Source organism: Microchirus variegatus (genome assembly GCF_963457635.1).
Source record: "Microchirus variegatus genome assembly, chromosome: 1".
Lineage (NCBI taxonomy): Eukaryota > Metazoa > Chordata > Actinopteri > Pleuronectiformes > Soleidae > Microchirus > Microchirus variegatus.
In genome coordinates, this window is record NC_139802.1 from 12,214,384 (window position 1) to 12,286,472 (window position 72,089).

The 72,089-nt window shown below is 40.5% G+C and overlaps 3 protein-coding genes across 3 annotated transcripts; 2 read left to right on the forward strand and 1 right to left on the reverse strand.

Annotated features, from left to right (window-relative positions):
* Positions 1–9,601: 9,601 nt before the first annotated feature.
* LOC310928127 (basic helix-loop-helix transcription factor scleraxis-like) lies at positions 9,602–22,163 on the reverse strand. Its single transcript, XM_083890614.1, has 3 exons — positions 21,189–22,163; positions 20,580–20,796; positions 9,602–10,310 (listed from the first exon to the last, which is right to left on the reverse strand). The coding sequence occupies exons 1-3, from the start codon at positions 21,584–21,586 to the stop codon at positions 10,272–10,274; spliced, it is 654 nt and encodes a 217-aa protein (XP_083746740.1). The 5' UTR covers positions 21,587–22,163; the 3' UTR covers positions 9,602–10,271.
* A 22,329-nt stretch (positions 22,164–44,492) lies between these two features.
* LOC310935049 (sialic acid-binding Ig-like lectin 10) lies at positions 44,493–62,770 on the forward strand (the record flags this gene model as incomplete). The annotated part of the gene is made up of 21 exons (XM_083898877.1): positions 44,493–44,541; positions 45,088–45,186; positions 45,775–45,886; positions 45,973–46,118; positions 46,215–46,335; positions 46,409–46,545; positions 47,760–47,882; positions 48,113–48,259; positions 48,789–48,894; positions 48,982–49,145; positions 50,039–50,188; positions 50,343–50,474; positions 52,531–52,612; positions 53,816–53,864; positions 54,069–54,155; positions 54,273–54,406; positions 57,981–58,026; positions 58,136–58,286; positions 61,460–61,639; positions 61,749–61,979; positions 62,475–62,770. 21 exons carry the CDS (start codon positions 44,493–44,495, stop codon positions 62,768–62,770), a joined length of 2,742 nt encoding a protein of 913 aa, XP_083755003.1.
* Positions 62,771–63,748: 978 nt separating this feature from the next.
* On the forward strand, positions 63,749–67,265 carry LOC310935068 (uncharacterized protein; the record flags this gene model as incomplete). The annotated part of the gene is made up of 6 exons (XM_083898901.1): positions 63,749–63,893; positions 65,225–65,306; positions 66,108–66,138; positions 66,272–66,379; positions 66,496–66,578; positions 67,154–67,265. The coding sequence occupies 6 exons, from the start codon at positions 63,749–63,751 to the stop codon at positions 67,218–67,220; spliced, it is 516 nt and encodes a 171-aa protein (XP_083755027.1). The 3' UTR covers positions 67,221–67,265.
* Between the last annotated feature and the right edge of the window lie 4,824 nt (positions 67,266–72,089).

Sequence of the window (72,089 nt, forward strand, 5' to 3'; positions counted from 1 at the left end):
ACTTGTGGTTCGGAGAGGTAGTGTGGAGTTACCCGATGACTGAGAAAGTGCAGCTAACATGGTGAGGGATACAGCCAAGAAGGTGTTTGGTGTTTCCTCTGGACTGAGAAAAAAGACGAGGAAACTTGGTGGTGGAACGAGAAAGTACAGGAAAGTATCCAACAGAAAAGGATGGCAAAGAAAACGTGCACCAGTCAGGTATATGAAGGAGTACTGAGAGTCTAGGCGTGTGGCAAAGAGAGAGAGCTGAGAAACGAGAGGGCTTATAGAGTTAGAATTAGAAATTTAATAGTGAATAGTAATAGTGAGGTGTATGAAATACTGGACACCGAGGAAGAAGAGAAGAACTTGTATCGATTGGCAAGACAGAGAAACAGAACTGGAAAGCATGTGCAGCAGGTTAGAGTTATTAAGAACAGAGATGGAAACGTACAAACGAGGACTTGGTCTAACATTATTGGTAAGATCATTTAACCCTTTAAGGTAAGAAAAAAGCAAAGGAAAAATTATTTCTTTGCATTTTGTATCATTTTATTTTATTTACTTATGATAACAATAACGACAATCAATCAATATATATATATATATATATATATATATATATATATATATATATATATACTACTCAACCATTTGGTCGACCAAATGGTTGAGTAGTACCTTAAAGGGTTAAAACAGAGAAATAAATCAGTGGCTCACAAAAAGAGGCATCATATCTTTGAAATTTGAATATATCCCCCGGTATAAAGAAATGGATTAACTTTTATAGTCCAGTTTAAAGCCCACCTTAAAAACCGCCAAGTCCCACTCTGTACTGCTCTCAACTGTTTCATCATTAATTGTTTTTATTAAAGCTTTTTAAATGATAGGACACATTTGTCTTTGTGGTTTTGGTCTCTTGGACGTTTTAGTTTTTCTCATTAGGGTATATTTTCCAGACAGACATTAATACAGAGTCCAGACTATCATCCTAAGGAACCAGTGAGAATTCTATGTTTTATAAAAAAAAAAGAAATAGACATGGTGGAGGAGCATTATGTAATGGGGAAACAGTCAACTCAGAAGTGAAGAATCATATTATTATGATCTGGCCCTGATCACACATTGGGCTTCAGTGTATGAAAATATGTCTCCTCAAGAGGAGCTGCAGAGACACAACTGTCCTTTAAAACTCAGGATGTGTTCTGGAGACATTACGCACGATTCACAACATTTCACATGATGGGAAATTCTGGTGGGTTTTTTCCTCCATTATTACCTCCATCACAGAGGGCATATTTTATTTTCTCTTTCTTTTTGCTGCATTTTTCTTTTTTTCTCTGTCTGACTTTAAGCAGCTTAACTCAAAGCAAATTACGTATTTTTATTTAAGTTTTGGGGATGTAATTCATTGCAAGTTAAGGGAGTGTCTTGATTCACGCTTATGCTCTAATTTGTAGGTAATCTGTGTTTTTGATTTGATGTGGGATCAGTTGACAATAGATGTGCAGGAGATGAAAACAGTTTTTAAGTAAACAAACGTTTACCTCTGCAGCCTCACTGGTGAACACATTTTTCTTTAAAATAAAGGTAACAAGTTGGCAACAGAGTCGCACTATCATAATTAAACAGTGCACATAGTGTAAAATTATTTCACAGTCTGTTTATTTCATAGTCATAGTATATTTCTATATTTTTTCAAGCAATATACTGCATTTTTCTAGCATTTATATTAAATGTTTTCACAATCTAAGTAAAACAGTAAAAGTGAAATTCAACATTGTGATTATTCATAGCTAAATCCTCATTGTAGACGGGCATACTACTGTACATTGACACAGTTTAGCACTTCTTATACATTTACTGCAATACTGAGTCATGTAGTTAAGTAGTTAAGCAGTAGTTGAGTGGTTAAAACGCACTAGATTTCTGTACTTGCTTGTCACTTGATAGAACACACAGTTTGTGGGAATGAAAGTCCATCCTTAACCGGAAATAAAATGTTCTTCATTTTGAGTTCTAAAGTATATAAGCGTAAGCTTAGAATTAAAGGATCTGTGCATCACTCATTTTAAAAAATATTGTAGTCTAATGTAAAACAAAATAATGCTGTATACAGCCTGTGAGTCTTTGATTTAAACTGACCACCCCACAATGCGTTGACTGTGTAACTGCAGTTTAAAACCATACTGGATACAAACAATGTATTATGTTGAAAATTGGCAATCAACAGAAATTAATTTCAGCGTTTACTGTCGGGGGAAATCACTCACCGGAACACACACACATTCAATCAAACAATCACGGAGGCTTCCACAGCGGTATCCTCTTCAGCAGGAAATGTCTTTTTAACAACCAATTAAAAGGCGAGCCAGGGCTACGCGCTTTCACGAGGAATGTTTACACAGCAGAGCTGAAGGAGACACGGAAGAAGGGAGAATATTCATCGTGGGGGAGAGAGAGGGGAGAGATAGAGAGGAGAAGGGAAGGAGGAAGAAAGCAGGGGAGCTGAGTGAGGTAGAGTCCAGGATTTGGCACTTTCACAGGTGTGCACTACAGGGGGTTTGAGGAGGAAGGAGTTGGTGTGTGTGTGTGTGTGTGTGTGTGTGGGTGTGTGGAGCAGCCAAACTGGCCACCTGTCTTTCCCTAGTTGTAGTTTTAGTGTTTCCTTTCATCCGGCCCTCGGCAGCACAGCTCCCACTTGGAGCAGTTAGCCTCCTGCCGTGTGTGGCTGTGTGTCCGTAACTGACTGTGTGTGTGTGTGTGTGTGTGTGTGTGTGTGTGTGTGTGTGTGTGTGTGTGTGTGTGTGTGTGTGTGTGTGTGTGTGTGTGTGTGTGTGTGTGTGTGTGTGTGTGTGTGTGTGTGTGAGTGAGTGTGTGCGCGCAACTGTGTGTGTTTGCATAGCTCAGGTCCCAATTGGATTAGAAAGACTAATGTTCCTAAAGGTGCATTTCACTCTTTCCTCCACGTTTTATATCTTTGTTCTTTATGTTTTATTGAGACAGTTCAAGTGAAGGCAGGAAGTTGGCCAACAGGCCGATGGAGCAGGAGAGGACACCAGAGGAAACTTCTGCTCCAATGTCAACAGGAGGTCATGCTTCAGGAAAAGCACTGCTACCTATCCATCCTTAATTAATAGACCCTATTCAGCTGGGTACCATCTGAGCGCAAAAACATGGATGGGTTGGAAAAAAAACAGGAAGTACTCCTGTCTCCCCCTCTGGTGCTCATGTTATGACAGTTGAGAAACGTTAAAAAAAAAAAAAAAAAAAAAGGAACTAATTTATGTTTTTGAGATAAGGTCCAAGGTAAGCCACATATTTTAAAAGCATGCTCAGTCGTAAAGACTGCACTGGCTGATTTGATTTTTGCAAGCTTTACATTTAGTTTCCTACATGCGCTTTTTATAAGGGGTAGGACTACGGTTAATTTTGCATCCACCTTTAAAACCAACGCATTTCACTATGGATAATAATTCAATTTATTCCCAGATTGACCAAATAGCCTTTTCACGCATTTTGTATTAACAGCGACTAAGGTGAGTTGTGTGAAACTTTTGCACAGCTCAACATTTCTGCATCTCATCTGAACAACTAGAATTTTATTTTGCTCTTTCACATTATCATTAAAAAAAACGTACCCTACCTACCGAGCATCGACCAGTAAAAGTCGGTAACCATATGGTTTGCATATAGTGAGGGGGAACTCAAAATTTGTGGTCACCCCTGTGATAAAAACAGCTGCTGCAGTATGCTGCTGCTGCTAAGTATTTCCTAGCAAAGGATGACAGGCCAAAACAACTTAATTTACGCAACTACAGCTAGGTTAACTGCCGCAAATAAACTGAGGGAGACACAGCAAGGTAATTTAGGGACATTTTTTAGGGGAACAGATTTTACTTAATGCCCAAGAGGATCTATGTAATTCATTTGAATATGTCCCACACCCAGCCACGTGGTTGGTGTAGTGGTTAGCACTTTTGCAGCAAGAAGACCCGGGTTCACGACTTGGTTGGAACAAGGGTCTTTCTTCATGGAGTTTGCATGTTCTTCCCATGTGTGCTTGGGTTTTCGCTAGGTTCTCCGGGTTCCTCTCACAGTCCAAAGACTTGCAGATTTGGACACTCTTAATTGACCATAGGTTTGAGTGTGAGAGTGGATGGTTGTTTGTCTCTATGTGGCCCTGTGATGGACTGGGGATAAAGCGGTAGAAAATGGATGGATGGATGGATGGATGTCCCACACCAATGACATTAACTCTGCTATAGTTCCTGTCTATCTACCAAGAGTCAGGTCCTGTATGTAAAGGCCACATTATACTTCTCCGACTGCATAATGCGTTATCCGACTGCGTAACCATGGAGACCACACGAGCCTTCATACTTCTGCGTCGTGGACGGATACGTGCTGCAATTTCCCGCCCGATCAGTAGGGGTCACTGCGCAAGGTTGTTGCGCTTTTGGCTACAGTGAGCAATGGCATCCGAGAGAGAAAGAGAGAGAAAGACTGTTGTTGTTGAAACAGTGGCCGTTTCTCACGTTTCTGTGTCACGGAACGCAGTTTTAAGATCATTTGAGGCGAGAAATTGGCCATTTAGAGTCTAAACATGTGGTTTGTGTGTTAAGATATGATGTATTTATAGTTTGGCAGCGACGTTGTCGGCGGTGATCAGCTCCGCCTCTGTGGACGCTCCGTGCGCACTGTGAGACGGCACAGAGCAGCTTCGCTCGGCCTGTCCTGAGGACCAATCGCAGCTCTTGCCGTCTCCGTTGTCCCTTGACGGAGTGACGGACACTTAAAAAATATTTTGTGCAGTCGGAGACGACGCAGAGACTCTACAACAGGCTCTCTGTCGACGCAGAGGACTCTGCGTAACCTACGCAGAGCACTTTACGCATAAAGTATAAATTGGGCTTAAGAAGAAAATCAATGTTTCTTGTTACTGCCGAGTTCATCAGAGAAAACAGTAGCCCTATTTTATTAAACTAGTCTAGAAATCAGTGAAGATCTGGGCAGAGAAATCATCATCTGACTAGGTTCTTGTGGGATCCATGAAATGTAAAATATCATTGGAAAAACGGTTGGACTTTGATGACTGTGGCAACTGAAAACCACCGTCATTTGAATCTCATGTTCCCTTATTATTGAAGGAGGAATGTAATCTGTCAAACTAACACGACTGCCGAAAACGTAGCCATGCTTAACAGGTCTCCTTCAATTTCTTTCCAAACCAGGTATTGAGTAAAAAGAAATGTAGCAGCTAAGGCTGTGAGTATTTTTTGTGGCTTGTTCACGGTAGTGGAGTTTATTCCTTAATTTTAAAGGTATTTCCGGCACTTGTGATGTTCAGCCTCATCCAGTCCAGGCCTGAAGCCTGAAGGCAGCCCCACAGAGCCCGAGCAAACACGCCGTAGGAGAGAACACATTTCCTCACCCGTCACGCTCGCCCAACACGTCTTTGGATTTTGACAGCAGAGGTCCTGGAAAAGCAAACCAAAATATGCCACAGCTCCCTGAGCAAAGGTTCTCCTGGCTGCATTGGCATATCAAATGGCACCGTGTTATTCTCTTGGATGTTGGGCAGAAATCTGCAGTCTGCAATAATGTCACAAACTCTCTCTGGTGTATGTAGTAGAATCCCTGCTGATCCAAGACAGCGGTGTCTGGCCTTAAATGTTCTGACGCAATAGTCTGATGTAGTCCTCTGGTTACAAAACAAACTCCCATTTTGAAAACCATTTCGAAAACCTCCAACGACATTAAAGTTATTGTAACCAGAAGTTAACGGACGCTACCTTCAACCTGGCTCCTGCTAGACAAAACTAGCTGTCAATCACACTGGTGTCCACTGTGATTTCCCTCTTAATGGGAACATTATATAACAAATTGATCTATTGAAAAGACCTGAGAGAGAATGACACCATTAATCCCTCAAGAAAATGTTTATAAATCAAGTGAGAAATTGGATAATTTTCCATTTATTTTAGTAGTTGCCCTCTGGTGGCCAACTGCGACTTCTGTCCTAATTCCTGGGCTTCACTTTTCAAAGTGGAAGACTATATGTCCATTATTTGTAACTATATGTGACATTTGATAATGGTAAATGATAAAAGTCATAAATCTTTCCATTAATTTGACTGTATGCACAGTATTTTTCATACCTTTGTTTCATAAACGAGTGAGAATGCCTTTATGTTATAGAAAAATGTCCTTCATAAGTGACCACGTTCAGTGATTCATTCATCTTCTGCCGCTTTATCCTCCACATGACCAGCTGACATAGAGTGAAATGTCAGGTACACTCTGGACACGAGGCAAACAACCGTTCACTCTCACATTCAGAATCTCCAGTCAATTTCCATCCATCCATTTTCTACCACTATCACTCCGAGAGTGCCAATCCCAGCTGACATTGGGCGAAAGGTGGCGTACAAACTGGACAGATCACAAATCATAGAGACAAACAACCATCCACTCTCACACTCAAACCTACGGTCAATTTAGAGTATCCAATTTGCCTAATCCACAAATCTGCATGTTTTTGGACTGTGGGAGGAAACTGGAGAACCTGGAGGAAACCCACGCCAACACAAGGAGAACATCAGTCATATTACAAGTTCATTTTATTACTCTAAATCGTCTTCAGGTTACATCCTCGCCACCATCCTCGCCACCCTCAGACTGTGCAGATGCCAGGAACGCAAGCTGCTTTTTTATGACTCCCACCATCAGTAATTACATGCCAGATTTCCATGGGGGCATCTTCATCAGAGACTATTACGTACATTGACAGTAAGAACCAGTCCAACCTCCGGTTCACCTCCGTCCAAAACCGCCCACTTAAAAACGCCACAGCAGTCTGCCCTCTCAGCTGATCTGTTTTCATCGATGTAAAATGCAGAGATCATTAGACAGCTAAGCTATATCACAGATTCTCCTCTATAGTGCACGTTTGTGTGTGTGTGTGTGTGTGTGTATCAAAGTGTGTGACTGCACATGCAAATGTAAGTTCATCGGCGTACGAGTGTGTAAATGGTCATCTGTGCCTGTGTAGGCGTAAGGGGAACCTGATCTGGACTGTGTAGGAGGAACCCCACCACCACCACCACCACTCTGAGCTGCTCAGACAGACGGCCTGCTAGAGAGATCAGACTCTCAGACTAACTGGACCAGAAGTCATTAGGACATACGAGACACACAGTGCTTTTTCAAAGCTATTGCTTCCGTTTTAAAAAATAAAAATACAAAAAATCAGTAAAATTATCTGTGTATCACAGGCTCATGACACAACTAAGAGCTTTTATACAACAGAGGTTCTCAAACCTTTGTCCCAGGAGCCAGTGAGCAACAGGGACCACTTACATTAAACGTGTGCTCCGAGATTTAGTCTTTTGTTGTCTGGCACATAAGTTTAAAGGGCATTTTTCAAGCATATTATGCCAGAACTATAATCTGTCTTTTTGTATAAGTGATTCTCCAGGAAGGATTTTACAACTATCTTTGGTTTATTAACAGAGACTTCCTGAAGCACGCAATGAAAAACGTTTTTCAGTCTTCCTTGTTGAATTTGCACCCTTTTCTCTTTCATCGCCTTTGCAAATGACATCATTAAAGCATGCATTAAAGCATGCATCCTTTTGATGACATCACTGTTAGGACGCATTAACTCTATAAGCCTGGTGCCAAGCGTTCACTGCTGCTTATGGTTTGGGTGTTAGTGAGATTACACACACAATAAATCTTTTTTTCAGTGCCCCTTCCTCCAAACACCGTGTTTTGGCTGTGCGAACAAGTCACACTTGTGTTTTTTTTTTGTTGGTCGTCTTTCTTCACCTGACACTTGTCACACTGTAGGAAAAAGCTCCATAACTTCACACCTCAGTAGTAGAAAGTGCTTCTTAGCATTGTTAAAAAAAATAATTTGGAAACACCAAACCAGTGCAGCGCTGGGGTCTGTCTGCATTAAAAGAACGGCTCATTTACATCTCGCTTAATGATGGAAAATAGCTTTAGAAATGCTGCAGTGTGGTTTTATAACGCTGGCCCTGGACACTGTCGACTGGCTGTAGAATACAGTAACGGATCGGAGCTCTCCAAAGACATTTTTAGTAATAAAACCTATGATAACTACAAGGAGAATCCAGTGCTAGCATCTCTCTCACACCAGCCACAACATTTCCAGGTAACCACAACTTTTGGTTTTCCTTAGGATTGCTTTTCTAAGATTTGTTGCAGAACTCAGGGGGTGTAAAACCACAAATTCAGCTGTATTTTAACCAGTAATTAGGTGTATGGCAGAAAGAGCAAGTATGAAAAACAAATACATGTGTTATAAAAATAAATTTGACAGTACCTTTAAAAAAAAAATTTAAAAAAATGGAAGGGCAGCATTCCACATTGTTAATGCTCTGATCATTTTCCATGAAGGCAGTGAACAGATTTGGACGAAAACACTGTGGAGAGAAGCTGAAAAAGAGGGACGGACGGAAAGAGTGGAGAGAGAGAAAACGTGTGAGGGGGAAAAGATTGATAGATTGTAGGGTTTGCATAATTTATCACAAACTAATTGTAATTAAAATACGACAAAGTGCGATATCCAAAATAAACGACTATCCCGTTATTGGTATGAACAGCAGATATATACTTTCTTTAAAATAACATTTAAGAAAATGATGAGACGTCTGTCGAAAGTAACCTCAATTTGATTGTTTTGAGCAAATCCTGCAAGATAGATAGATAGATAGATAGATAGATAGATAGATAGATAGATAGATAGATAGATAGATAGATAGATAGATAGATAGATAGATAGATAGATAGATAGATAGATAGATAGATAGATAGATAGATAGATAGATAGATAGATAGATAGATAGATAGATAGATAGATAGATAGATAGACGGACAGAAAGAACTAGGGCGAGGGCAAGTGGTGCGAAGCGAAACACGCTGGAAAGCCATCACAAATCAGACTCTGGCCTGTGGCACTCCAGGGAAAAGAAAGGAAGAGCAGAGGAGGAGAGGAAGAGAGACAGAGCATGTGGAAAGGTAAAGAAGAGGACAGTGAGGGGACAAGAGCAGATGTCCAAGAAGCCATACCTGCAGATTCAATTCTGCTCCCCCTCCTCCCCAATGCCTTTTTTTTTTTTCTGTCTGCCCCTCAAATCCCACTCGTCCGCCTCATCTCGTAGCCCACACTGTCTGTGATCTGCCTGCCCCAGAAGAGAAGAGAAGAGGGGGATGTGTTAGAGAGAAGAGAGTAAAAGAAAATGTTTTTTCAGATGATGTGAGCAGCAGGTGTAGTTGCCGTGGAACTTGTATTTATGCGCCCTGTGCTGCTTCTTTGGTGAAAGAATTTATTTGAAACTTTCAAATTGACCCCTCCCCTTGTTGCCTGAAAGAGCAGAAGCAAGATAAAAACAAGCCTTTTTTTTTTTTTTTTTTTTTTGAATATCTGCACGACACAGGACGGTTTCCTCTGTGGAAACTTTTCATAATGTCAGTTGGGTTGGATTATGAGGTTCCAGAGCAGATTCTGCTGAAAATACCACCAACATATAAATGAAGTCTACTTCCAGATATGCAAAAAGAATTTATTGGTCATCTTGAGTTCATTAACCTTTAGAAATGATTATTAGAAATAACCGATACCACAATGTTCCAGCATGTTATTTTTCTAATGCCATAAACTGTGTCAATGCTTTGTACCTTAAACTCGTCCTCATAAGGATGCCATATGCTTGTTAAATAACATAGTTTCATTAGATACTGTTATGTCACATAAATATACATTTATATTTCAGTATACACATTAATAACACACAGCTTTTGAATACAAATTTGTCTTTTTTCATTGGTTTCGTGTGTTTATTTTTCCCCCTCCCTTCGATCATGTGCCATAAGTTCTTCAGACTCTGAACAGCCGTTGAGTCAATACAGTAAAAAAAGTCTCTTATAAGTGTTTGTTGAAAGGTTCTTCATGTTCATAACAAAGCAAAAGCCCTTTAAAAGTATACTTAAACTTTTCACACGTGTCTCAATCATTATTTGAAAACACCAACGTTAAAAAAGTTTGAATAAGGCAATATATATAAAAAAAAAAAATTAAACAAAAGGAAATGCTTCATAGAGTTCCTTTAAAAGTCCTGGAAGTGCTAAGAAAGTCCTTCAAAGGTCCATGAATGCATCACAAGTCTGTAAATCTTCAAGTCGCAGTGATGGTGATGAGCATTTTATCCACGTGGTGCGTGTCCTCACTGTGTCCTCACTGTGTCCTCACTGTGTCCTCACTGTTAGCTTCTGATGGCCGTCTTCCTGTCTCTGTCTTTGTTCTGCAGGAGAAAAAAAGCAAAAACACAAAATCATTTAACAACTCAACAATGAAATCACTTCAGAGATATTTTATGTATATTTTTATTTGCTTTCTTGAATGAGGAACTATTTTAGATGTTTGTTCATTTAAGTGTTTGGCAATAATAATAATTATAAACAATTGTTTATGAGTAAAATTCATGGACATTTAACATTGTTACCTTTGGACCAGATAGCTGTTTTTGCTCTTTTTCCAACCTTATGCAAATGTATTGAGCTTAAGTTTAATTTCCCTTTGTATTAAGGAGATGATACTTTTTTTCTTTTCCACATTGTGTTAAATGACAATGTGTTTGTTCAGTATACCATAGAGTGAAATACTGAGCAACATTCTAGTTAATTACAAATAAAAAACTAGAACAAGTTCTAAAACCTGTAATCCAACAGAGCAGGTGAATGAGAATGTTTGATATCACACTTTTATTATGGTGCTCTTCAGTAAAATGTTGAGTTTATTCGTGGAAATAGATTATTTTCCACTGAAATGACTGATGCAGTAAATCAATGTGGTGGTTTTTTTTCTTTTATGTAGTAAATGAAGTTTGAGTGTGTACAGCGGCACACATAATGCTCGCTCACTGTGGTCGCAGATATGTCTTTTAATATAACCAGTGACATCATGTGACAGCCCCTCATGATGATATGTTTCTCATTTATCTGTGGTATCAGAGCAGAGAAGCCTTGATTTCCTGGCTTATGAGGAAACTTTCTCTATCTGGCCAGGAAAATAACGTCACATTTTCCCTTCTCACCTAAAAACCCGTGCTCTGCTCACTTCTCAGGACATCTAACACCGGCCTTTTGAGCCACAGTAAAAAAGTATTTTATACTATGGGTTGATGGGCAACACACATCCCAGCTTTAAAATATACTTGCTTATTAATATTACAGTAAGTTAGACTAAATGAAAGTCAAAACCCTCACTCTCAAACCCTGTCCTCCTCTGACTTTCCCCTCTCTGCCCCCTCTCATATCCCTCTGAACACCTGTTCCACATTTCCTCTCAGACTGAGCACAAGATGTAGGTGTGATGGAAAGAATCTATTTGACTGACATCAGTGAAGGTGGGTAGATGTTTGGAAGGGTATCAGGCTGCAGCGAGAGCGTGAGATCGCAGGATTTGGACAGAAGTCGGTCCACCCACAGACTTGGGCGAGTGTGAGGAGACGCAGGAGCTGTTATCATCAATGCTTACGCCAGCTGGACCGAGAGCACAGGATCATTATTAGACCCCTATTATCTAGACATGTGCCATTACTATTACACTGCATTTTTGCTTATCTTATATTTTTCTGGATGCTAAATGTAAACGACGTGGTCCTACGATGAAGTTTTTCTGGCACGGTCACTGTAGCAGAAACATTTCTGGAACATATGAAATATCAATCAATGTGAGATTATATATTTTTCTGGAGTAATTGGAGCTTTATTTACTTTCGCTTAGCACCAGATATTGATAATTATTAACAGGAAATGTATGAGATGAAATTATTAAAAGGTGTGGTACGGATTTCATAGCAGCCACACCACTTGTTAAATTATGTTTTGTGTACATTTTATTGGTGTTGTGCAAAAACTAATCAGTGAATCATTAGCGCTGTTTCCCAAATTTTGCCCAAAGTGTTGCCCAAACGTTATGTGAGTAACCACATCACCAAGTAATTGGCTGCAAAATGCTTTTACTTAATGCATCTAAAAATAGTCCCCCGACTTTGTAATGCATATACTTTTCCACTTTCGTGGTATTTCTGCACATATAAGCAGGATTTGCCTTCTTCTTTTTTCTTTTTTTTTATAAGTAATTACGTTTCAGCACTTGACTAAACTAGATCATGGTCTGTGTTAAATACCGGGGAGAGAAAAAAAAGCCCAAACTCTAATGATCCTAAAATACACCATAAGTGGACAATAAATGATCACTAACCAAGAGCATTAAAGCATCGTTCACAGACAGGGGAAAACAGCTCGAGTCTGCCAGAGCAGAGTCAGGAGGCTTAATGACCTGTGTAGTGTTTGGCCACCTGACACACCGTCTCTAATTTGTTTTTGAACTGTCTCCGTAAAATTGCAAGTAAATGATTGCAAACAGAGCCGAGAGAAGTTGTGGCCTAGTGAAAGCATCGCTGCTTGCTACAGACACAAGTGTGCATCTGTGCTCTCTGGAATACGATGAGGAAAAGTGCAGGCGTTTATCAGTGGGAGTGAAAGTGCATGATGCAGGTTAGGGACAATCGTAGGTACATAAAACAAAAAAAAAAAATACAACATCCCACTCAGGAAGTTTGCATGAGGATTGGATAATTTACCAAATTGCATCGAATTACAATGAAATCGGCCCACGCCTCAGCGAGAGTCTAGAAAGCACAGCTGTAGTCGGTCCAGTCAAAGCAGGAGGAGGGGACGAGGCTTAAAGGCTGGTCTGGTAGTCAAAACAATCTCCTGAAGACTAATATGGCATGGCCCTGGTGACATATCTGCTCTCTGTCTCTCACCCCAAACACACACACACACACATGCAGACATACCACTGACCTCCCAGGAGGGTGATTTGTCTGACACTAATATGATTACCTGATCATGTTTACTTTAGATATAATACAATGATATTACCACACAGGAACATATTTGAGGGTGAAAACCTTACTTTAATGTGAAGGTAGTAAAGTCTCTTCACGGCATCTTATTGAATTCAAACTTTAATATTGTTTTACGGAAACTCTATCTGCGTTTCAATCTGTCTGTTTCTCCCTTCTCTTTTATTTTTTTCTCTTCCCCATTTCTTTCCTGTTAAGCCCCTCTGTCAAATACAAACATCTAATTTAGTTGCTGGCTGCGTGGGGAGAGGAATGACTGGTTTGGAAAAACAAAAAAAAAAAAGATTCCACTTGGGTACTGGCCCGAAAAATCATATAAGGCTATTGGTATTCAACCATGAAATGAAAACTGGTAATATCCCTTTAGTTTATCGAGTGAAAATATGCGAATAAGAGTCGGTGCCTCGAGTGGCTCGTAGAGGCCGTAATTATCCTCATAAAGGCTCGACGATTAGAAGATCACAGACATGTGCGTACAGCACGAGCAGCGCAATAAATAACGCGGCAGACATTTAAATAAGCTGACAAACAAAGTGAACGAGCCGCACTTTGTCATTATGTGGCTTGGACGCACGAGACGTGCACTTCATGTTCACTGCGGTTTGCTAATAAGAATTCATTTCGCCTTATTTAGAAATGACTGCACCTGATCGTCCAATCAGACGTCGCTCACGCCGGGGCGACTAATTGTGTGCGTCTGGTTTCTGATGAATTACGGCTGCACAAACTGGCACTTTATCATCCGCGCCGCGATGCTCGTCCTGCAGCGGGCCAACACGTTGTCATTAGCCTCGCTGTGATGTTGTTTTCAGTGAACTGCACCGCGTCTGCCTCAGAACATGTCTTTGAAAGGTTTGCTCTTTGCCCAGCTCAGCTTTCTGTAGTCTTGCTCTAATTTGCTCTGTGAGCGGCGAAGCTCCCCGAAGGCCGAATGACAACAGAATCATAGCTTTGCTAATAGATTTTGTTAGTTATCTGACCCGACTTCTTCTGTTGGTGTTAAATTAAGTCTTAACTGCTTCCATCTGTGCTGGAAACACACAGACAGGCCCATGCATGAAGGCACGCAGTCATACACAAAAGCCAGGCTCATATACGCAGACACATGCCAAACGTGGGTGAGAATATATTTGAGAAACACACGGATGCACTTCATTAGCATAGTCTGAGTGCGAGGCAAACCGGGAGAAGCTCACGCGCTGAGGAGGCACAAAGCATTAACTCTCAAGTCAACAACAGCATTATCACCAAATGAGAGTCATTTAGGTTCATCTGTGACCTTGAAACATCTGCACACAAGTGACGTCATGTTATTTTCCAGCGAAAACAGACTAATATCCGAACGACAGCGGAACCCGCAGTCGTTAGTGAGCTCCGAAACGTCCTCGCCGTGTATTTAATAAGCGAGTTGCAAGGTTCATTTGATCTCGATAAAGAGGCAAAGTGTAGTTTGCGGCACAGTCTGAAAACCAAGCTGGAGGATAAATAGCAAAATTGATGATCCTGCTGAGTTGTTGGCTATTTCTCTCTTTTTTTTCGGTTTCTCCCCTTGTCTGTGTCTGTTTCCACAACTTCCTGCACACTATTAGTACAGAAAGTGTTGAAAGCACAGCCTGATCCAGGACTCCTGAACTGAGTAATCATATATGCAGTGGGGTTTTTTTTTTTTTTGGTGGGGGTGAGGAGGGTGGGGGGTGCGTCTCGAAAGCAGCAATGAACTGCCGTCTGGCTGCAAAACCCCCCAAAAAAATGGCTTTTGATAAAAGTCCGTGTGTCACGAGTTTAGTGCACTGTGTGTCAGTATTTCTGTGGTTGTACACGAGTTTGCGCCTGCATGTGTGTGTGCGTGTGTGTCATTTGCGTGGGTGTGAGTGAGTGTGTGCGAGTGTGTGTGTGCAGGGAGGGCGTTTCACAGAGAGCGGTTTCCAGGCTTCTTTAACATCACCATCAAAGTCCAACGTCAATGTGTTTCTAATAGCAGCTGAATTAAACACTGACTGTACCGGCCTCAGCAGAGGATAAATCATTTACAGAACAATTAGCTCATTTGTTGCTCCGCTCTGCACGGCCAATGACTTCCAGACACAGAGAGCTTATGTGTGTGTGTGTCTGTGTGAGTGTACGAGTATATACTGTGTGTATAAGACGAGTACATTTCCCCCACAGATAGAAAATGTCTTTCTTTCTACACACGGATACACTTTTCAGCCAACCAAGTGCAACACACACACACACACCAAAATAGAAGAGATGAGTGTGTTTCAGATTAGACATTTTACAGGAGCTCAGATTAAATAAAAACCGTTTGAGACGTTTAGGACAGTGTTTGTAATTTTCATTTGTAGAAAACCATTCAATTTGTAGAAAAATTCCAAATAAATCAGATCAGATTAAGCTGGAATTAAACCCAGGTTGGGCCTTAAGATGCTTGTTAAAACTAAATTTCATCATCTCGAAAGGGCCGTGCTCTTTTATTTTTTTACAGAAACCACATGATAAGTATCATGGTAGATATATTTCGGCTCAAATTTTTATTTTTTATTTTGTTTCCAAACATATAAAACCCCCCCCCCCTTTTTTTTTGTAATCAAATCAAGTCAAATTTGCTCTTTTAGGTTTAAATTTTTGGAAAATGTTTGCACTTGTCACATCCAGCTTCAAAGGAAGTAGTTCAGCGTGACTGCTGTTCCTGGCGGATGAATCCCTGTTACTGTTTACGTTTGCCATTGAGTCGAATTGACCCTCTGCCTGATTCAGGCCAAAAGAAATAAGACAGAGTTGTGAAGGAAAGCTGTAAAAATGCTCCGAGCACCGCCGCCTCTGGGCAGATTAGTGCACGTGAAAGCTCTCCGCTCTCATATTGTCTCAGAGAATTAGTGAATAAGCTATAAATGTGCTGCCTTCATACACAAACACAACAAACGAGTATAGAGCTAAAGTCACTGTAGTTGACAGTTGCACTGATCAGCAGAAGCCGAGAGGCCTAACGCACACACACAGGATATCTGCATCAATCAAGCAGACAGCGCTGGGATTAAGCAGCTCCCAGCTCACCTCAATCCTCTATTCTTAAGCTCTGTACATCTCATTTACAGATGGAGCCATCACGACTGTCCCCTCTTCCTCTTCTTCTTCTTCTTTTTTTTTTTTTAACTGCATATATCAAAGGCACCTGTACACAAGTTTAGTCCGTGCCAAACTACTGGTACTGACCCGTACCTGAACCGCTTTCAGGAAAAAGTCCAAAAATCATGATTAAATGTGGACGTTTGATGAATAGTTTGGCCTCGGATCAGAGGACAGTAAAGCATGTTGTTACAGTTCAGTATATCACTACAGGGTCAGAGAAGAGGGACAGAGACAGCGGAATACACAGAAACACAACAACAACGCACTGTAGCAACCAGAGTTTTAGTTTTCCACTTGAAGGACAAACACCTATTGCAGTATTGCCTGAAGATACAAGCAAGTACTGGGACTCCAGGTTCCTTAATCCAAAGTGAAATAACGCTATTGCTACAGTGAGCATTGCCCACAGAGGTTAAGTCTAGATGCATCTGAGAATCTACACGTACTTAAATAACACATTTACCTTGTATGTTTGTATGTATTTGTCTTAACACTTTTATTTTTGCACCTCCGTTACATCACATCCATTTTAAACGAACAAAAGCTGAAATATGAATGCACTTATTTTCTGCCTTCCACTTGCGATTGCAATATCATTCCCCATATAGAGCTATATATGTTTTTTTTGTTTTTTGTTTTTTGTTTTTTGTTTTTTTGTTTTTTTATATATGTTTTTATATGTTTATATTGTTCAATTTTGAATTGAATATATACTTTTATTTAATTTATTTTGAGTCTGGTGGTTCAAATTAAATCCTTACTTCAGTCGTGCATGTGACGAAAATGTCTCGATAAAGTGTCTTCATTAATAAGAGAAGCTTTGTTCATGTTCATAACATTATCCCGAAAAAGCCTAAAAATATAATAAACCTAATACCCATTCTTCAAAATGTCCCTTTCATCAACTCATATACCACATATGATGAAATGACATTAGCATCACAGTATAATGGGCGCCAGAGTAGCTCTCTGCGTTAGTCGTTACAAACTATATATGGCTGTTTAGAAACGGTTACACTATGCACACACTTATAATAAGAGGAAATGAGCGTATACATTTCTCACTCTCACTCTCCTGCACAGTGGAAATAGATGTAACTGAAGCGGCGGCTCTAAGCAGACCTGACAGCTGTGATGAACCTCAATGACCATAAAAACATACAAAGAGAGAAAGAGCCCAGGACAGCAAGTCTCATTTTACCATCACAACCGTCGTTTCCTCTCTGTAATCACCAGCACCGACTCTGCCCTTTAGCCCACTTAGAGCCTCTGCACGACCACTTTTCCAAGCAAAGTGAATGGTTCTCAGGTTCTGCCAATCACAGTTAACCGTTTAAATGCCACATGACCTTAAGCTAACCGAGTGCAGGTAACCGATTTCTTTTTTCAGGCTGATCGTATCGGTTTCATTTGGCCTCTGTGCATTTAGCTGTGACATTACACTGTGTCAGTTATTTCAGCAGCACTAAAATAATGTCTCACTCCAACACTTTTCTCATTATTGTTGAGGAGCAAAATAAAAAATATAGAAGGTAAAAAAAAAAATATCACTATCAGTAAATCCTTAATTTATCTAAGATATATACTGGTTTTATCTGTGCCTTCACCTTCACTGTATCAAATAGCACATGAGCAAACCTGCTTCTGTACTTTCACTAACTATACTGTAAATACTCAAATGTTTGTTAATGAAATGGTCCCTAATAAACACCTCTTCTCATCTGTGTCATTTATGACTGCCGAGCAATTGTAGGAATTTAAAAATAATGCTAGTATTTTCCAGCATAATTTTTTTTATTGATCTTTTGAAATTAATCAAGAGTTTCTTAATGATGAGTAACAATTTAAAGGTTATTTTCATGATTTATTAACCATAAACAAAAAAAACGATTTACTGACAACACACTGCAAACACACCTGTCACCACCGTGATGCTGTTAAAGCAGAAACACTGTCGCTGCATCTTGTTTTTTTATACAGTCAAAAGTCTACAGAAAACACGACACAGTTAAACTAACAAAGCTGGTCAGCAAGAGTGAGCTTTTCTTATTATCTGTCTTATTTTAATGCACCTTATATTTACTTTTTATACATATTTACCCATTTAGTTTTTGTGATATTTTAATTTAAAGTATGGGTATGAATGTGTGTGTGTGGGTGTGGGTGTGATGCGTACTGCAGCTGAGATGAGTGTGCATTTTTGCAATATTTATTCATTTATTTATATTCTTATTCTTATTATACAACGTACCGTTGTATTACTTACAAGGACAATTTAAAAAGCTATTTATCCAATCCAATGGGTTGATATCAGAAAAACTATTTCACCCGCGTGTCGTGCCGTATGAGTGTGTATTCAGGGCTCACTTTCACTGGAGGACACACAACACCTTGCTGAGAATAAAGGAGGCAGATAAATAATCTGTTTTGTTCCAACATGCTGTGCACTGCAGCATAAACTTTATTTTTAGGAGAGCTTAAATTCACCTCAACTGGAACCAGGGGAAGGTGTCTGTATCCTTATAAAGGCGTTTAACTCCTTGAACAAACAACGTATCAACCTCTAAATCTCTCTCTTCCTTCCCTCAGGTTCGTCTCAGTGCAGTTCAAGATGCATTTGCGTCATATGGAGTAGTGTGACATTTCACGGAGCTAATAAAACAGCATAAAGGTGACTGACACTAAGCGACATGGACTCAGTCAGACGGTCTGTGTTGTGGGATTCCTGACATGAGAAAACTTCACAATTGTTCTTTGCCCAGCGTGCATTTACAGGTCAGTCAGGCAAGTGCAGCAGCAGAGCTGACAGCAGCAGATAGTATTACACAGCTCCCACTGACAGCTGTGACCTCCACCAGGCTGATCGATATGCAGCTGAGAGCTGCAGGAGAGGCAGGGGGCGGGGGGGTGGGGGGGGACGAGGACAGACGAGAGGAGCTCGAGTTGAAGAGGAAAACACAACGAGGTGTGGGCGAGAATAAAGGATAGGGAAGATAAAAAAAAAAATGCAAAAATGAAAAGGGGACAAAGGAGAGACAGGTTTCAGATCAGTAATCTCCCAGCTGAGGGAGTCTGGGTTACGTCTAGGCTTTCGCTCACAGAGGTTCATAGGGAGGGGGGGTGGGGGGGGGGGGGCGACACACTGCTGAGACTCAGGTTATCCCTCAGCTGAAGGGTCTCTGGGTTTAGACACTGAGGAGGGTATTAGCTTTCACACACTGCTGGGGTAACGGGGGAGTCTGCCAGATGTCAGCTCCTTACCCATAAATCCTGCTAAATGGGCAGCGGCTACGGGTTAGAGGGTGGGGGGGGGGGGGGGGGGGTTGAGTGGACGTCACCTCTCTATCATCATCTGTGGTGTTTGCTGAAAACACTTGTATAAATTTGATTATGGTCAGCTGATTTCGGCCCTTTATTCCCTGTTATTTGTCATCAGACTGGAGACTTTCTTAGTGCGAGTGTGTTCTTGATTATGTCTATTTCCTGTGTTGAATCAGTTAAAATGTGAGTTGAAAAGCGCACAGGATCGAATTCTCGTCCTCTGAGTCTCTATTAAGGTGTAGACTGACAGTGTAGCAGCAGTGGAAAAAGAGCGCTACAAAGAAGCATCTGTCACTGAAATGAGAAATCAGAGTGTTATGAAGAGGAAAATAACTTTTTTTTTTGTTTTTACTGTTTTCCTAAATTAAATTTTGGTGAATTGTGTTTTGCTCGGGTTAACCTCCAGAGATAAACACAGTGTTTTTGTTTTGTGGCTTCATGTTCCAGTGGATCAAATATATTTCCAGTTCCCATTCTGTTTATCTGGGGTCAGTTGTTTGTAGTCATGATTAAAACCTTCTCATATTCAGGCTGACGTCAAGACATTCTTGAAATTATACGTTTTGGATGGATTTCCTGGGTTCACAATCATAAATCTCACTCACTGCATGAATAACCTTGTAAACTTTAAATTTTAAAAAGAGAAAAAAAAAAGAAAGAAGAAGAAACCCCACAGTAATGGTTGTGTGTACATACTGTGAGACCCAGCTCAGCACTTTCTTTGCTCCTCAGACACAAAATCAATCTCCTCTTTTCCCTGTCAATGTCCAGAGAAGTTCAGACAGCGCCTTGAACTTTCAAGCCACCTGCTGGAGTTAAACTAACCCCCAACAGCACAATAACACACAGTCTTTCACCCCAACAGAGAACTTTAAAGAGGTTCTTCTTTTAAAAATCCCCAAGGGCCAGTGAGGTATATGGAAGCAGTCTCTGATCTCACGTCAGCTTTAAAAAACAAAATTGACCCTAAAGTTCCACACCAGGTCCTTCACGAGTTTCCTTCAACTAAATCTGTGTCGTTTATTATTTTTTTCATATTCATGAAATAGTAAAAACCTTAGGTTAGCCGTGTTTTTCAAAGTGTGTGTTTTATTGGAGAGCCACAGAATCACTGTGACTGGTTTGACCTATTTTGAAATTTGGTTTGTCTTATTTATTTCTGTTGACTAAGCGTTTTCTGCTCACCATTTTCCTCTGGTTGCTGAGGCAGAAAGTACAGATGTGCTTGGGCTGAGCCGATTGGTCGGATCCTCGGGTGGGGGAGGAGTTAACGTGGAAGAACGGTGGTGAGGGTGCATGGCACGGCTGTCCGTCATGAAGCCCCTCGCCCAAGAGCAAGACGTTCCCCAGGTGACTGATGTAGCTGCTGGCCAGACGTAACGTCTCGATCTTTGACAGCTTCCTGATAATCAAATCAGACATTTACAGTATTAATGAAGATATAAAGTGCACAATGTTCTTCTTCTACTGGCTTGATCTGCACATTTGATTTGACAAACAAATATTGATCATGCAGTGGCAAGGCATTTTTAATACATACAATATTTCAAGATGTTGTCCAAATCCCATCATTCTATGACACTTCTACGATAGGAAATATTTTTTCCAATATAATGTTTGACAGGGACTACTTTTTACATGTCAAGTTCTCAGATAATTTTCCTCTGAGACCTTATTTGTGAATCAGATCAAATGTAGTGACACTCGCAAGTACGTTTACATGCACACTTTAATCAAGCTAAGGCCTTAGTTTGACTAAGACAAGGCAATCGGACAACTCTGGCTGCTCTGTACCTGTCTGCAGGCTCGGTGGGGATCAGCGTGCGCAGTGCTGTGAATGCCGTGTTGACAGAGTTGGTGCGGTCTCTCTCCCGTGCATTGGCTGCGGTCCTCTGGCGAATCTCAGTAGGGGCAGTCGGAATTGGCGGGACAAGTCTACCCATCATGCCGCCTACGCCTATACCTACTCCTGCGCACCCTCGGTCCCCACACAGCTTCCTCTTCCTGTTCACCTTGATGTGAAAAGCAGATGGGGATGAGGAGGACAGGCGGTAGGCCGCAGAGTTGGTGCTCCGCTCTTCTGAGCCTGACCCTTCGCTCCCGTTCTCGTCATCGTCTTCAGAGAGAAGCGCGATGTCACCGTACAGGAAGCGACCGGCGGGAGGCGCTGTGCGGAGCATGGCAAATGTCATCTTGCTCACAACAAGAGTCTGGCAGCTACTGACTGATTCTGGTGCAAACGTTCCACTTGTTGAGGTTAAAGTGTTTCTGCAAAGCTGTGCCCGAAGCTTCTATAGATACTCCCTAAAGTTGTCCACCTTTGGTGACGTTTCTTTACAGCTAACTTTTGCGAAATCTGTCGAGTCAGGTATGAGGGAGATGCCAGAGCTGAGAGAGTCTTAGTTTAAAAGATCAGCAAAGTGATCATGAGTCAAGGAAGAGTGACTCAACCCTGGAGCTGCTGTGTCGCAGGTGGCTGCACTTTCCAGGTCCTTCTTGTTCTTCTTTGTTTGTTTGCTAAAAATCACTTCACATCCCAAAGGTCAGTTCCTCTTTCACTTAGTCCTTCGATAGAAAACAAATTTACAACAGCATGCTGAAGTCAAGCGGTTGTTGGTTTGTCCTCTTGTTCCTCTCTGAACCTTCTCCCTTGCTCCTTTGTGTCTATATTTGTCTCTTTCAAGTCCAGTTGCACAAACTACTCCCAGCCTGTGGCAGCAGTTTGACTCTCTTTTGCTCTCTGCTGGTCTCTCTCTCACCCTTCTTCCCTCTCTGCCTCCTTTCTCCACGTGTGCGTGCTGTCTGAGTGTTTCCGTCTGCCCCTGGTCTTATAGGCAGTGGGAGGACCACAGGACTCCACCGCTCCTCCTCTGAGCTATACGGTCCCTCGGCTGCTGTCTAGAAGCAGGCCAGAGAGACCGGAGGCAAGAGGCAAACCATCAGCAAGAGTTTGTTTTGGCTGCACACTGGTGTATTTCAGGGGAAATCCATCCTAAAAACAGAAACTTGCATCACCCTGTGTGTTGGGACACTTTGGTGACCTTAGAGGCCACAGAGAGACTCATATCCCTCTCAGCGTGAAAACTGCACACGCGTTCAAGAACTTGGACGATGACTTAAAATGGAAATGAAACAGAAATAAAATGTTGTCATCTGACAGGAGTAATAAAGCTATGATCTTGGACAGTGCAATGAGATATCAGATGTCTAAGAAACTAAATCTTTTCAAATAACACTGGCGTTTGTTTTTTTTGTTTCAAAGATATGATTGACCTCTGTGAACCTAGAGTTGTTGGATGCTAATTTTTCTCACGTAATTAAAAATTATTTAACGTCACGATTTTCTCGAATGCCGTGTTCTGACATTCACCAGTTGTGCACACTGCTCTCTAATGATTTATCAGACTCATCTGACAACGCATGGTTCCCAACATGAGATGAAGCACTAGGTTTTAGGTTCTCAAAAACTAATGTTTTCTTCAACCACTTGCTTGACAGCAGGTACAGAAGTAGCTTTCATGTTGAAATAAGAGTTTTTCTCAGTCAGTGGCCCATGTGCTTTGTGTTTGTCCATCAGAGGTGAGCAGCCGCAGTGCTTTAAGCTTGCTCCAACCTCTCCATGGAGGCTTGTTTAGTTGTAGTCGAAGCCCTTTTTTTTCTCTCTGTATAAGCTGTGATGCTGGTGGTCCTGCAAGTAGTTTTCTCTCCAGGGGTTCAGATTTTTAGGGTGGAGAGTGTGGAGGAGAGCTGCTTTTGTACTCGCCCTAACTCCCTTTAACAATCTGTCTTCCTTCTAAATAGAAGAAGAAATGAAAAGAGTCGGCAGAGGGAGCAAAGACAGAGGAGGAAAAGACAAGTGGGAGAAAACTTATAAGGAACAACACTCCGTCTGCCATATCTATCTATCTATCTATCTATCTATCTATCTATCTATCTATCTATCTATCTATCTATCTATCTATCTATCTATCTATCTATCTATCTATCTATCTATCTATCTATCTATCTATCTATCTAGGGCTGTCTGTCACAATCTGTCTGTGTGTGGTAAGACTTGAACGTGTTCCAGTATTTTGGAAAATCAAGTTCCTGCTCAGATTTTATGAAAAGTTTTTTTTTTTATTATTATTTTTTACTGCCTTCATCAAACTTCATTCCTACTTGAAGTCTCTGGGACTTTTATTAGCCTTGATCATGAAACCCAAGCCTTATTTCCAAGGAACTGGCTTGACCTTTAAATTTTGCTTCCTGCCTAATGTGTACAGTGGTTGAAGGTCAATAACCTATGTAAAACTCAGCCATGAAGTCTGTAATCCTCAGTAGTGCATTAATGAAAACTCTAAACCCAAATGCCGTTACTGGTATGCATCTTTTGTGTAGATTGGCAGCTGCATGCTGCTGCTGAAAACTAATAGCACAATGAATAATCTGTCAGAGTTACACAATGTTATAGTCAGCATTCATCAATCTCTCTCCCTCTCTCTTTCCTTCTCTGTCCATATTTCTCTCCATTCTCTGTATCTATCGCTACCCTTCAACCACAGCAGTAGTGTTAATGCTGTGGTTCTGACTCTGGGGCCAATGTTGGTTGCAGTTGTTTATTACAGCACATATAGGAAGTGCTTGGATCAGAGCTCAAAGAATGGTTGAGGAAGTTGGGAAGCTATAGGTGGGGATGAAACCACTGTCTGAACGCTCTAATAAAAAAAAACACAGCGTGAGTAAAATTTGATCCTTCTCTGTAATGCAATTGACTACGGAGTAAAAGAGAAAAGCATAGGGTCTGACTTTCAGCGGTTCACCTAAATATGAAATCGGATATGAAAAACGATGAGGCAACATTTGCTGCAGCTGTGCTAATGTTTCCATAGATCACCAAAGCTGGTCCGAGTTCAGATCCTGCAGTCAGCAAACAGCTTCCAGATAAATCTACAGTATTTTCAGTGTATCCATGTGAAGTGAAGTGGCAGTGTTCACTCTGCCTGCAAATTTATAACATACCCTTAAAACAATGAAATACATGACTGAGGTGTCGCATTACTTTGTTTTGGCTAAGATTTGGTAATGAACTGCAGATTTTGTATGATGTAGGCAAGTGAAGCAAGCAGCACATTTGTCAGTGGACATCTAATGAGTTGATCTCAGACAGTTAGTGCGTTTACATGCATGGTAAAAGTCCGATTTTAGTCAGACTAACTAAATTGTCTTATTTCGACTAAAATCTGACTTTTACACACTAAAATGAGCGATAGTCTTAGTCTGACTAAAATACCTGGATAATGCGCTTCATAGTCCGATTACTCCTGCATAAGTGATCTGATTTTTATCTTTTTAGTGTGGGAGGTGGGAGGGGTTGATTGGGGTTTGTTTTGTAAATCTTGGAACCGTTGGCATGTTGCCATGATGTCCAAAGGCCGGCCCGGGGGCCAATCACTGCCCTCGGTCAGATTTGTCAGCTTCGGTTTTATAATTAATTATTTATGGGCTGGGACTGGCCTCAATCATGTGCTACCTCCTGTTATCTTTTTATGTTATTTCCAGAGGGCAGAATTGTTTCATTTGTTCACTCCTGCGTGGCTTAGATTTGGTTACACCGCGATTTAAAAATGATAATTGTGACAAATTAAAAAAAACATTATATATAAAAAAATCTTCCATATATAAAAAAAATAAATTATTATAAAATGGTGCATCTGTTTTTAACCTCTACTGTTAAAAAAAAGGTCCATTGGCCCCTGGCCACATTATCACATTTTGGCCCTTTTTTGGCCCCAAAAAAATGGACACTGATGTATACGCTTAGTCAGACTGGAGTCGGACTTGGCGTTCTGCACATGCACTCAGATTTCCTCTCTGCTCTTTGACCCTTTAAACTGCAGTAATGTTGCCAGAAATCACACGGTGTTGCCGTCTTTCTTCTGACGACACAGCAACCACAGGAGCCACGCTTTATCTAATTTGTATCAGGTAAGAAACATACAGAACCACAGCACGATCCGTCTCAACGTCCATCTCGTCATTTACTGTTTGTTTTTCTGAGACGTGAAGGTCAACAGGAAATTGCATTCTTTACACACTAGCTTAAAGATTCAGTGCCACCTACAGAGGCGGAGTCAGACGCACACGGCCAAGTACCACCAGAGGAAGGTTGCATACCACTATTGGTACCACAGTTTGAGAACCGTGGATCTAAGAGATGCCTGGTTGTGACCCGCGTTCATGTAACCAGTGTCTCTGATCCTCCGCTCCCTGCACCTGGGCCTCACCTCAGTGAATGACCCAGATTCATGAGCAGATATTACTGCTGTTATTCTTTTATAAGTCTTGCAAGTAATAAAAGCCTGTATGAGAGTGGACCAAAAATAACAAAATCACCCAGTAAAAACTTTGTCAAACTCTCTGTCTTCAGACAGCCAGCACTGCAATGCAATACAGTAGCTTATTGCTCCTGCACAGGAGAAAACCATGACAGCATGAGGTAAACAGTAAGGGGTTGCTGCTGGTTTTGGATCTGCTTCTGAGCGTAATAGTATAATCAAATTATCAGGTTAAAGAATCATCTAATCAAGTCTTTTATCCACACTCTCTACTAATCAAACAGAACTGAGTCAGCGGGTGGCTGGTCCCGAAGCATGGATCACTAGATCAGTACAGAATAACTGAAATAAAGGATGATCCTGATGATCCAGTAAGTGTTCCATAGTCATGTTCCATATTCTGCAGAAAGAATGTTGTTCTTTATTGTTTTTGTGGTGAGCTTTGGCTTTAAAATGTGAAATGGACGCTCTGGCTGGTTTGTTCATTGGAGCTGCTGTAGAAACATGGTGGTGTAAATAAAGCAAGGCCTTTGTCCACATATAAAAGGCTTGATTTGAGGCTATGAATAAGTGATTATACATATTTATGAGTAGTACATTCAATTTCTGCCCCAAGGATGAAATTATTCTATTTTTGTGTACTGACACTGAGGCAAAGTGAGCAGCTGTAGAGGAGGTTTTAACTTTCTGATTTAGCCAGAACTTCTGACAGATGCCACTCACTGTGCAGAGTTAAAAAAAAATGTTGAGCTCATATGTTGTGTTCCATTTTGTGCAGACATGAGGAAAGCCATGAAAAATCTGAATTAGTTCTCCACGCAAATATTTTGATTAATGACCGCAAGGCTGTGTTTAGACTGTCTCTATGTATATTTATTAGTTCTCACTCAAGTATTGACACGGATTTCTAAACCAGCTTCACTCACTGTGAGCCATCATTACATGCATTGGCATGATCTTCCTCTAATCTGCATTTCCCAGGAGAGCGTGGCTGGTCCATAACACAGTATACATTTCTTTTCCGAATAGTTACCCGCAGGCCAGAAAACATTTGACCGGGTACGATGTGGGCTAAGTCTTTTCATCATCACACATGGCTGCGTTTGGTAGGAGTAAGTTATATGATGAGGAAATGGCAACATAACGGCTCAGTAATGGCTGCATTTACATAAGACTACAGAAAGTGTTGACCTTAATGCACAGAGCAGACTCTGGACTTTCAGTAATCATGTTGGATGTGCTCAGAAAGCTGCAGGTTGTCAGTTACATGTTTCATAAAGATTCAACTTTAAATTAAATTGAACGCAGACTTCAGATTTACAGTACAATGTAAAAATGAAAAATGTAGACACAGGCTGCTATTGTTTTTGCAGTTGGCGATCGTGAATAGGCCTCCTGTCAGAATTTTTCATCCAGCTATGTCTTGCTGAGCCGAGTGTTTGCTCCAGCTGTAAATCTTTTATTAGAAATTAAACTTTTGTTTCCTCGATAGAGCCAAGCAAGTCTGTTTGAATTCAGTTTTAGCCACTACTTCAACAGGTGACTGTTGAGGAGGTCATTGCTAATGTTGTTCTGCATCTGCTGAATATACAAATAATGTTATTTGTTAACATATCTCATACAGTGATATTAAGATGCCCCACTAAAGCATCAACTTTAGCTTACCTATTAAGGTTGGTGCATATCATGCCATTGGTGTGCAGTGTCTTGCAATCATTACACAAGAAGACAATCTGACATGTGTAATGACATTATGGCCCTTTTCTTTTTGTCAGTATTCTTGTTGTGTTACGAAATGTTTAGCGACAAAGCGGTAGGAAATCATTTCCTCTTTTAACTGACAAATACGCACTACCACCACCTGCTGATGTAGAGAGTTAGTGCATCTCAGGACGTATGCAAGACTTATATATCTATCTTTAATATGAACACAATATGTACAACGTTGAATCTCGCTAGGGTACCTCGCGATGCGATATGATACAAAAATGATACATGATGCATGATACCAATAATATCACAATATAACAATTCTGTGATAATCAATATATTGCAAGACAATTATATCGCGATACATCCATGAAAAGTTAAAAGTGCATAAAGTCTATTGAACGCGGATGGAGCATCTCTTAACGTAGCTTTCGCCGCCAGTATCCTGCTGTAAACTCCCTCTGTTGTACTTTAGAGCGACTTAATTTGTTAATTAAAATATCACCATTCGGCGTATGTGAATCGTTATATCACCAAATCGATATTTTAACCCACCTACTCTCCACTCCATCACACTTCAAAGTACCTGGTAACCTTAGCCACTACTCACACAGTTAAGAACTCGATCTGCATTCAACAATCAACTGTGAGTGTGTGTAGTCAGTAGACAGTAGATTCAGTATGTGAGGTAGTTATGTTCTATTTGAACAAACTGTGTTCAATCCAAACCAATAATATCTCTTTAAATCTGCTTCCCAACACTAGTTAAACCAGTGAGCATATGGACCCTCAGTAACTTCACTCAGTAAAGTGAAGGTGCAGGAGGTTTTTCTACTGTCTGCTGTCACCTGACTTGTCAAACACACATTCGACTCAAAACTATTTTCCTACATTTGGACTGCGTTTCTCCTTTTCATCAAGGTTGTTTGCACAGATGCAGAGAATAATAATCACAAATGCAGATTTTTTTATTTTTTTTTAAAGAGTGGTGTTTTCCTCTGAGGGCGCAGCAGCAGCGGCAGCAGCAGCAGCAGCAGCAGCAGCACAGTAGTAGAACACCATCTGATAGTCATTACCCCTCCCCTCTCCTTTCCTCTTCTCCCCCTCTTTTCTCCTCCTCTTCTCGCTGTGCTCCATACTCTTCTCTCAGCTCAGACCTATTATTCATTAGTCTGATGAAAAACACCCACCAACTTATCCAGGCTCAAGCTCATGCAGTTGCACATTAAAAGACAAAGACACACACACACACACACACACACACACACAGTCCAAACTCAGATGAACTGCTCTGGGCGCGGGTCAGGGACCTGTCAGAAATCGGAAGCAGGTCTGGACCTGATACGGTACTGCAGAGCAGGCGTCTACAGGGGGAAAGAGACTCCAAGGAACTAGGCTATTTATCGTAGTCCTTGGACAGTCGTTTTTGAAAAGTGACAGAAGGAGGGGAAGAGGGGAAGAGTTTCTGGACTTGTTATGGTGCCAACGAGCAGACGTCTGGAGAGGGTCATTACCAAAAGTAATTGTCTGCTTTCCACGCCAGTCAGCACAGAGCGGATTGCAGGAAGAAGGTAGGAAAAGGAAGGAAAGAATGGAGGAATGGTTGAGGCAAAGGGGGACAGAGGCGGTGATTGTGAGACAGAGGAAGAAAAGTAGGATGTAAAAGAGGGAAATGAAGGTGGGAGGGAAAGAAGTAGAAGAAAAGAGAGGTTGGCGGCAGCCTGCCAATGCTCCAGACTGCGTGGTGTGTTGCGTGGGGAAAATGGTCGGAAGTGCTCGCCCCCCCAACTTGCACCCCCACCACCAATTTCAGCCTCATTCAGTCTCAGCTCGGGCCACACTCTACTGTGTTTCCCAGGAGAGCCAGACTCTACAGCTGGCCTTATTAAACTGAGAGAGGCAGAGAGACAGAAAAAAGACCAAGGAGGAAAGAGAGGTCACACAACTGGAAGACATCAGCTGAAGCCGTGCTCACTCTCTTAGTTTTTTCCGTTCATATCCCATTTTATGATAGAGTTTCTCACAAACACGCTTGCAGTGCACTGGGTTCAAACACATAGTAAAAAGCTATTATTTGATTCGACATCCCTCAGAAAGCTATAAAACAATGACACAAATGCAGTGAAATTAAAGTCTATGACTTTTATCTCGCTCGTCTGAGTGTGTCTGACGGCTGTCGTCAGACATCTGAGCCGCGCTGCTGCATCAGGGTGTCTAGTTTGTTTGAATCTCGCAGTATTCATGAACACAGTGGGACAATAAAACATATACTGTAAGCGTTGGGAGTCTGTTTCCAATCTATTATCTGCTCTTCATCAGAAATGCGTCTTTCTCTACCACAGCTTATTTGAGTTGCTGTTTAACGTTGACAAGTTGAGTGCGTGTTATTCTCCAAAACAGACGCACATTCACAGCCGCATGCAGTGTGTCCACAACAGCCACTGTCAAATGACTGCACCTCCTCCACTGTCACAACTGAGGCTTGAGTAATTTGCTCAAATGGTCTGGACCCAACCAACGCGAATTGTCATCAATGCATCAATGCACAACAGATTTTGAAACCGCACGTAGAGTGTGTTTTGTGCACGAATTCCCACCCAACCAGTAGCTGAGTATAGGCCCCACTCACTAAGCAGAAAAAACATTTCAACAACAGAAGAAGTAGTCGCCAAGGATAGTCATTCGAGCCTCGACCTGGCGACTGACTCTTCTGCGCGAGTATATCAGGGTCCGTGATAGTCGATGTGCACTACAGTGTGTGTGAAATGTGTGCGGAAGTATACTGGGGCCTTCAGTCTCAGTCATGACAACGCAGGTGAACCTACTTTGGTTATTATATGTTTTCGCCAGAGTTTGTTTGTTTGTCTGTCTGTTGGCAACATAACTTGAAAAGTCACGGATTTGGATGAAATTTTCAGGAAATGTCCGCAATGGGACCAGGAACAAGTGATTAAATTAGGGCGTGATCCGTAGATGCTATCACAATTTTTATCACTATTTTGTGGGGGGCTGAGCTGTCTTGGCGGAGGTCTGCACTCTCCGAGTGCTTTTCTAGTTTAATCTGTCTTGTTTGGACACATTTTTTCTATAGACTAAATGCAGCTGCAATCTGAGACGCTCCAGTGGATGCAATGAAATGCTGCCATATTTACTGTTTTATTGATAAAAAAAAAAAGAAAAAAGGTGAAGTTGTTGCTGTCGACAGATGCAGAAACTATAACCTGGCCATTTGCATTATGTTGAATTTACTATATAGCTGCACCACAGACAATATTATGCTAATCATGTTCATTTCCTATAGTAAATAATTTTGAATATGGGCGAAACTCACTCAGTTACATACTGTAACCAAGCAAATCTTTACACTTTCTCAGCACATCATTTCACAGCATAGGCATAAGGTCTGGTTCACATCAGTAGGTGTAAAAAGAACAAAAAAAAAAGAGCAAGCTTTTACTAACTTTTCTAAGGGCAATCAAACTGTGAGAAGCACATTAAACTAAAGGTAAAGGGTTTGACTGGGTGCCAGTTTGGAAGCTGCACTGGTCACCTGTGATATATTCGCTTTGCTGTAGTATAAAAGCTATAGGCCTTTAACATAAGCCACATCCTGGCTCAGAGCTGTTTAAGGCTTCGTTACATGTGAATCAGTTGAATACAGACAGCTGCAGCGTGGAGCTACAGTCCATTCATGAAAGGGAGTAATGCTGATATTAAAAACCCTGAGCTGTGATTATTTAGCTCAAAGAAAGCTTCTCTAACCAGAGCACATCCAGCCTCCTTTTTACTCGCTCAAAGTTATTGACAACATAAAAAAGCCGCTTCCCAGACTTCTGCCGTCAAAGACTCGGGGCAGTAGCGGAGCTGTAGTAACAGAGTAAAAGAGAGAAATCAGCTGTGATGTCATCGCCACTAATGAGGTGGCAGGAATGATTGTGACCACCTGACACACTCACCAACTCACCTCCCTCTCACTTTTTTGACTTTCTTTTCACCTCTTTCAATTCCTTTCTCACTCACTTCTTTCTTCCTCCATCTCTGCCTACTACCGCTAATGTTTTTTTTATTATTATTTTTTGTTCTCTCCTGGACTATGAATTTCCCCCTAAAGCCTTGCCTCGCTGCTTGTCTCCAGTCGCTTCCAGAGCCACGCTCGAATCTGAACGCGACTAATTTTTAACTGCCTTCAATCAACAAACATTAAGTCATGATATATGTGCATCAGCTGAAAGCGACTGAAAAATAAAATGGTTTCACAATATAGTTTTCCACACTCTTGAGGCTCGAGTTGGCTCCACTGTGTTCCATGGTGTAATGAGTGTCTGCCTCAGATGCCAGGGAGCGCACAGCGCTGACAGAGCCACACAAACTCCAACTATTTCCTGCAATTCTCACAAAAACACCACATATATTGACAAATACAACGACTTGGAGCCACCATTGCTGAGATGGCGGATTGCAGTGACAGTCACAGCAGCGCAGACAGTCACAGTATAAGTACTGTGTAATATACTGCGTTGACCCTGGAAAGCCAAACACTAATAATAATAATAATACATTTAAACCGTCTGCCGCCTTTCCGACACTCAAGGTCGTCGTACACACAAAACACACAAATGCAATATAAAATTAGAATAAAATACAGTAAAATATAATTATAAAAGACAATAAAAACAAACACAGCTGCTGCTGTTCCTCTACCAAGCAGCTCCAAGTTTCAATTAATTAATGATAGTGACATTTTCTTCATTAATTAATTGAAACAAACTTGGAGCTGCATGGTAGAGGAATAGCAGCAGTTGGTTTAGCTTTCTTTTTTTTATTAAATCTTGGATGATCATTTCTGTGATAAGCCAAAATTGTGATTGTGATAAAAAAATACAATTATTAAGTCAACTGTTTGCAGCAGTTAAACTACACTGTTATACTGAGGATCTGATTATTCTTAATAAGCATTGCGTGATCTACTTTGACAGTGATTTGAATAGAGCGTGTGTCTGTATGAACACACCTGCTGCAAACACAATGTGGGTCACAAATAAAGAGACCTTCTTTTCCCCTGGATTGGCAGGTTATTGCAGCCAGTTTTCCGACGGTATTGTAAAAAGCCGCATCGCCAATCACAGAGGATCTGAATTTCTTCATCGAAACATCTCTCATAGCCATAAAAACTATCCGGTTACTGTTTTCACGTTTTAAAACCTCTCAGACAATGACTCTGTACTTCACAAACATATATGAGCTGTCGCTTACTCACGCAGAATTCTGTAAAAAAACCCAGTGAAGTAAATCTCTCACTCATCGCTGACAGATTTCCACTTCACTGCTTTTTAGATGTGATTTTTTTTTATTTTGTTTTACTGTGGAAAAGCTGAAGTGGAGGTAAAAATTCAAATAAATATATAGAGTGAAAAAGCACTTATACTGCCAGGTCAAGTACAAAATATTGAATTTTATGACTACTACTGTGGAGCAACTTTCACAGAACAGACCTTGAAGAGTGTATAACTTAAATTATTGGGCAGCTGAGGAGGAGAAGAAAGAAGACTGAGGTCAGAGTTTATGGTTATTGTCAGAGCTTCACTTGTTGATACTGATTTTTTTTTTTTTTTTCTTAATCTTGCATATTAAACCATTTAGCGTTATGTATTAGGCTGGGAAATAAACATTTTATTGCCAAGATTCTCCAAATAAAAAAGACAATCTGTGTCAAGAGGAAAGAGGAAGTCAGGTGAGTATACGGAGCAACAAAGAGGACGTTGGGGTGGATGGATGAGTTCACCACGCACAGGATAATAAAACAATTATGGCAATAAAAGTAGTTACTTTAACCCAAAACCATGACCTTTCTCCAAAAAAAATTCTGTGCTAAAAACTAACTGGGCCTTGACTGTTCCACAACCTTAACCATTACTGAGTCAGAGTCTGGTACATCTGCTATTATGGATTGTACCGCTGTGTACAGTGTGTGTGTGTGTGTGTGTGTGTGTGTGTGTGTGTGTGTGTGTGTGTGTGTGTGTGTGTGTGTGTGTGTGTGTGTGTGTGTGTGTGTGTGTGTGTGTGTGTGTGTGTGTGTGTGTGTGTGTGTGTGTGTGTATGTGTGTGTGTGCATGTTTGTATGTATATACGTATGTACAGGCGGCTTTTTACTGTGTCGAAACGGATTGGAGGAGGTGTGAGATCAGTTGGATGCTGGGAATGGGAGGAGTGAGAAGAAGAGTTCATTTAATGAACTTGTTAAAAGACGTCGAACATTAAAGTAACGTGCGAAGTGTGTGTGCGTGCATGTGTGTGTGTGTGTGTGTGTTTGATGTTACAGTCTTGTAAAGCAGCAGCTGGAGAGGGCTGTCCTCTGAGAACCACCACAGCCGGGCCTGTAAACCACACACACACATGCACACGCACGCACGCATGCAAACCCTAACCCTACACACACACACACAGATGTACTCTTTAATAAAGCTATTACTTGGGAAACAGGCCAGATTCAGCCAATCTGACTGACGCTGTTTCAAGGTAAGAGTGACACGGTCACGCTCACATTCACATCACATCACATCCTCAGCCAGAAAAAGTGACGCAGTAAAGGTTGCCATGGAAGCGCAAACCAACTGTGTATACCTGTCCACCAAATATGAAAAGTAATAAGAAATAAGTCACAACTGAGGTCGGCTGTGAGTGTTTTGTGCACTTTCGCGTGTTTCGTCTGCATATGGTTCTACTGTAAAAGTGCAAATGTACTGTAAAACTGCTCCATCCAGATGTGGAGGTAGTAACACAAGCCACAGCAGGGGATGGGAAACACCTAGCGATGGCTATGAAGTCAGTAGCTTAGTGAAACTCATTAGAAAAGTGTAACACCTGGAAGAGTCTGTGAAATAGCAGACTGAGGAAAAAAGTCTTTCATCTGTATTCTGTATTTTTTTTTTTTGTATTTCTCTACACAGTTGATAAAGCGACAGAAGCAGACAGAAAAAAAAAATACACAGATGATTTATGTGTTTTTATTGTATTAAAAACAAAGCACTTTTTCTTTGTTGAACTGTTTAACCACATGAGAAAATAAGAGACAGGTGCAAAAGCTCAGGCAACAAGATTTTTTTATTTTTTTTTCTGTTTGGGGCAAGTCTGTTTAGGCAAACATTAGCTGCAGACAGAGCTCTGAATTATAGTCTACACCACAAAAATCTCCATATTTAAAGAAACCACTGTTCTTTGCACATTCGCATGTCATCAAATATCTTTTTTTTTCCTGATTGTAGGAATTATATTGGATGACATCATACTGCAGCTGACTGGGAGCAAACACTCCTATTTTAGAGCTGTGGACCTTTTCCAGGGAGATGATATAACACAGTCCAGATGAGTCCCTCCAAGGATTGTCTCATTATCACACACACGCCGCAGCTGCACGACCACTTTCTATGTGATTGACTGTGTGTGTGTGTGTGTGTGTGTGTGTGTGTGTGTGTGTGTGTGTGTGTGTGTGTGTGTGTGTGTGTGTGTGTGTGTGTGTGTGTGCAGGATGCACGTGCATCTGTGTGCACATGTGTCTGTGACCATTTAAATTCTCCTCGAAGTCAATTACCAGAAAATGACTCGTGTGGACCGTTTTCGCTCAAAAGAAAAGACAAATTACAGGGTTTGGGTTAAGGTTAGGATTGGGGTTGGGATTGTAGGAAAGTCCTGGACTGTGCTTGTTCCATGTGGACGACGTAAAAAAAAAAAAACAGGGGCGTAAACCGGAGGACTGCCAGGGTGGGACCGGAGAACACGCTCCAAATCTGATGGCTCCCCCACTGTGTCACCTCAAAATTTCAAGTTTTTTTTTTTTTTTCTATTTTGTGCTTGCTAATTAAAAGACAAGCGCTCCCTATGTTGATTTATTTTTGTCTCTATTCAAACTGTGGTTGTCTTACATTATCTAACTGCCACCTATAGCTATATCAGAGATACAGAAGAGTACACATTATTATTTATCTTCACAGTTTATCTTTTGAGAAGTAATAAATGTTACAGATTGTGCTCCTCAGGAAAAAAAAAGCTTAGTAACAAGAATAGTAACCAGAACCTGTGTGTGTGTCCAAACAACAACAATTTTAACTATATTAAACAACAGTGGCTTCATTGTTAGGAGGTTGTTTTAATCCATTATCATTTGTTGTTTTCACCAACTTCAATTTTGTCATTTCTCATAGGAAAAACTAAAACAAACAAACATCTTTTTAAACATAGTTGATCTGTTTAAAGAAATGGTTTGTTCCGGTTTCCTTCGAGAAATGACCTAATTGAAAATGACTGTATGTTGACTCTATTTAGCTCTCACCTGCATCTGCAAAAAGAACTTACAAAAAAAAAAAATTGTGATAGATGTCAGTGAAATACTTGAATGTACTCTGACCCAAAAAAAGGCCCAAAAAAGAAAGAAAGGAATAATTTGATTTTGGTATGTTAGTGTATTGACAATGTGGGAAATTGAGCTCTATATTCTGTCAGTCATCACTCACCTGGGTGCTCGGTGACCTGGGTGTCACAGTCTCAAGTAAACCCAGGAGAACGTTTATAGTCAGAAACCAAAAGTTCACAAAGAGCCAGTCCTCTCTGCTCATGAGGCGGTTGGTCAGAGATTAAATATCCCACTCCCTCAACACATACACTGCTCACACAAAGTTAGGGATGTTTGGCTTTTGGATTCAATTTCAGAATGCACCTAAAATGCAAGATAACGTTTACAGGTGAACTTAAGTTAACCTTCTCTAAACTTTTGAATGCACATGTCCAATTGTTCAATGTTTCAGTACTTATTGAATAAAATGCTGTTCTCTAACAAGGTGATTAACCGCAAAAATCACAACTGTCTGATGTAGTTGTTCAATTGTGTCTCAATTGAGACATTGAGATGTTTTGTTGTGGTATTGCCACCAATGTTGTTGCCTCTGCTTTCCCCTGCTTTCATGGTAGAATATCACTGTAGCATGAACTTTTCATAGGGATATTCTTGTCGAATATCCCTAACTTTTTGTGAGTAAAGTTACACTCAACAAAAATATAAACGCACAACAAAAAACTTGTAGTTATTGTTATATGACAAAACAGAGTAACTATCCAAAAATTACAGTACAACTTTATCAATAAAGTGGCTTTAATTTGAGAGCATTAGGATCAATTTCAAAACAAAAGTCCTGGAGTAATGGCAGGAAGAACACAATGTGTGTCCACCATTAGCCTCACGCAGAGCGGTACACCGGCGACGCATGGACATCACCAGGTTGTCGGTCGTGGCCTGGAATGATCGTTGAATGATGCACATTCAGTTGTGTTGCCACAGCTGTAACGCTCAACCCAGCACTCAGCATTCCAATGGCACGCTCCCTCATGATTTGTGACATCTGTGGCGTATTGACAAGTGACAAAAGTCCACATTTTGGTGTGCCCTTTTATTGACCAGACCATAAGGAGTCTCTGTGTACTGGTCTCGTATATTGACCACCACTCTGCCATGCTCCAAGACTCTCGTGAGTTGAAATACTCAATCTGAGATTGTAGTCAATAGGAGAGGCCAAGTCACACTGGACTATTGGGTTTGAGCATATACATACATATATATATGTATATATATATATATATATATATATACATATATATATACATACATATACATACTGTATATACAAGGACAAATATGCTTTTTAGAACTAAAGTTTAAAACTAAATTTATGGAACTACCTTTTAGGGCTCAAGGGTTTTAGTTTATTTTGTTAAGAGTTTTAATAGAACACAGCAATAATATAAATTTTGAACTGGCAGTGTCACGGTGACCATTTGCCAAATCAAACCGTTTAAATTGTTTGTAAATTACGAATTTTGGGAGAATATATGGCCTACGATATAACCTGCATCTCCTGTACAACAGATGTAAAAAGTAAAAACGAGGAGTGGGAGGAGAAGGAGGAGGTAACAGAAGGAGAGTTTCCGACAGTAGCCCAGACCTGACAGGTTCCTTCATATCCGACTTCATTCAGAACCGTAGTGGGACTCTGCACATGGTAAAGCCATCACAGACACACAAAACTCACAGACACATACATGCACACAGACTCCCACACACTGGCTCTCTCTCTCTCTCTCTCTCTCATTCTCTTACTCTCTCTCACACAGGAGACACACATGTTCTCTCTCAGTCTGAACCAGGAAATGGCTTTTGCTCGTTTTTTTTGAACACATGAGAAATACGGACACACACACACACACACACACACACACACACACACCCACACACACACACACACACACACACACACACACACACACACACAAGAAAGCCGCTTGGTTCTCGGCAGAAAGTTTGTGCCACTGCAGCCCGAGGCCAAAATTCCCAGCTGGGAAAATCTGGACAGAAGAAGTGAACAAGGTGCTCTCTTCTTTTTCCTCCCCTCTCTTGACTGTGACCCTTTGACCAGAGATTTTGATCGACTGCACCGGTGCGGCTCAGTGACAACCAGTTTCATGCTCCAGTGCCTTCCCATAAAAGCATCCTCCTGCAAATTCATTGTCTTGGGGTCCAAAAATGGTTTTAAAAACCTCAGCGAGCAAAGACATTGATAGCTGATTTCATAACAATAATTCTTTTTAATGTTTATAACCCAGGTTAAGTATATCAAGGATTTTATTCAAATAAAAAAATATATCTTATTGGAAATTAAAGCAACACTGGAACTTATAACAAATAATAAACAAATGTGTATTAATAGTAGCTTTAAAGAGTGTAATTTAATCATAGTTGGCGACTCAAACAGAATCAGCCAGAGCAAGTTCATGTGTTAAAAAGGGTTATACTCAGTTGCATGATTGTAACATGCGTCATGTGACATAAGTGGAGGAAAAAAGTATTCCTGAACATATTCCCATGATGCACGACTACTATAGAATTTGCTTGTGTTGTGAACACAGTCATATTTTGTCAGTCTGACTAAAAAGAGCTAGTCTTTGTCGGAATTACATACCTGGCTAGTGTGATTCATAGTCCAATAGTCCGACTGGAGTCCGACTGGAGTCCGACTGGAGTCAGACTTGGCATTCTGGACATGCACCAAAATTTCCTCCCCGGTTTTTTGCCCGTTTGCGTCTTTCTTGGACAACACAGCAGCCCTAAGGGCCATGCTTGATCTAATTTGGATCACACTAACAGCAGGTACAAAACATACAGAACTACAGCACAATCTATCTCACGTCTATCGCGCCTTTTGCTGTTTGTTCTCTGCGACGTAAAGGTCAACAGGAAAGTTAAAGGAAAATCAGAAGGCTAAGTCCGACTCCAGTCCGACTCCAGTCCGACTCCAGTCCAACTAAGCGTATACATGCAAGAGTAATCGGACGATGAATTGCATTATCCAGGTATTTAAGCCCGACTAGCTCAATTTTAGCCAGACTAACAATAACAGAATTATTGTCTCAGTCTGACTAAAATCGGACTTTTAACATGCATGTAAACGCACTGACTGCTTTTTTTAAAATTCCAAACAAAAAGCAAGTGTTAGTGCAAAAACTCTTACATTGTGGTTTAATGGGGATTTTACACCAAACTATTTGTTGGCCGGGCACTGTTGCTTGACAAAAAACCCCACAGTGATTAGGACAGAGTTATTAGGAGCTGTAACAAGATGCGTGTAGAATTTAGTTACTTCTGAACAGAGCCAAGGTCAGCGTTTTCCCATTTTTGTCTGTCTTAATGCAGTGTTTAGCTCGCCAACAGTTTGCAGCGGCCTCTCATGGCAGTGGTATTAATCTTGCAAGAGCATAAATTTGCTGATTTCCCAAAAGCGACCTGTTCCTTTAAAAGGAAGGATACACTCTTCACTGGCAGGCAACAGAGCATGAACCTGGGCTCTCTGTGTCAAAGATGAAGATGTGTTGCGCCTGTCTTTACAACCCTTATGTTTCACTTCACCATATGAACATGATTTTGTCAACTGGCAAAAAAAAAACGGAACATTTTATTTACTGCGACTCCAAGGGAGACTTGACTTCATGGTCGATTTCAAATTGTGTTTTGATAAACTCGACAGGTTACACAGGGACATACAGTATGTTTTTTCTGCCTGCTCGGCCAAAGAGGAGCATAATGCTTTGCCAGCAAGTCAGTGATGTTAATTTGTCTTCATCCAGCCCACTCAGGTAAGTTTGCTAAAGGGTAGACAGATTCTCAGAATTCAAATCAACACATTGAAAAACAGATGTACAGCTCGCCCCCTTAAATATTTTTCAGATGTAGTGATGCACATTTGGCCACATGGTGTAAAGATTTGTGGTCTAAATATCAGCTTTAACTTAGCGGTTTGGTATCTACATATACATTTACATACATTTTGCTTCAATGAGGAAATGACAACAAAAAGTTTACAACATTAATCTCATCCTTAACCACACATCCAAAAGCTATTGTCAGCTCGGTATGGAGCCTACAAAAATACATGTAATTTTGCCTGTTGCCACTAGACGGGGTGAGAGATGGGGAGGAGGGGGGGGGGGGATTTGTCAACTGCCTGCCCATAATAACCACCAGACATGACTCATCCAGCGTGGAATACCACAGCAGCCACAGACAGGTCTCTGGCAGACAAGGAGCAGAAATCCGACCCTTCTGCAGAGTTTGTGAATGGGACAGGAATGAGCAAACCCAGGGTAAATTTAATAGTGCTGCGATACGTTTCAAAGATGTCGGAGTTTTGAAAATTCATTGAGCGTTTGGTTTGGCCTGTTTATAAAAGTCAAGTGGCTAAATAGTGTGTGTTTTTATTGATAAGATGTAGCAGACGAACCGAGAAGAAACTCTTCTCCTTGCTTCTCCTTCATTTCTTTTAACTCCTCGTTGGTTTTCCGTGATTCTTTGGCAAACGTCCTGCTCATCAAGTCATCACGTGGAGTTCCTAAAACACAGCGCAGGGACAACGTATCACCTTGTCAGATATGATTTTAGCCCCGATCGTCGTCATTCTTGCCCAGACTTCCCCCGTGGAGAGCACCACTCAGTTTGAAGACAAACACATGTTGGACAGTCAAATTGTTATTTGCTTATGTGGAGTCTGTCCAAGGCTGGAGGGCCTGTAGAGCCAAGAGTCTAATCTGTGGGCATAAGGAATAACACAGAAATAACATATTGTACAACTTAAAGTATGGCAGGGGAGCAAACTGTGAGCGGTCACATTACATGAAAACAGCAGGCAGGAAGTGTTTTGCAACAGCGGAAAATCTTCAGGTCCAGTCTGACCACCAGGCGGTCACACTTCATCGGGCCTGAAGGCTGCGGTCAGTGAATGGATACCTTCCCTATCATAAGGTTGGATACACTGTCATACATTTGTCTCTGGCTCCCCCCCTCACACTTTTCTCCCATTTCTACCTTTAAACCACTTCTTATTTATTCCTCCCTTTCCTTCCTCTCCTTTCCTTCTTTCCTCCTTAGCAACTTTACCTCATCACAAGTTTTACCTCTATACCCCCCCCCCCTCTCTCTCTCTCCTACTTTACCTTTCTAACGTTCTCATTCCTCCCACTCTCACCCTCTTTCTCTCTCTGTTTGTGGTCAGTCACACTTAATCTAGCTCCATCCATCTGTTTCTCTTCATTCGTTTAGTCCGGCCTGTTTTCGATTAAGATTACATCAGGCTTTGACCTATTAGTGTGCCGTGATCCTTTTGAAGTCATTTTGTGGTTACAGGTTAAGCTCAAACCCAACCACTCTTCATACTCTACATAATACAGACAGTTTTTGGAGGAGGGGGAAAAAACGGTATAGGTTCTTAAAACTTTTTTACCCTGGGACCAAAATGACTTTTTCCCCCCCCTGGGATCCAGGATCATTAAATCATACAAGAGTTCTTGTCATGTGGAGACCCGCGAGAGGCGGGCCTGCGACCCATTTTAGGTCCCAACCTATAATCCAACCTAGCAATCTGTGAACTGGAATATATTGTTCATTTAACATCATAGCTTTAGGATTTTGATTATATTTTTAAGGTTACTTTCCCAACCAGAGAATTTCTGTTCCTTATTAGGGCTGAAGTTCAAAGTTAAGCTCATTTTCCCTACTAACATGACGCAGACCTCCTATAGAAAATAATGGAACCAAATGAGAAATGTAACTATTGAGATGATGCTCATTAAAACCATTATTAATGCTGTTTTTTTATTTTTTGGAGACCACGCACGAAGACCTGCAGATCCTAAAATCTAGCAGGATATAAATCGGATATACATCCTTGTTTCCTAACTTTAGTACTGATCCCTTATATTGCCCCCTCCGTCATCTTTGATCAGTTGGCTACTAAATTAAATGTCGGTGTTCATTTCCAGATGTCCATCAAGATATCATCTCTGAAACCTCAAAGTTAACTCCCCGTTTTTTTTCCTACACTTGGAGGCCCGTGAATAGAAATTGAATGAAATGTTAAACTGTACATCATCATTATTCCTGGGTCAAAGCTCGGGTAAGTAGCCAATTGGCCGCGTCATGATGCTAAACTGACATGTATTGGCCAAATTGTGGCAGGGTAGGATGTTAAAGTCATTTAGACTCATCAGGCTAAGTGGACACAGTTGACTGAGAGGTCTCGAACCTCCCCACGTCTGGTTGTGGGTAAGTTTCGGTGCCAACAATTCTCAATTAGAGCAGTGGATGAGAGGACATCTGGTGTGTCTGCTTGACATATGTACATGGACGTACGCCAACGGGGCCTGAGTTCGTTTTATCAAATGAACCGTACATGTCCATCTTTTCAACAGATAGACATGGACGATTTAGCGCTTCAGTTAATCGTGATGGTCTCTGATTGCACCGATGCCGTGGCAGTGTCGGAGCAGAGTGGAGACCAACTAATTTTTTCTAACACCATGAATCCGATCACTAAGTATTCTGTAGCAACAATGAGTAAAGTTGTGTAAAATGTTTTTTAATGTGTATCTGCGTCATTACCTTGTTTACGAAGAACTGAAGTTTCAAAACAAACAGTTCGGCCATTACTGAGAACGCTGTGTTTAATTGTAATCTCGAGCTCAGTTAGAACTCCCTTCTGGTTACGTAAACAGCGGTTTTCCAGAACAGCAGATCCTCCTGCTCCAGGCACTAGTCCGGGCACATCCGGTTGCGTACATTGAACCGCAGAAGAAGAATGACGTCCGTTGTGTAGGTGTTTCACAAGCGACAGTGTCTTCTGACTCTGGGTCTGACTCCGGGTCGAAGTCATAAAACGGACTGCGGCGGGGAGTCGTGAAGAAGCTATTTTTAAACATTGTTAAAACAATGTTTTGATAATGAGTAGCAGTGCATCCACCGTTCCAGAGGGGGGAGCTGCGCTTCTGAGAGCGGGTGTGCTGATTATGTCACTTCCGGGTATTGGCCAATCACAAGACAGTAGGGAAGGCTCAACGCTGGCTGGCCAATCACAACACACTCTGTATTCTGGGTGTGAGATTTCAGTCAAATATATCGCGGCTGAGGACAGCGTCAGAAAAGAGAGATTTCTATCGGCTCGTTTACAGCAACTAGGAGGTTTTTGACCATAAAAACAAGTTCATGTATGTAAGTAGACCTCCATAACTAACACATATGTGCAACAGGACCACTCTATGTGAGCTTTAATGATTTTGCTTGAACAATTGGTCAAGATATGAATGAGATATGAAGAATCACCACACCAATGAAGTCTTTATTTTGACTATCAATCTTGGTGTCAGTAAATCATACTGACATTGTAACTGTCTGTAATGTCTATGAACTGGTGGCATTAAATGCTAAAATTGAAGTTTAATTAAACATATGCAGCATTCAGTGCACAGAAAATACACAAATCAATGGACTTGTAGGCACGGGGCAATTGCTGGAACGCTTGATGGTGAACATGATCTCGCAGTCGAGCTTAAATAAGAGGTGAATGAATAGGGAACACGTGTAAATAATTAGGGCAATAATTAGAGTAGCAATCACAACCACGAGTGTGGGTGTCTGCAATGAGGGAGTGTGGCTGAAAGTGTTTAAAATTCAAACAAGACATGGCGACAAACAGAAAACATGGGCTGAGCACAAGAACAACCTTTTCCCTCAATTTGTAATTTCAATTTTCATTTCTAATTAAAAATGAAACAGACAAAGTGACAAAGTCACAGTAGGTCAGTGCAGTCAGCTTTTGGTCGGTGGTGGGGCAGCCCATGGCCAAGAGGAAAGTGTGTGTGTGTGTGTGTGTGTGTGTGTGTGTGTGTGTGTGTGTGTGTGTGTGTGTGTGTGTGTGTGTGTGTGTGTGTGTGTGTGTGTGTGTGTGTGTGTGTGTGTGTGTGTGTTTTCACTACTGGTGTGTCATTAGGATGCTGAGGTCAAAGTCACGGTCACTAATTGGTGTGTGTGCAAAAATAACTCATTCTAATTTTAAACACAGCTTAAAAAAAAGACAAACATTTGTTGGAGAGTAAAACTGGAAAATCAATGTAGGTTTAAAGACTCTATTAAGACTTCAAATTAAAAAAGCTGATGTATGATGTTTGTGTTCAATACATAATCGTTAGTAACTTACTTATGTCTAATGATAGACTGTTGTGAAACTGACACAATCACATGGATGTCACGTCTTTTAGTAACATCACACGTACTGAAGTAATTACCTAAAACTGTCTCAGACCAACAAAAGGAGAAGTGAGAAGAAAAAAAAAGTGAAAATAGTCCTAACCCACAGCTGGAGGATCAGATGCAAGTTAAGTGAATTTACAAACATGAGTACCACCTCCTCCTCTCCTTCCTCTTCCTCCTCCTCCTCCTGCTCTCCTCTGCTTTTGGCTCCCCTCACATTACCACTTTCTGATCACCATGCATCTGTCACTTCTATAATCTATCACTCATCACTGTACGGGTGGCAGGCATCTCCAACCATTCTCTCTGTTTGACTGGCTGACTGGTGACTGAAGACATTATAGGGGGTGAGTGCTTCATGTTTGATCCGCTGGTTTTATCGTGATGAACGTGGATGATGTTGTTGACCTCTCCGTCTCCTCCTCTGCTGTCACGACAGAGCTCGTGTCAGCGGAGATGTTGGCAGGTGCGTTAGTTCTGGTCACCATCCTAACAGCTTTGCCAGGTATGAAACTCATGTTCTTCATGAATGTACAACCAAACTGACTCAGGATGTTTGTTATTACTTCTTTATAAACAAGTATTAGAGATAAGACGGCATGATTTCCCCTTTGTTGATATGTCTTATTTATTCCTTATTTCTATATCCAAATGTCACACATACTTCGAAAAGTTTCCTTTTAAGAACATAAACGACAAACTTATTCAATCCACTGTGCACATAAGCGTCTGTAGCCAGGTGTCCTTGCCTTTATGCTCCAGTTATTTATAAGTATTGATTGTCTTTTGTGCAAGGTGGTCAGGCAGGCAGGCAGCTGGCAGCACAGGACGACACCACGGCTGCACATTAAAGGCTCATTCTCTCGGCTTAAATGTTATGTGTCACTCTCTCTGAGCCGAGCACAAATGTGGTTATAAAAAAAAAGTTTTCCCCTGAAAAGCCACAGGCGAGGAAAATGTTTACGTGCACGTCACTGAAGTTTAGTGAAGTCTGAAGTCTCTCAGTTTCTGAGGATGTCTCCTCAGTGTGTGTGTGTGTGTGTGTACACAGGTATCCAGAGCAGGTGGAGTGTGTCATTTTCTAGGAAGGAGATCTGTGTGTGGGCAGGGACCACAGTCACTCTGCCCTGTCGCTATGACTACCCATCAGGTACAAAACGACAAATCTAAAACCTTTAGTTTTGCGTTTCGCATTTGTTGTACCCTCTCTTGGTTGTTTCATATTGAATACTTTTGTCAAAATAGTTTTATTTCCAAATATACGCTCGTCAGTAACTCGGGTAGTAACAACCAAATACAGTGGCCAGCTGCTGAAGCTCAAGGTTTGAAGCATCAACACGGCATTTCTCCTGCAGAGCTGCTGCTCATTGGATACGTTCTCCTTTTTCTGACTATATCCTCTTTAAAAAGTAAAGATTGTTGTGCGTTAAAAGTCCCAGTTCATCAGCCTTTTCTGAAATACTGACACCAACAGTCATGCCACGTTCAAAGTCACTGAAATCATCTTTCCTCCCCAGTCTGATGCTCACTTTGAACTTCAGCAGTTCATCGTCACACTGTCTACACGCCTAAATGCATTGAGTTAATGTCATGTGATTGGCTGATTGGACATTTGTGTTGCAAATCAAGTACTCAGTGAGTGTGTCTATGATAGAGCCCACATTGCTTATGGTGAAACATGTATCCCAGAGCTAAATCCTCTAACGCAATTTTGTTCCGGCTTCCCCAAACACTGCAGGCCACACTGTAAAGAGAGTCATGTGGTTCCGAGTGTCTGCAGAGGGTCGCAGGGAGTTCACCCACCACACTGACACAAACCAGATCAGCCTGTCATACCGTGGGCGCACACGGTAGGAGAAGCACAGATATGATGAGTGTTTTGAAATAAAATAAGGGCTTTAAAACATAACTTGACATCAGGGTTTCTCGCTTTCAGCTACATTGGGGGCAGCTACTCCAGCTGTTCAGTCCAGATCCGAGGTGTGAAGCTGAGTGATGCCGGTCAGTACCACTTCAGGTTTGAGACGGACCAACAACTGGGCAGATGGACCTCCCCGGACACCATAAGTCTGGACGTAACAGGTATGTTCATACAAACTCAACAGTGACAGTGATGACTGGATTACTCTCACTCAGCCACGTGTTTCATGTTTGTGCGAATGTACGAGTGTGCTTCAGACCTGCAGGTCCAGGTGCATCCAGCCAGACCCGCCAACATGTTTGGCTTTGGAGAGACGGTGTATGTAGGCTGCCAGGCCAGAGGATGTGCCGCACCAGGAAGGAGTCTGGCTCTCTATAGGTGTGTAAGTGTTCATGTTCATGTGATTACGTCACTGAGCTTTAGCTGATGTGAAATGGTGATCCGCACATAGGAATGGAATAAACCTCGGCTCCTATGAGAAATGGATGATCATCACCCGCTTTGACCGGCAGCAAGCTGGAGCATACACCTGTCGACCAATCCCACCACAGAATGTGCAGTCCCTTTCCGTCTCCCTGGCTCTGGGACGTGAGTAAACTCAGTCCAACCAATCAAGCAGGAGGTCTTCACGAGACCTGTTTGAGTCATAGTTAAAATAGTTTGGGATTTTTCATTCATTTTAGTTTTTATTTAGTTATTCATTTTTAGAGCAGGTTTGCTCGTTTTTATTTTTTAGTAAATGCTTAGTTTAAGTTTGGTTTTTATTAATTTTAGGGTTAGGGTGATAAGTGTTGTGTCATAAAAACCCAGCAAAAGATGCTATTTTAAAGGTTTATCAGGACAAATCAACAACCTAATATATGAAGAATGAAGAATCAAATATAACAGTCAACAAGAAAGTAACCTGGACTCAATCTGAGGAAAAACATGAGTTTTTAAAAAACAATTAAAAAAAAACTCAACCCCATTATCTAGATTACAAATGTTTTGTTTAAAGGTGCCATATGTAAGAATGTGGCCAAAAACAGTTACTACATTCAAATTCAAAATACCGAGGTCTTTTAGGTTTCGTTTTCTGACGTAACTGGCAACCCGTGGTTGTTCGGCAGCTGAGACTCTACTGACTGCAGTTATTGGTAGAAGACGGTAGGTGACGCCACATGGCAACACATGATTTCAAAACATAAACATGATTTGCAGTCTGCAAAATATTTATTTTAATGCAAATATTTTGGCTGTACTGTTGTTGTTGGTGAGTTCAGTTTGTTATATGAACATTATTCATATGTCTCTGGGACATATTAGGAGGATTTTATGGCCAGTTGATTTAGATTTATTACATAATGCACCTTTAACTTGCATAGCCTTATGTCTAACATTGTAAATAAAAACAAATTAAAAAATGTTAATATGAATGAATGAATGAAAAAGGCTCTCAAATACAACCTTTCAGATACAAATACACTTCATATGAACCCAAAAGGATTATGTTTGAAATTAATTTACAAATGAAAACTTAGTTAGTTTTATAAACTCACAATTCTGTTTCAGTTATTTATCATGGGATTTTTTTTAACTCTACTTTTTATTTTTTATTAAATTTTAGTTGTCGTTATTTAGTACATAGTTTTTGTTAACTATAATAACCTTGGTGTCGTCACGTTAACAGTCTTGCAACAATCTGCGCTGAAAAGAGAAAAATTAAGTTCATTGAAACTAACATTAGCAAGTTATATGACGCTGTATTTTCCTTTCTTTCTTTCTTTCTTTCTTTCTTTCTTTCTTTCTTTCCCTCCCTCCAGATGGTCCTCATTCCACCTCAATCGCAGTGTTTCCTGGAGGGGAGGTGAATGAAGGGGGGTCCGTCACTCTGACCTGCAGCAGTGACGCAGCTCCACCTGTAGAGAGCTTTGCTTGGTTTAAAGGTACAGGACAATACAGTATAATGTTGTCATATAATGACACGGTTGAGTGCACACATTATGAGATAGTTACACTACATTTCTACTCTGTCTGCTGAGGAAGAGCAGCTGAGATATTTACTTGATTTATTCGACATCAAATGCAAGCGTGTCGATATTCTGTTGATGACATAGATGATGTTCGCACTGCGCTGCAATGTCAAGACACATGTGAGTGTGTTTCTGCTCTGCAGACATGGAGAGTGGCAGCATCCCAGACAGTTTCAGGCCTCAGCTCCATCTGTCCCACCTCAAATACACAGACGGAGGAGAATACTTCTGCGTAGCGCGCAACTCACTGGGAACAGATCGCTCTCAACCGCTGCTGCTCAATGTCACTTGTAAGTGTTTGTGCATGTTCTCATCGGGATTAAATGAGCAGACAAAACCGAACCAAATGTCCCCCTGTAAACCAGGGGAAATCTTGCATTTATAGAAATTCTGCACAGAAAAATAAGCTAAATCCTCTCAAGTTATCCACATCTGTTATAATCAACATTTTTAAAGAGATGTTGTTCTTGTGCGTTTAAGGGGAAATTCCCGCACAGAGTTGGTAATTTCCTCACGTGCCACAAGCAGTTAAAACCCTGTGGGTATTAATTTGATCCAGTATATCACATTGTCTGAGGTCATAATTTTGGTTCTGAAATGTGAGTTCACATAAGTGATGTTTGGTTGAATTACCATCCATTATCAAAATCAATTAGTCCCATTTTCTAAGCCCACCTTCATAAACGGGATGATTTGACGATTTAGTAGACACCTGTAGCTACTGCCCCATTAAGCTTCTGTTCACTGCTTCATTGCTGCTCAATATGGCAGGAAATAAACCCACGGTGCAGTAACGATGTCCCCGTGCTGCATATTTAGATTCTCCAAAGAACACACATGTGCTGGTGAGTCCTCGAGGTGACATCAGAGAAGGTTCACATGTAAACCTGAGCTGCGGCAGTCAGGCCAACCCTCTTGTAAACAGGTATGGGGATACAGTACATGTATACTACTATATCTGTTATCAGTCTGATAACGTGTGTTAAAAAACTCTAAATGATCTTTCCTGCAGGTACGCTTGGTATCGTATTCTTGGAGATCAGGTGTTGGCCAAAGGAACATTTCAGAACCTGACGTTCACATCGGTGCGTGCTCACCATGCTGGTCAGTACTACTGCACAGCATCAAACGGACTTGGATATCAAAGTTCTGCGGTTGCGACGCTCACTGTGCTCTGTAAGTCGTGTTTTATACTACGAATCTAGTTTTTAACTGTGTATTTATTATATTTTCATCCCAACTGGGTTTACCTGAAATGACTGTGACCAATGCTTATTGTTATTTCACATATGTATGTAGAGGCTAACCTCTCCTCCATATACACACATCAATATTTCAAAGTTTCACCACCTTTTTTCCCTGCTTTTCCCCTTCCTCGACTTCTTCTTCAGTCCACTTTCTTCCTTTTCTGTGAGATCACTCATACTTTTTACTCTATTGTTCTTTATTGTCACTCTAGTTAGTTCTGCCTGTGTGAAATAATAATCTATTATGCTGGTACCAGATTAGGATTTAGTATTTTACCAGAAAATGACTTTGGTAGAAGTTGAGGTCACTTTTTTTTTTTAATAATATCCCTTTAGTAAAAGTTTTAAAGTATATGGCATTTACTGCACTTAGGCATATAAAATGTGCTTAAGTTTAAGAATTAAAAGTATTAAAGCTCATGAAGACTAGAAAAGCTTGATATAAAGCAAACCATTTTATTTGGTACAAGTAACAAAGATAATTAGAGGAAATGTTGTGATGTAAAAGTACAAGTTGCTAGAAATATAAATAACAAAGTAAAGTACAGATAAGTATATGTTATAATTTTGTACTTAAAGTATTTGTACGTTGTTACATTGCAACACTGGATCTATTCAACAAACTCTGCTGAATTACCTATACAACATCTTTGTGTCGTACTGAATTTGTGTCCCAAATATTCACAAAAGTCTAAAATGGTGACTTAAATAAATGCTTTGGGGGAAAAAAATAAAGAAGTACATTTAAAGTGTTTAATGAATATAATTAACATTAAATATTCCACTGCATGTCTCACTCTTTCCCTTACTCTTCCTCTCCAGACCCTCCTAAGAACACCTCGGTTCTGGCTCGTCCCTCTGGTGTGGTGGATGCGGGCCGACCGTTGACTCTGATGTGCAGCAGTCAGGGAAACCCAGTCGTGGACAACTTCACATGGCACCGTCTCTCTCTGGACGGGGGCTCTGTACAATGTTAGCATCCTAAAAATGTGATTGCACTTAACGTTAACACAAACAAACGAATACACTCTACGGAAAAAAAGCTTTGTGCACTTTGTGTGTGCTGCTGTTTTGGTTTCTCTGTCTGAAACACTGAGATGATTCTTCTTCCTGGTGTCTCACGCAGCCTGGGGCAGCAAGTCCGGTCCTGTTTTCACCTTCTCAGAGGTCGGCCCCGGGGAGAGCGGCCAGTACTACTGTGAGGCCAGGAACCGAATCGGAGCCCACAGGTCTCCGGTCCTCACCGTACGAGTCAGAGGTACATGATCACTCTGTCTTTGTGTTTCCTTGTCACAATAAAAGTGACTGAAAACATCTTCATTAGCAGCAGGGTTGTTGCAACAGGGTTAGAAAAGCCTGAGCAGACGATATAATGGCCTCCTTTACTTCTATGATCGGATGTGCACAGATGACTGTCCAGAAACTTCCACCCTATGCCACCACCTAAGATGATTTTCTGGAGGCAGTGGTGGGTGAGATTGGGTTATGTTGAATTAATGATTGAGGCAAAGGGTTAGGTTTGTAAGCATTTAGTGTTTTGTCAAGATAAACGAGAAGTCTTTTCTCAGTGGTCCATCTTCCGTGTGAGGGTGAGTGGGGTCAGTGTGGTTCAATGAGGCGACTCTGACACAGTCCTTGAAAAGCATCTGATTATATTTATATTTACATTTAGGGCATTTGGCAGACGCTTTTGTCCAAAGCGACTTACAATAAGTACATTTGTAACAAGAAAGGAACTTTCCATAAGTGCTATGATACAAGTGCTGAAGGTAGGAACCTATTAGTTACCAGGATTGTTATGAGGTTTCTCTGCAGACATAATATATAGTGCCCAAAGGGTGAAACCAGATTTAAGTGACCCTGTTATTTGTTAACTTTTGTAGTTTTGAGTTAATTTAGCATGTGAACAGTTCTCTCACAAGTTTGTTTTTAATACTTTTGTTTTTATGATGATAGAGAAGTGGAGGATAGACACAAGGATAATGTGCAGCAAAGGGCAAACCCCTTGTCTGCCTTAAGGCTAAACACACACTTACCCACTGGTTGCCCTTATTCTATGCATGTTTATATACATATATGCTATTGTTTTGTCAGTTTCTTTAAAATAATCATTGCTTAAATGTGGAAGATTTAAAACAGTATCGAGTTTAGTTTATTTATTTCACAAGCAGACATGCAAATCAAACCCTTCACGTTCATTAGTTTCTTCTAATGCTCGAAAAGGAGTGAGAAGAAGTTTAAAACTTATTTAATCTAACCCCTACTCCTTGAAACCCGAATAAATTCATCAGCACGGCTTCCTGTGGACATCTTTATACAACATTTAATCACATAATTTGTACTTTTATATATATATATATATATATATATATATATATATATATATGTATACATATACATATACATATACATATACATATACATATACATATACAGCAACATAGAGTAAATGTACACACAGTAGAAAATAGAATTATGTCAGAAGGAAATTAAGTAGAAAAAACAGTAGAAGAAAAAGCAGTGCACACTTTGAACCTTCATCCTTCAGGTTCACGTTCACACTGTCGTGGTTCGTCTTTTGCTGACGACTGTTCACTCTCACACTCTTTTCTCTTTCATAATGTGCACCGACGTCACTGTCAGGAGTGCATTAGAAGAGACGATGTGTCTCTGAAGAGCTCAGTGAAACACCCCAGTGTCGCTTTGACATCTCTGTTTCTGATTATCTGAGGGAATTGGGTAAGGGGGAGAAGAAAAAGGAAAAAAAAAAACAAGCTCAGCTTCTCAGTATTTATATGAGAAAATGGCATGACTGATGTTTGGATCGGTTTCTGTGAGTTTGAAGTGGTGAGTGATATAACCTGCCTGCTCTGTCACTATCACAGCATGAGGTCTGAGCTCTGGTCTTCATTGTGTATGGTCTCATAATTCCCGGCTGTTTTTCTATGAGTCATGATGAGTCATGTAAAGCTCTCTCCCTCTCTCTATAAGGGCAGAGGAGGAGGTGATGAGGTGTTGTGGAAAACTACTATTTGAGTCTAGACAGCTGAAGAAATGGAGTTAGGTTTGGAAATCACAACTGGAAACACAAGTCTCAAGTCTAGACAGCTGTGAAATGATGCACGGCTCTTTTCCCCGCTCCTCACTTTCTTTCTTTTTCTTCTTTCTATTTTTATGTCTTCTGTCCCTCTCTGCTCACTGCACTTCTATTTTTATTCTCCTCGTGTTGTCTCTTGATCCACCCTTCATTTCCCTTTTTTTTTTTTTTTTTTTTGCAGTCATGCTGATGACCTTTATTATCCTTCCACCGACAGGTCGTCTCAAGGTCATTGCCCTGGCATCAGCAGTGGGCGTGTCTGCTGCACTCATCACTCTGACAGTGGCCATTATGATCAGGTGACAGGAAGTGCCGATACACCTCTGCACACACCTGAAACTAGATCATACAAATCCAGCAGCACAAATAACACAGCAGTATTTATCAAATAAAATGTTGAAATAATACAATATTTGGTTAGAATAAGTATGCAGTATATTTGCTTTCACAGAACATTCTTCCAGTAGCTTTCTGGCTTAGTCATGTGGTCCTTTTCAATCTCTAGAGGTGCAGATATGTTCTTCTTGGAGAGCAACTGGATTTGCCTTTGCTGCCCTGCCATGAATACAGTGCTGGTGTTTGAGTGATGACAATTCATGAACAAAGACACAAAAGACACTTCCTCACAGTCCAAAGACATGCAGGTCATGTGGTCAGGTTCATTGAAGACTCTAAATGTATTAGTATTAATAAGTATGATGCAGGGAATTTAAATCCATTTATAAAGATATGAGAAAAGAGCGATGTTTCATCCATCTATTGTCCTCCACGTTATCTTCCTCATGAAGTTGAGTATCTTACCAGAAAATGACTTTAGTTGAAACTGAAGTCACTTTTTTTATAATATTACTAAAGTAAAAGTCTTAAAGTCTGTGACATTTACTGTAGTATCAAACGTGGTAGGGCAAGTTGTCAACTGGAAGTTTGTGGGTTTAATTCCTGGCTCTGCTCGTCTTTCTGTGTCCTTGAGCGAGACACTTATTTAGCCCCATGTTGCAGCGTGTGAATGAGTATGAAAGATCACCAAGAAAAGCTCTATTTTCAGTAAATACAGACCATTGCCAATTCTTCTTCTTCTGCATTTATTTGGTAGTAACGAGTCACAAAGACATTTAGAGGAAATGTAGTGGAGTAAAAGTAAAAGTTGCTAGAAATGCAAATAACAAATTAAAGTACAGATACGTGATTTGTACTTTGTCACATAGCAACACTGTCCACACCGAAAGACCCAGACCAGGACGTGAACCAGCTTCTTTGTAACTGTTCTTAATATTGTGTCGTTTTGTCATTATTTTATTGTATATTGTGTTTTCTTTGAGATGAGGTAGATGGGAAGACACAAGTACTACAGGACTCTGGCATTTACTCACTACTCAAGTGGCCATTTCTGTATTCGCCCACATACTAGAGATGTTTATCATCAATATGAATATTGTTTTATAGTTTAACTGCCTTGTTTTTAATGGTAGATTGAAGATGTAATCAGCCCTTTGTCTTCACAGTAAGAACATGCACAGAGTTGACATGGAGTCAGCAGAAGTAGTAAACAAGGTATGGAAACTATTGTGTGCTTATTTTTTTCACTGGTCTGATAATGACTCACCATTTTCATTGTTTCTTAGATGAAAGTTCAACATGAAAAGGTGCTTTAGAAATGTTTCCACAGTTAAATCAGGCTGTTTGGTTGCATGTGTGTGTCTGTGTGTGAAGTGTGTTTGTAATTCTCTCATTTGTGTTTGTCCGTGTGACCCCCAGCGTCCGTCAGTGACAGCTGACACCATGTTCTATGAGTCAGCACAGCAGACCTTCCCTGTGAGGAAGGGCAAGATGTCAGACATCCCGGTGAGCAACTCGGTTCACAAACTGAGCCTGACTTCGTTACATTACAAATCTATCTAAATATTTGAAGTGTATTTTTTTATTCCCTGTGCATACATACATGTGTGTTTATTTGTGCAGGAAGAACCAGAGGATTTGAGTGACAGCTCCCACCCCTCCATCGTTCCTCTGAATGATGCTCCACCAATCCCACAGGCTGAAACTTGCAATCCTGCCTCCACCTACATCACTGTCCACTACTCCAGATTATCCAGGTAGATATGTTGTTTTTTTTTAATTGATTTATTTATTTTTATGATTATTTATTTCCTGTCCATTTATAACACGGCTGAGATTTGTGTCATATGGAAATGGTTTTATCTAAATTATATAGGAACAATGACACATAACACAATCTAAATCCCAACTCTAATCCCCCGTTTCTATCACTTAATTCTTTTCTCTTGTTCATTCCTTTGTTTTTTTCATTTTTATTTTTTCATTTATTAACAGTTTGTTATTTTCTGTCTTTTCATCCACTCTATTCTCTAATCTCCTGCAAATATAATTTTTCTACAGTTACTCATAGGTTTTTTTTCTTTCTCTTTTGTCCCTTTCATTTATCCTCTCTTTACTCCTCCTTCTTGTTCGCGAGAGTCCAATAAATCTCTAGTTTTAGTTTGGTCTCACTCACAAAATTATATATATCCGTTAATGCTTTAATTCTGTTTTTTTGTCAATGCTGTTTCAGTTCAGACCAGGTGCAGTTCCAAAACATGCCACTAGGTGGTGACAGAAAACCAAAGGACTCCACAAAGTGTGTTTACTCCTTACTGCCCCAGACTCGTCCCTTAACATAAGAGACAGGTACGACATCATTTTGATGATGAATGTTAACTATATTCCTAACTGAAATGGCCTCTTTATAATTTATTATAAAGAGTAATAACAAGTATTTTGGTAGTGTGTACACTGGAGCACATCAATAATCTCTCTTGTGCAGTATAATACTCAAAATAAGATTTAACAATAATAATAATAATAATAATAATAATAAAAATGCAAGTTGAAAGGATAAAATTCTGAATTTACCTGTTTGACTTTATATTTTTTTCAAATACAGTGTCTTTTTGATGCATCCTTCATCACTGTGCTTCCATTTGCCCTGCAAGGACTGAGAAACCCAGAAACAAACACTTAATATGCCTTACTTGCACTCTTCTGGGTCATACACATGTATTCTGAAACTCTCTGTGGTTCTTCGGTCCATGAAGGCAACACGTGGACCTGCTGCTGAATGAAAGTCCTGCCTTTGCACCGTGTTGCATGTCTTTCCTGTTTTTTTACAAGTATCTTATCACAATAATTAAGTATTACGAAGAGAAAGTATAAAACTTCAATAATCATTTTAACTACTTTCAAATCCACTGGACAGGTTATAACCACTGTTGCTTTTTTGTTCATGCTTGACACTAAACATGTGCAACCTAGAATATGTATGACAGTATGAGTGCTTGCCACATTAACCTTTGCATCCACAGATTACAGATTATCGTTTGTATTCAAATGTAATGGTTTACATTAAAATTGACAGAATGGTAGTACAGCCTCTTTGGTTCATTTCTCACTTTTTATCTGCAAAGCAGTACTGAGTACATGTTAAAGAAAAACTGTTGTCAAAGACTAGGAAACAGGCTAGAAGACAGACAAGAAGCTCATCACCTGGTCCACTTGGTCATCATCTTCAAAAAGAATGAAGCCTCTGTCCTCCTTCTTGGCCCAGGGAGACACAATGTTGCCTTCTTTCTTTACTTTCATAGATGACTAAGCCAAAAACAGAGGGCAAGAGCCTAATTGGCGGCAAGGTCCTCCACGTAGTATCAAAGCATGTGAAAAATGCCAAAGAAAGGAGAATCCTGAACAATTTGACAACAGGAAGAACAGTTTTGCCACCGGGGCCCTGCCCAGTTCCAAAGTGTCTCCCACATGTATTCCACCTGGAGAAAGGACCAGTAACCCTACTCCTCAACTGGTCTCCAACCTGGACCTGCCAGCTCCTCAGGAAGACCAGTGGCCTTTGCCAGCGGGCAATATGTGTGCGGGCGAGGCAGCCAGTTATGAAGTAATTTATCATCACTACTGAACTGTTTGTTTCGAACCATCAGGGCTTCAGAAACGAGGTAATGGCGCAGATGCACACAAAAAAAACTGTGTTAATTAGTACTTCCATTCTATGGGAGCTTTAATGTACTTAATTTGCCGTTGTAAATTTGGATCCACAGTTTTCGCCATAAAACCTCAATAAAGAAAAAGAAGAAGCCTGCCGAGCTGTCATCTATGGTCAGTGCAACCAAACTTTTTAAAATTGCCATTTAGTTAATATGTATTTATATATGTAAAGAATACAAGATTAATTTTTTTTTTTTATTATTATTATTTTAATTTTATTAGAATAATTTCGTTAAATGTACAATTATTTAATTTATTATTTTTGCTTTATTTTCCTTACAAAAATGAGAACGTGACCGAGTATATCCCATCCAGTCCCTTTACACACTTCTGTACAGTAGGTGGCGGTATACGCAAACAAAAGCTGTAATCGCCAATAATAAGAAGGGAGAAGAAGAGTCAATAGAGCGCTTCTGTTTCGACACAGAGGTGAGCGCGACACTCGCTAGCATTTAGCCATCACCACGGAACTGTTTGTAAAGAACCTTCAGGGCTTCATAGACGAGGTAATGGCGCAAATACACACCAAAAAACAGTTAATTGGTACTTCCGTTGTATGGGAGCTTTATGTTGCCGTAGTACATTTGGATCCACCGTTTTGCCGTAAAACCTCAATAAAGAAAAAATAGCCTGTCGAGCTGTCAGTGCTACAGAGCCAAACTTTTTTTATATTGCAATTTAATTAATATATTTATATCCATGTAATGTTAAGCCTCCTTCGTCTGCGTGTCGTGTGTCGTGTCACGTGACGACGGAGCAAAAGTTTGGCTAACACTCGTTTCAGTGGAAACGTGGCTAATAAAACCGACATTACGGAGCCTCCTTGTTTCTTTAAGTCGGCAGTATGGGAGCATTTCACATACTCGGCGGAAAAAAGTGATGCCAACCTCGTTGTCGACAGGGTTTTTACCGCGTTTCAAATAATCTTCCACGAGTGACGGGAACCGCATCGAACATGTCGACGCACGTTCAACGACACCATCCCGTGATTCATTTAAGCGGGACACGGAAGAAACACCTACCGCCGCAGTCTATACTCTGCTAAATGTATTTCACTCGAAGTTACCGGGCTATTCTAATCTGGGTTTTCACGGCACTGCACACAGTATGCGCCCGTTTGCGGTGGTCGAGAATGAGGGGTTCAAGTGTGTGCTCGAGCCCCGGCAGACACACCTGTTCCCCGGGACATTGATGACGGGGGGACAGTGTCACCGCACGGAGAACAAGCTTCTCACCAGACAATAGTGGACATGGTGTTGTTTTCTGAAGAAGAACTTTCATTCATTGTTTTTATTTATTTGTTATTTAATTTCAGGTTTACAGCACAGAAGTCTGTTACTTCAGATTGTGGTGATTTTTTTTTACAAACTAAGATATCCTACTATGTACTACTAACATGTGTTTTGCACTAACTGCACTGCAACGATTGGAGCAAAGTGTCGAGTGCGTGACTGTTAGAAGTTGTGATGCACAGGATAGGATTTGTGTACCTGTAACAAGGATTTGTGAACCCATAGTCCCTCTTTTGTGTTAACAAGGTTTAAAAAAAAAAAAAAATATGTACAACTTCAAATTTACGGTTACACATTTGTGACTTTAGTGTATAATATACCTTCATAGAGGGAGAAGGAAGTGGGCCCTGAGGAGGCTCAACGATGACCTCAATGTGAGTGAATGAAAAAACGTGGCAATTATACGTTCTATCCATCAATTTTTTTTAAAATAATGCAGTCATTACATTATCAATAAATTGCAGTCCTGTTTTCCCCCTTCAGAGACAGCTGAAGACAGCCCTTGCGCAGCCCCTTCGAGTGGTTGGTTGTGGGAGTGAGCAGAAAGGGGAGCAGGCAGAGGAGGAGGAGATGGGAAGCCAGCCCCTTCCTACCTCTTCATCTTCTTTAACCCCTCCATCTCCACGACTGTGGAGTATGACTCTATCCATGTTTAATTTCTTTGAATAATGCAGTCACTACATGGTCAATAAATTGCAGTCCCTTGCCCAGCCCCTTCCTCGAGGTTGGTCCTTGGAGTGAGGAGGCGGAGGAGGAGGTAGGGAGCCAGCCCCTTCCTACCTCATCATCCTCTTTACCCCCCTCCACATCCACGACTGTGGAATATGACTCTGAGGAGGAGGCGACAAAAGTAAGTTAAAGCCTTGAAATTGCCATCAGACCACCGTTCAAATTCACTAAGCTCATGTGTACTTGTTCTTTATTCTGAAGGTGACCTTCTGAAGGAAGAAGAAAAAGTGCATGTTAGCACATTGGGAGACATTTCTCCATCATAAAGTAGCTCAAAATTAAGTAAAATTGAAGAATAAAACTGGCTTGGACTGCAACCCTGGTTGTCTTGGTCTCTGGGAGTTGGGAGAAAAGAGGAGCACTTTTATGTTACGCTCAGGTTACCCCTCGGCTGGGGCATAACACTATAGGCATTAAGCCAATTCTAGAGTATATGCTTATTTTCTCTCTTCCATTGGAGGACAACGGAGATTAATTGAAATAAGCCACATACTAGCACCACGTAAAATTGTTTCATTTTATTTAAGTTAAGAGCGTATGAGACAAAACTACTGAAACAAGAAATAAATGTGTGAATTCTGCTGTGGTGAAACTCTTCACAGATCTTCAGTGAAAGAGGGACTATCCAGTTTGTATGAACTGCACTAAATAAAGCAGCTTCAAATTGAATCTTTCCTATGCTTATTTGACTGTTTAAGGTAATGACAAAACAAAGGACATACAAAAATCTCCAGGGCACTCTCTTTCAAATGATCAAAATACCTTTGTATGTGTGTATCCAATGAGTTCCAGGGTGTCAAACTGATTCTATAAAACAATAGACCACCTTATAGTGACTGGAACAGTCCTTGCTCCATTTGTCACTACATAATACTTTACACAGAGGCAGAGAACATAAAAATAAATAATATTATAATAACTTTGTTTTTAATTGAACATGCACTCTTTTTCTGAACCAACAACAAGATAAACTGGTTCAGAACTAAATTGCTGGTAAATATTCATGTCATGTTCCCTCAAGTGTTGGGCCAGATTTGCTGCCATCTGCTGGATTTGTACATGTTTACACCCTTTCTAGGTCCAAGTGTGATATTCCAATTCATAGAACATTGTAAGATTTCCTCTTGTTTCATAGAATCTGTTTATCACCCTGATGTAGAATTGAGGGCAAAACAAATGTTTGATTATTTGGTTTCACATGACCATCCTTTTACATTGTTTTATATTTTCTTTGACTTAGTTTTTTTTTTCATCCAAAAGTGGAACTCCCTCACTAACCTTATGGGTCCAAGAAGCCTGTTTTCAAAATATCTTGCACATTATATTCTGCATTATACGCTTGGTTTGAATGCTGATTCAACTTCCTGTATTAAATCTTTTTTTAACAAAGCAGAAGCTCAGCCGGCCATTATGCAAATTACACACAGTTTGTGACGGTAAAGACACTGTTGCAGAACAGTTCACACGATAATAGATCAGCAGTAAAGTTAGTGACAAAGTGATGCACTTCGTTCCATTGATAGCAAATGTTTGTTGACTGCTTATAACAGTCAAAAAATATACCACAGGGATTTCTTTTAAATAAAGCATGCATTCATAACATGTTGATTTATTCAACTGAAGTTGAACAGAAACCTAAAATAAATCATATTAGATGCTGAGGACAAATACTCAAGTCGGTCTCATGACTTTCTCACTGTTTTTTTTCTGCAGATGTGGTACTCTTGTAAATTGCACATCTGAGAGTTTCATAAATGATCATCTCGGGAAAACTCTTGCAACAGTAACATCGTCGAAAAATAAATAGGACCACACAATAAATAAAATGTCTGTCATAACACAGCCTTGAACTAAGAGGAAATGTTCTCCGTAATAATTGTGTCATTATCATGTTCCTCTCACGTGGAAGTGAAACATCCGTTTCACACCTTTGAGATGTTGGCCTTGCAAATAAAGACAGAAAGCAAAAAAGCGTCAACAAGTGGGTTGGACATGGAGTGAAATTACAGTTACAGGAAATAAGCTTCCTGTCAAATGCCTCGGTTAATGCAAAGAACATAAATGGTACAAAAAAACCTTATCCTGTGTCGTCCCATAGAGTTGAAGCTGAGCTTTAAGTGGTTTTAATGCAGCTGCTGCTACGGGAATATGAAAACCACGTAATACCATCTGTCTCTGTGAACGCACTATTGATACGTTCTTAATTGTAACCGTATTGAAATATAAATGCAACTCATGACAGAAAGCTGAACTTCATTTGCTGTCTTAGAGCAATCACCACTGACTCATTCATCCTGTAAATACAATAATGCAGTCCACTGTTTATCATTAGTTCAAGTTTACGTACAATATAGAACAATAGTTTTGATAATTTCATGCAGAAATGTAACATATAACTTTAATAATTAAAATTCTAAAGTCCAAAATAACACCTCCCACAGAGACATTTTGCATAGAGGGTGAAACTGAGACGAAAATGAAGTCCTGAGCATAATTTTACTGAATAAACACTGTATTGTTCTGTTGTTCTGAGTAGAACCAATGAATCTAGAAGTCGTGTTTACCCGTGCACGCCCAAGATATCTTACATTTGTGTACGTTTCGGGTTTGGAGAACATCTAACCTTGTAATCAGCACTTGGAGTCAAGAAACCATCCCACTTCTGCTTTTCATTTGACACAGTTACTCCCTGATTAGGTCTTTAGTCGGTCAGTTTGCTGTAGCTGGTGAGTACAGATACATTCTTGATATTTTACTGCCATTGACTTTATGGTAATGAACTGTGTCTTAAACCATTATGTTATAGACTCAGGTCAATGATGGGATATTTCATTCTGATGATCCTTGTTCTTATGCCAGGTAAAGGAATACTGATTAACACGTATTCTATATGATATAAATGTGTGTATTAATGCTATATAATATAATCAACAAATCTTTAATTGTTTTTGCCCAAAGGTGTTTGGAGTGGAGATTGGAGGGTGACCTTAGAGAGTCAGTGTGCTTTGACGGGCACATCAGTAGCTATAAAGTGTGAATATGACTACCCTTCATACCGTGGTCATACTGTTTCCACAGAGAACTGGTTAAAACTCAATCTGACAAAGAAGGTTCCCCTCTCTGATCTGCGTCCACCTCCAGACTATAAATATATGGGCAACAAACATGGCAACTGTGACCTGAAGATCAATAATGTCAAACCCACGGATGAAGGACTGTACTATTTCAGATTTGAGACAAATGTTAACAAATGGACAAGTAAATCCCCCGCTCGTTTGACTGTGCGAGGTAAGGACAAAACAATGGACATTATTATAGGTCATTATTTTCACAGTTTTAAGTACAAATAAATCTGTTTCTGACCCAGCACCAGAGTTGACCGCCTTTGTGAGTCCGACCACTGTGTCAGAGGGATATAACGTCCGACTGAGCTGCCAGTCAGGCTGCTCTTCACGTTCAGACATCGTCTGGTTCAGGGATGGACAAAGAGTGCAGATATCACAGTTCTCAGCCAGAAGAGAGGATGCTGGGAAGTACCAGTGTGCCGTCCTTGGACAAGAGACAGCCAGATCTGCCTCTGTGGCTCTGAATGTTCTCTGTAAGTACCAACTTAACACTGAATCTCAAATGACAGGCTGTTTTCATCACATAACGCAACCATTACCAACCTTAACAATGCTACAATTTAAATTCTTAAGATCTCCTTTGCATCCTGGATAAAGAACAAAATTCTCAATAAATAGCTCATAATAATTGTCATTTTTAAAAAAGACCTGAGTGTCCTTGTGACAGTGAGTCGGCAAAAACAACACCTGGATGCTAATGTGAAGCACAATTTATATTTTAAAGATCTCTGTGACTAAAGCTTATTGTTTTCAGATGAAGTACTCCGCACACAAATAATGCTAGAAATGATAATGAGAAAGAAGTCGGACTAGATTTAGATTTAAAATTAATCTCTGTTATCCTTCAAAGGAAGGGAGAAAAGCATAATACTCTAGTCTTTGCTTAATGTCTAAAGTAATCTACCATCACACTACACTTCATGCTGTTTATACTCAGTATGTTCATGTTTACTTTTTTCTGTGGTCAGATGCTCCCAAGAATGTGACACTGTCGATAAGTTCACCAGCAGACATCGTCAGAGGAAGTTCATTGACCTTCACCTGCAGCTGTGAAGCAAACCCACCTGTGACACATGAAGGATACAGACTGTACAAGGACAGAGGGTTGGTCAGTTTAGGACAGAACCACACCATCTCTGAGATCCAACCCATTCACAGTGGACTGTACCACTGTCAAGCAAAGAACAACATCAGATGGATGGGCATCAACTCGACTGAGATTCACCTTGATGTCAAGTGTAAGTGTGATGATGTGTTACTCTGAGGAGAAAATAATCATATACTCTAGTTTTTGCTTAATGCCTATAATAATCTACCATCATACTACACTTCATATTATTTTTACTCACTCAGTATGTTCATATTTACTTTTTTCTGTGGTCAGATGCTCCCAAGAATGTGAAACTGTCGATAAGTTCACCAACTGACATCATCAGAGGAAGTTCAGTGACCTTCACCTGCAGCTGTGAAGCAAACCCACCTGTGACACATGAAGGATACAGACTGTACAAGGACGGAGGATTGGTCAGTTTAGGACAGAACCACACTATCTCTGAGATCCAACCCAGTCACAGTGGACTGTACCACTGTCAAGCAAGGAACAACATCAGATGGATGGGCACTGACACGGTCAACTCGACTGAGATTCACCTTGATGTCCAGTGTAAGTGTGATGATGTGTTACTCTGAGATGATAGCTCAGTCTCCATGTTTCTATATCAGGATGTGTCAAGACTGTGAAAGACTTGTGTGGAGAGGAAGTGTTGATGAAAATGTTCATGTGTCATATTTGCACAGTAGCCTACAGACATTAAACGTTTAGACTAGTCAAGAGATAAACCTGAATATTCAAAACTTACCTCTCAAATTAGAAACAATGTCATAACAATGGATTCTCTGGCCCCTTACACCATCACAACTAAATCCCGAACCCTAACCTAAAACTAAGTCTAACCCTAACCCTGGATTTCCACTGGACGCGTTAGTCTCAACATGAGTGAGAATGGTCACATCAGAATCAATGCGAGCTTTTGTCTAGACTGCACAGTTGGAGAGCGACTATTCATTTAGTTTTCACTGTCCTTTGTCTTCAGATGAGCCCATGAATGTTTTAGTTTCAGTGGAGCCACAACAAGTCGCAGAGGGCGGCAGTGTGAATCTGACCTGCAGCAGTGAGGCTAACCCTGCAGCAGACAACTACACCTGGTACAGTAGGAGGACACATTCAGCCAACTCCAACTCTATGGTCCAGGTGGGCTCAGGACAGATGCTGTTTCTTCAGTCTGTGGAGGCTTCTCACTCAGGACTGTACGTCTGCCAGGCCAGGAACAGTGTGGGGGAGAACAACTCTACTGAGGTGCTTCTCACTGTGGAGAGAATGGATCAAGGTATGAGCCACTTTAGAAAAGTCACTTTTTTATTGTCATCATTCTCAAAAGAAGGGCCACACAGTTGGTGTAGTGGTTAGCACTCTTGAGCCATCTGTCGATAGCTGAAGAGGATTATTTCATTATTTGGGGCAAAAGTCCAACATCGCGAGTTAGAATCCCACCTTACCCAAACATAACCTTCTGAATTGAGTTCATAATACTTTGCTACAATGTGTGTTTATACTTTAAGGAGATTCATTTAGCATTTAAAGTGAATCAGAGTGCTGCAAAAAGGAATAATGCTGCCTTTACATGCTAGTTTTGGCAAAGCTTGAATCTTATAATAACAATGATAAACTTATTTCTGTAGCATATTTCATGAATAAAGTAACACATGTTAAGCTGGTAATCAAGAAAAAAGGCTGACAAAGTTCACTATACAAATGAAATACTAGTTCCCAAATATTAAGCTCCACTTTGACTTATGATGGGTATATATTAAGAGATGTGTAAGTGTAAATCTTAGCTTATTGTGGAAATAACATTTGTTTGATGTTTTTATTATTATTATTAACCCTCTCAAGTAAATACAGCCACAGGGATGTTGGCAAGGTACTTTATTTGAAAACAAAACTAAATTATAAATATAAAAACGGATACCATTTATCAAAAAAGATAATATAAAGTAAATACAATATACCATAACTAATTACAGTACACAGTAAAACTACAAACAAAGCCTATACATTATTCTTTGAATCAGTGTACAGTGTGAAATGATGTTGAGAGTCAACCCATTCATTTAAATATCTATAAATATAAATATCTACTTCCTCTTCTCTGCAGCCCATCTGATGTTTTCCGCTTCCTTGCTGTTATGCCAAGCGTGAAACAGCGCCCCAAAAACCTACTTGTGGACAAAAATATATTACATCCGTAGGACCTTTTATGCCCTTTTTTGCACTCAACATACAAACATCAGAAAGCGAAAGTCCTGTATCCAAAATAACTGTGAAATCTCAGTCTAGAAAATATCTCGCTCGTATTACAACATAAGGATTTACATGAACTTAAATTCTATTCATAGAAAATGGCTACAACATGTACTTTGGACTTTGTTATATAATATAATAATAATAAGGATAAGTTGTACTGGCATAAATATGTAATTTACTACCAGCTGTAAATGCTACAATGTAAAGTCCTGTGTGGTTTTGTGTGTTTGGTCTGTGATATATGATGACTGTGTGGTGTGTCATGTTTGTCCTAAAATTGTCATTCTGTCAGATGTGAGACACATGACAAATTTCTGACAGGACTAACATCTTTAAATGTGTGTTCCTCCTCAGGCGGCCAGTCCCACCGAATCATAGCTGGATTTGCAGGACTCATTGTTGTTGTGGCTATTCTGACAGGTCTTCTTCTGTCCTGGTGAGTATGGACGGACACAGTGTGTGTGAAACACACTTTTCCCACTATTACAGAAAAACGTATATCTAAAATATGACAGCACAGGATTGAGCCACTTTTTGATGCAGATGCCCAGATTAGTACATAAGCGAAAATGTAGCATGAAATTTAAGTAAACAGATGACATTATACCTTTTGGCCATAACTGAGATGCTCTGTGTAGTGTTTACAAATGTTGTACATGTGTACATTTAGATTTTTGTATCCCAAAACAAGGAAGAAAGTACTCAGAGAGCCCAAACCTCTGCCACTCAGTTTTCATCTGTATGAATTGTCATTTAAATCTGTATTTAACCTTTTGGATTATGCTGCTCACAAACCTGAGTTGGAAAGATTAATCAAATATTCTACTTTATAAGTTAAAGTACCACTGCTTTGATAGCAGATTTTACCGAGGTACAAGTAAAAGTAGCTTGTTTATAATATACTCGGAGTAAAAGTTCTTTCTTGTGTAGCACAGATTGTAATTGTTTTTTTTAATTAAAGACAAACCTTTACAAATGAAAGTGCTGACAAGATAAAACATGTAACCACATAATGTACATAATGTATCAGTCAAAGTGGGTCAAAAGTAAAAAAAAAAAAGTTTTAATTCAGGCCAATATTTTGTTTTACTTAGAAACAGGTGTGGTTTAAAATGTAGTGAAGTAGAGTGCTTCACCTATATTTCTACATGCAATACCCCCCAGCATCCACCAGAGGGCCATGTGGAGCACTTATTTATTGTGTTATGTGTAACAATTATTTGTGTTCCTTTGTCAGGAAGAAACTAAGAGAGTGCACAGAGAAAAACGTGAGTCCACACAGTAAACAAATTCAAATGAGTAATCTGTTTCTGATCAGTGATATCATTGAAATGATTAAAACATATTATTCACCTGTGAAAGAAAACCTGATGTTGTTTCCTGTTCTGTCCTCGTCTGCAGGCTGTGTCTGGCTCCAGTCTTGAGCTCCACGGCTTGAGTTCTTCAGTCAAAGAAGATCAGCTGGACAACGTTTATGCCAACATTGCAGTTTCATCCTCTCCCTCTCTTGTAAGTGCTGAACAGGTGGTGCTTCTCATTCACAAATGAACTCACAAGCATAAATGACACAACACCATATTTTCTTTTGTTTTTTTAATGAATTCACTGCTCTGCTCTGGCTTCAGAACCCAACTTCTGATGAAGCTGACGTGGTCTACTCGACTGTGATCATCAAACACAAAGCAACTAATGCTGCACCTCCCATAAAGTATGTTTTCTGTCCGTACCTGTAACACTGCACAGATAATATTTTGTTTCATTTGTGACTTTCAGTCAAGTCCAGTTCATGCCAGTGACTTTTAGACTGTTACAAAACAACATGAATTGGTGTGAAAGGACCACATTTTTTCACCAGACCAAGAAAAATGAATCCTGTAGCCAGGACTTCACAATAACTTTATGTATTACCTGTTTTACTTTGTTTTAAATGCTCACTCAAACAACCTTAAAAGTCACTTCAAATGTGAGTATAACTCCCAAAGTCTTGAGTACAGTGCCCTCCTGAATCACCAAAGGGACTTTTGTCTTAAAGGCAACTACATTATTAAATCATCTGTAAATTTGCTCTCCCCTTGTATTTAACCATACTGAATTTGAATGTGCTTTGTCTTCACCCCCAAAAACACCACAAAAAAACCCACCACAAAGCCATTCACTTCCATGCTAGTTAACAGTGGAGGTACTCTACCTTGATATCAAATATAGTAAATGTCAATATTAACATGTGTAGACACTGGAACAATGCCCAATCCATTAATACTTATTCATATCATTTCTCTTCAGGTCTAAAGCAGGAGCAGAGGAGGATTCTGTGATCTATGCTACTGTGGCTAAATCCAGAGCATCCTGATCTTAGCACAAGTGCAATGGTAGATTGAAAACAATCCCTTTTTTTCAAGTGTTTAAATACTTTATTATTATTAGTATTAGTAGTAGTAGTAGTATATTTTGTAGTAGTAGTAGTATATTTTGTATTTATAATGTATTTATTTTTTGTTTTGCATGGTCATACTTTATGTCTTTGGAGACAATGCCACAGAGGGAGAGGCACGATTTAATAAAGATTATGCTAAATACTACACCTGTATTTCATCAGTCGCAGTTACTGCACTTCACATTCCATTGCATTACATGTCATTTGACTTAGACTCAAGTATCTACAGGGTGTATACAGAACGAAATGTTGCTGCATATAATTGCAATAAAAAACAGAATTAAGAACACATAATAAATAACACAAATAAGATACTGCAGGGTTTTAAAAAAAAATGCCTCCGGAATAGAAAGTGACAGTGATTTTAAAAATATATATACGACCAATGTACAGCAATATGATATGGCAGTATTTTTCACTATACATCAATATACAGCAGTATGCATCCGAGACCGATTTGAGTTCAATTTGAGTTTAGCAGTCTGATGGCCTGGGGGGAAAAGCTATTACAGAACCTGGTGGTCCTGAACCAGAAACTGAGGAACCTCTTTCCAGAGGCCATCAGGGAAAACAGTCCCTGATGGGGGTGTGAGGGGTCCCTAACTATATTTTTAGCTCGGGACAAACAGCGCTTCGATGAGATGTCGTGAGTGGAGGGAAGAGTGGTCCTGATAATTCTCTCCACTGTCCTCACCACTCTCTTCACATTCTTCCAGTCCAAGGAGCTGCAGCCACTGCCCCACACAGAGATGCAGCTGGTCAGAATACTCTCTGTGGTGTAAGTAAGTGCAGTTATTTGTTTTTTTTGTCTGTCATTGTCTTAGTCAAGGTAGAGTCGAAAGAGATGTGTTTATAGTCGGCGATAGAAGATGTGGAGGCTTTCTGCTGTCCAGATGTCGATGGGGCGCTCGTGCCACCATTTGGGAGCCAGGACAGCAATCAGTCGTGAATTGGACTGGGATCCTCTCAGTGAGGGGGCAGCAAGCCGGTATGTCGATGCAGAGAGGAGTGGACGGGCTGGGGTGTAGGGATGGATCATATCCTGGATGTAGGCTGGACCAGATCTGTTTGTAGCATGGAACGCAAGCACTAGAGTCTTGGAGCGGATGCAAGCAACTACAGGAAGCCAGTGAAGGTAGCGGAGAAGCGGTGTAGTGTGAGAGAACTTGTAGATGAAGACCAGTCGAGCAGCTGCATTCTGGATGAGCTTCAGAGGTCAAATGGCACACGCAGGGAGACCGGCCAGGGGGGGAGTTGCAGTAGTCCAAACGTGATATGACAAGAGCCTGGACCAGAACCTGCGCCGCCTTCTGGGTTTGAAGTGGCCGTATCCTCCTGATGTTGTGCAACATGTATCTGCAAGATCGAGCAGTTGCAGCAATGTTGGCAGTGAGGGAGATATGGTCGTCTATTGTGTGCCCATATTCCTTGCAGTAGGAGAGGGAGCTACCACCGAGCTGTCGAGGGTGATGGTCAGGTCTGTGATGGGAGCAGTGCCCTTTCCTGGAAGAAAGGTTTCAGTTGAGAAATTATTTTTAAAAAAGCGGGTCGTCAGGGTGTTTTGATTTCGTCCCTTTCCTTTCTGCTGCCCGTATTGTGGCTCTCTCTGTCAGCATGTACTGAGTCGGACAACCACGGGAGATTGGGGAGGGCTTACGAACCCACCATGAAGTGAGAGGGCAGAGAGAGTTAAAGGAGGAGGACAGAGTTGAGAGGAATGTCTGTGACAGAGTTGGGATGCATGAGGGAGAAGGAATCAGCTGAAGGAAAGGCTGAAAGTACAGTTGAGGACAGAGAGGACGGAGAGAGAGAGTGAATGTTATGACGAAGGAGTGCAGTATCTGATGAGATGATGAGGGCATCAGACGGGGAGAGTGGGACAGAGTAGGATATGAAGAAGTGATCAGAGACATGAAGTGGCGTTACAGTGAGGTTAGAGGTGGAGCAGTTTCTGGTGAAAATGAGGTCAAGGTGGTTACCAGCTTTGTGAGTAGGTGGAGAAGGAGTGAGTGTGAGAGAAAGAGAGGAAAGTAAAAGAAGGAAATCGGATGACTTGCCTGACTGGATGTTAAAGTCACCAAGAGGAACAAGTGGAGGGCCATTTTCTGGAAAGTCTGAGGAGAGGACATCTAGTTCTTCCAAGAAATCACCTAATGGGGCTGGTGGACAGTAGATGACAACAATGGTTGTTACAGTTACTGCATGAAATTCAAACGACTGTAAAGAAAAATGTGGCAGTGGTTAAAGAGAGAAAGAACAGTTGGGGTTGATGAGCAGATCTGTCCCGCCATCTCTGCCAGAGGATCTGGGTGTGTTGAGGAAAGAGTGGGCACAGGAATCCAAGTGTAATCCAAGTCTCAGTGAGAGCAAGGAAGTCCAGGCATTGCTCGGTAGCAAAGCCAGAGATTAACTCAGTCTTGCGGGTAGCTGACTGGCAGTTCCACAGGCCCCCTGTGACAAGGTGTTGGATGTGTTGTTTTGATAGAGAGGCAGATAATATTCCTGTATTTTGAATCTGTTACTAGTTATTCTTTTGGATAGGTAAGTTAGTTTTGTTTTGACAGATATTGTGTTTGTTATTTTGGCCTTGCTCACCCTGAAGTTAAACTATCATGTGTTGGACTGCAACTCTGGTCTTCTTCATCTCTGGGAGTTGGGAGAAAGGGGGAGCACCTTTATGTTGCGCTCAGGTTACCCCTAGGCTGGGGCATAACACTATATGCATTAAACAAAGACTATTGTATAATGCTTATTTTCTTATTTTTTCACTAAAAAGTGATGCAACCAAAAATAAATCATATTAGATGCTGAGGACAAATACTCAAGTCAGTGTCATGACTTTCTCACTGTTTTATTTCTGCAGATGTGGTACTCTTGTAAATTTCTGAGAGTTTTATAAATGATCATCTCAGAAAACAATAAAATCCGTATGTATATAAAATGTATGTTATAACACAGCCTTGAACTAAGACGAAATGTTCTCCGTAATAGGAACATTATCATGTTCCTCTCACGTGGAAGTGAAACGTCTGTTTCACACCTTTGAGATGTTGGCCTCGCAAATAAAGACAAATAAAGTGGTTTGGACATGGAGTGAAACCACAGTTACAGGAAATAAGCTTCCTGTCAAATGCCGCAGTTTATGCAAAGAACATAAATGGTACACAAAAAACCTTATCTTGTGTCGTCTCATAGAAGTGGTTTTAATGCAGATGCTGCTAAGGGAATATGAAAACCAGGTAAGACGATCTGTCGTCCGTGATAAACAGTTCATTCTGAACGCACTATTGATACGTTCTATGGCTTAAGTTAATAGTAACTCATTCATCTTGTAAATACAATTATACAACAGTCCACTGTTTATCATTAGTTCAACTACTTTACGTACAATATATAACAATAGTCTTGTCCTTTTTAGACATATTCATGACGAAATATTACATATGATATTTTTAATACTTCAAATTCTAAAGTCTAAAATAACACCTCCCACAGAGACTCTGCGACATGTGAAACTGAGACGAAAAGTAAAGTCCTGGGCATTATTTTAATACTGAATAAACACTGTATTGTTCTGTGCCGCCTGTTGTGTCTCGAGAGTGTGTGTAGGTGAGTGGTGAGTAGAACCAATGAATGAAGGAGTCATGTTTACCTGTGCATACCCAAGATATCTTACATTTGTGCATGGTTCAGGTTTGGAGAACATCTAACCTTATGTAAATCAGCACTTTGAGTCAAGAAACCATCCAACTTCTGCTTTTCATTTGACACAGTTACAGTAAGTCTTTAGTCGGACAGTTTGCTGTAGCTGGTGAGTACAGATACATTCTTGATATTTTACTGCCAGTGAATTTATGGTAATGAACTGTCTCTTAAACCATTTTGTTATAGACTCAGGTCAATGATGGGATATTTCATTCTGATGATCCTTGTTCTTATGCCAGGTAAAGGAATACTGATTAACACTTATATGTTATATCAATATGTATATTAATGCAATGTATAATCAACAAATCTTTAATTGTTTTTGCCCAAAGGTGTTTGGAGTGGAGATTGGGGGGTGACCTTACAAAGACAGTGTGCTTTGAAGGGCACATCAGTAGTTATAAAGTGTGAATATGCCTACCCTTCTGGTCATACTGTCACCGGTGTGAACTGGTTTAAATTGCGTCTGACGAAGACTGTTCGACTCTCTGATCTGCCTTCACCTCCAGACTTTGAATATATGGGCAACAAACATGGCAACTGTGACCTGAAAATCAAAAGCGTCCAACCCAGGGATGAAGGACAGTACTATTTCAGTTTTGAGACAAATCGTGATACATGGACAAGTAAATCCTCCACTTATTTGACTGTGCGAGGTAATGACAAAACACTGACATTATTATAGGTCATTATTTTCACAACTTAATGCGGTTTTTAGTAAAAATGAAACTGTATCTGACCCAGGACCAGAGATGACCGCCTTTGTGAGTCCGACCACTGTGTCAGAGGGATATAACGTCCGACTGAGCTGCCAGTCAGGCTGCCCTTCACTGGCCATTGTCTGGTTCAGGGATGGACAAAGAGTGCAGATATCACAGTTCTCGGCCAGAAGAGAGGATGCTGGGAAGTACCAGTGTGCTGTCCTTGGACAAGAGACAGCCAGATCTGCCTCTGTAGCTCTGAATGTTCACTGTAAGTACCAACTTACCACCGAATCTCAAATGACAGGCTGTTTTCATCACATAACGCAACCATTACCAACCTTAACAATGAAACAATTTAAATTCTTAAGATCTCCTT

Excerpts from the sequence above, each read along its gene's own strand:
- LOC310928127 (XM_083890614.1), bottom strand. The coding sequence starts at position 21,586 with ATGACATTTGCCATGCTCCGCACAGCGCCTCCCGCCGGTCGCTTCCTG. Across the intron at positions 20,797-21,188 it reads CCCACCGAGCCTGCAGACAG|GAAGCTGTCAAAGATCGAGA; the intron begins GTACAGAGCAGC and ends TTTGATTATCAG. Across the intron at positions 10,311-20,579 it reads TCAGCAACCAGAGGAAAATG|AACAAAGACAGAGACAGGAA; the intron begins GTGAGCAGAAAA and ends TTTCTCCTGCAG.